General features: G+C 47.9%; 1 protein-coding gene across 1 annotated transcript; it reads left to right on the plus strand.

The window, feature by feature from the left end:
* Positions 1-13,708: 13,708 nt before the first annotated feature.
* Positions 13,709-34,119, plus strand: LOC144144882 (uncharacterized). Its single transcript, XM_077676381.1, has 5 exons — positions 13,709-13,833; positions 14,238-14,281; positions 15,802-15,879; positions 29,980-30,142; positions 33,065-34,119. Exons 2-5 carry the CDS (start codon positions 14,241-14,243, stop codon positions 33,203-33,205), a joined length of 423 nt encoding a protein of 140 aa, XP_077532507.1. The 5' UTR covers positions 13,709-13,833; positions 14,238-14,240; the 3' UTR covers positions 33,206-34,119.
* Positions 34,120-72,089: the final 37,970 nt, after the last annotated feature.

The raw sequence follows: 72,089 nt of genomic DNA on the forward strand, positions 1-72,089 counted from the left end.
GCCGACGCTACACAGCGATAAGACGCGTAATAGTGGTGAACGTCGGATTAATTTTGTCCACATGGGGATCAGTAACGTCCGCCGATGTCTCGAACACAAGGACGCTTTCGCTTTTTGCCTCCACCAGAAAAGGGGCCGCCACGGCCCGGAATCGAACCCGCATATTTGGGGCGCAGCAGGACAACGCCATAGCCACTGATCCACTACGACGGGTGTGCAAGAAAGAGTATGTGCAGTCTTCACATCAATGAGCATTCACTAGAAAACAAGCACGAAAATCTGTATCTATTACTTGAAAGTACTGTTGTCCCGTTTGACACTATCATGGTTTCTGAAACTTGGTGCGCTAAAGATTTCATTCCTTTTTCATATCCAAACTATCAATGTTCAATTTTGAATCGTCCTCCGGAGCGGCGAGGCGGGGGCTTACTGTTATTAATCCAAAAGATGCACGACCCGCAGATTCTTGAGGAGTTTACCAATACAGACATAAATTACGAAGTGTTAACCGTTGCACGCATTTCGCAAGTGTTTTCAGTTATCTACCATCGGCCAAATGTAGATACGCACCATTTTATTGGTTTTTTTTCGAAACCTTTCTAGATTTTGCGTCTATTGCAACTACTCCCTTTCTTCGGGGTGATCTTAACATCGACCAGATTATAACATCGAAACCGAGAAACGAACTCTTATCCGCACATGAATCGTGTGGTTTCAAGAATGTACGTACTGTCCCTACTCGCATAACGCCATCATCTGAAAGAATTGTCGATTTGATTATGACAAATACTGGTAATTTGTTGGGAATATATAGTGTTACTCTTGTACATAAAATGAGCGCCCACCTGCATATCTTTGCGATGATTCATGACGACAAAGAACATATTGCAGAAGGAAGCCCTCTAGCATAGTATCACACATAACTAGTGTAACACTTGACTAATTTCTTAGCGATAACCTGAATCATAACTGGAATGAGGTGATTTTAAAATCCAACGAAGGCTGAATGCACAATGCTTTGTTATCTGATATTGTAGATATTTACAAAATGTACCTAATATACCTAACTGTCCCTAAGATAAAAAAGGTCGCAAACGTCGGATAACACAGCCACACGGATAACACAGGCGCTACAACTTTTAATGCCATACTTAAGTCTCCGCTCTAAATCTCCGCTCTAAAATTATACAATTACACTTAGGCGTACCACAAGACCGTATTATTGGGCCCTTTCTCTTCCCCATCTACATTAATGACACAGTGAACGTTGACACTGATACAAAATACATAATTTACGCTGGCAATGTTACTCTCCTTGTTCATCTTGCAATCTCACGCAGTTCGTGCAAACCGCTATTGAAGTGCATGAAAAAATACACAGGTGGTCAACGAGGTGCTTAAGAAATGCTTATGAAGTGCTTAATTAAGAATTAACGTGGATAAAACGATGCTTTTTCAATCCCATAAAAGAAATATCTTTTTACCGGGTGATGTCATGTTAAAAACTCCAAAATTGAACCGGTCATTTCAGCAAAAGCGCTGGGTGTTTTTTTTCGAGCAACACATGTCTTGGAATACCCACATACATTTTCATGGAGGGCAACTTTCGTGCATAGTTGGGATGGTATATTCTGCACGTGATCTTCTGTTTAAAGTAAAGATACTGTTTTACAATTCACTATTTTAAGTAATTTTGTTTTCTAGTGTGGAGCACAACTTCTCCAACTATTTTTAATCTGTTATTTTTGCTACAAAAAATAATTATTCGGCTTCTATGTAATGCCCGTTACGATGCTGCTACCTCCACTTTGTTTAGTAAACGTTGTCTACCTGAGATTCAAGACCTTCTTAAGTACTGCTTAGCCTACACATATACTCTAGAACGCAAATACACTTTTAAAAACACTTCGTTGATAGCTAATCCCCAATTTATTCAAACGCCCTATCTGACTAGACTGTCTTAACGTTGGCACGTCCCTCGCCGACGTATAAACTGCACCTTGCAGATGATTGGGGATAGCCCCCCGAAGGTGTTGAATGGGCTTGTATTTATTGGTTTTTATATTACCTTTTGTGGTACATCTGTGCTGCAAAACTTGTTTGTGTGGGAAGCATAGGATGTTTGGGATTAGTTTTGGCTGTTTTGGTATAGTTTGATGCGTATATTTTTTAAAATGACCATTGCGTTCACGTCTTCATAAGCGCTGGTTGATGCGCTATCTATGGTACTCTTGAGTATATGGTATTTCGGTGCTAGGTGTTTTTTGACGCATACAAGTTGTGTCTAAGTATTGCATTTTTTGTTTCCATCCCGCTGTTCTGAATTTGTGAAGGATGGAGGGCTTGGTCAAGTTGCTGAGTACAACTTTTTACCCTATTTTTCGCCATAACGTGTGTACGTTTATGGAAACAACGAAGCAAAGAAACAAACAAACAAACAAGCTTTTTCACAAAATTGGGGTCAAAACTTAGTCATACGCGACGTTTTTAGGATTGAATGGCTCGCAAAAATCCTGTGTTTTCAAACAATACCAAAACAAACTGAAGGCTGAACCAAGAGCAGCAGAACATAATTATTTTCGCGTCTATTTTGACAGCGCATAAAACAACACTGACAAGTTATTGAAGCGGGTCAACTCACTTATTCGACCGAACGCTGAAGCACCCGTTCAAAGTAAATAGTAAATAATCACATTTTTAAAGGCAAAGAGCTTTCAGATATAGTAAATACATATTGTGTATCCGTAGGCCACCCAGATGGCTGTCCCATGAGCAATTACCTTCGCCTACACAGAACCGCGCATTTTACTAGTAGTATAGCACTTCTTCCCACAAATACGCCTGAGATTATGAATGCGTTTAAGGGATTTATAAAGTATAAATCTAAAGATTACAACAATATGCAAGTTCGTACACGTAAGTAAGTTTTTCACCTTCTAGCTTCAATAATCGAAACGTTCTACAATTTGGCTCGAGAAGCGGGCTCTTTTTGTTTTAAAATGCAAATAGTGAAAGTTACAGGCAGAGGGAAGCGGTGACATAAATAACGCAAGTAACTTGAAACCGCTGTTCATTTGGTGTAAAATGTCCAAAGGTTTCGAAAAGATCAGACACTGCTATTTGAGCGAGTTTTTTACGGAGCATTCACTTCTTTCTACAGGTCAATACAGTTCTCAAAATGGCAAATGTACCGAGCTAGCTCTGCTAAGAAAAAAGAGTATTTTATATGAATTTACACTAACAGTTCCCCTACTGTTGTTATATATCTCTAAAGCTTCTGATTCCGTAAATTACAAAATACTACTATACAAATTAAAACAATATTGTGTACGGGGAAATGCAAATAAACTATGAACTTCCGGATATTTAAATAATAGATATCAGTATGAAAGCAGCCACGGTGTACAATTTTACAAAAAAAAAAACATGCAACCACCAGTGTACCTAAGGGGAACACTCTTGGCCCTCTCCTATTCGTGATGTATCTCAACGACATTTTGCAACCTTCAAATTACACACTTCGTATAGAATATGTGTATGATACACCAATTCTTTTGCTTAGAGTAGACCAAGGTAGTTTAACCCTTCCTGTCCCGGTGATGCCGCATGGAATGACATTGCTGTAGTCACTCTAGCCAATAAAGAAGAAAATAAAAGTGCTAGTATTTTGTTGAACCGCCCTTCAAGGATGCCTTTCGCGATATACATCACCATTGTAGCGTTTTAGCGGAGCCGGACGCCAAAACGAAGAAAAAGCTCCCATGAACACAAAATTATGACGTCGAGGCTAAAATAATCAGAGTTCCTAGTCGTATTGTAAATCTGTAAATATTGGAACTGCGGAGCTCAGTAGTTGCTTCTAGGCTCATGTGGTCATAAACTTTAGGTAAACCGGGAAAATATTTTCCGCTCGAAATAACATTTTTATTTGCCAGATGTCCTCAATTATTGGCCCCATTATGAATCAGTATTTACTTGCACTATCAGACCTATTTTTGGTTTATGGGCTTAGGGAGCCATAGCATTTTGTAGAACACAGAGAAAATAGTTTTGTGCTTGAAAAAATGCAAGGACACAAAGGGGTAATATACAGGACCAATAAAATTTTACAGCAGATGTCTTAATGGCTTGAAGATAACTATTTGAAAAAAACTTAGGCAATACTGTACCGAGCCCTGAATACAGCCTTAAACATAAGATCAACGATATATTAATTACAGGTGATAGTGTATTATTTGATTATGTCAAAATACAGCGCTATAGATAGTGAAAATTTCACACGGGATTTTCACGGTGAACACGTACACAGTAAATTAGACAGAGTCACTGGATTGCTAAACAGGAATTGCCACGTTCTGGCCATGGCTATAAAAGTTTCGTATAATGAACTATTTTTAATCACGCTCAACTACCGTGGTTTAGTCTGGTAAACTACTTTCAAAACAAACCCGCATAACCTAGCAGTATGTCAATAACGAAACATACAAATGTTCGCTAACATTCCCTACAATTCTCATACACGAAATATTTGCCGCTCAGGCAATAATATCATTAGAATATTTTAGGAATTTCGTCTCGCATATACGTAGCAGACACCTATTCGTACGCGATAGGAGCAGTTTACAAATTTATTTATCCGTGTCGTACGTCATGATGAATACAATAGCCAAGAACAATACACATGAATTCGGCATTTCTGTCACACATCTTGCTAATCGCAGTTGTTACCTATAGTATTGCAGTGCTTCTAAATATTCTTTCAATATGTGATACTCTTATTTCCACGCCGTAGGCTGGTACGCTGCTTAAGCAATTTTTACCTGTTTACTTATCCTAGATTAAGTAATGCAGTTTTTCCAAGTAATGCAAGGAAGGGCGCTTAAAGCAGTGCCAAGCCCATGGGGCCCGGTCTGTCGGGCACCCTCCCTCATGACATCTGACGAGGAGATGGATGCCTCACCGTTTCTGCCTGCAACGCACCGCAAGGAGCGGGCTCCGACATCCAAGCCATCAGAAAGGCCAAAAAAAGCCCCTTCCGAGAGTACAAGCCCCGAAAGACAACACAACAGCCCACCCAAAACCCACCCACCCACCCAAAACCCACCCACCCACCCACCCACCCACCCACCCCCCCCCCACACACACACACACACACACACACACACACACACACACACACACACGCACACGCGCACACGCGCACACGCACACGCAAACGTACACGCACGCACACGCACGCACGCACGCACAAACACACAAACACACACACACGCACGCACGCACGCGCGCGCGCGCACACACACACGCACACACACTCACACGCACGCACACGCACACCCACACACACACACACACGCGCACACACGCACACACGCGCACACACACACGCACACACACACGCACACACACACATGCGCGCACACACACGCACACACACACACGCGCGCACACACACACAAAATGTAAATAATGGGAACAGAAAAAGTCATTAAATGGGGCTGCAGAGGCCTCCTTAAAAACCTTGACGGTGTGTACGAGATGCTGCATGCTAATTAGCCAAGCGTCATGAGTCTCCAAGAAACCTCAATTCGAAACAAATCTCTTGAATAAGTACATGGTATTCAGAAAGGGCATGGTTGGCTGAACACACTCTTCGGGTAGTGTGGCCATTGTCACCAAAAATCCTTAGCATGCCACCCTTCCTCTTTGAACACTGTCCTTGAGGCTGTAGCCATATGCATAATAACAATTAATAGGTTGGTAACTGTATGCTTCATTTACATTCCTCCTGATCTTGCACTTTCAAACTCTGACTTCGAGGCGCTAGTTGACCAGCTGCCCGAACTATACATCTTCACAGGCGACCTGAATGCCCAAAATTCTCTTTGGGGCTCTTCTCGCATGACTGCCCAAAGTCGCTTGATAAAGAAGTTTCTAATATCCTATAGAGCATGCCTTTCCAACAAGAAGCAGCATACATGCCATTACTTAGGACACAGCACATACTCATATCTTGACTTGGCTATTAGTTCCGCAGTTCTCTTTACTCGTCTTGACTAAGGCGTGGGCACGCACCGAAATGGTAGTGACCACTTCCTGACTTCACTAACATTATTGGTAAAGAACCAAGCAGTCCACCTTCCCATAAAGGGTTTATTGAATCAAAACCAAACTGCAGTAAACTACAGCACACAGCCATAGCATACTTACACGTAGACGAAACTGCCAAACTCTTCACGGCGGACATCCTTGCTGCAGTCATGGTGGGGTCCCGGGGGAGCGAGGACTGCTGGCGAGGACGAGAGGTGCAGAACAAGAAGTGGGGCGTTCTTCGCCGGTACCCAACGTCGGATAACTTCGTATTGTTCCAACGGGCAGAAATACTCGGGAAATGCGTGCGCCATGAGTCAATGAGGGACAGTTGTAGCACCTTCCGCACATCCATAAACTCATACACTCTCACTCATAACGTCTGGGCACGTTAACGAAAACTCAAAGAACAAAAACACGCAGCCTGCCCCGGGTTAGTACAAAAGGGGATAGACTGGAAGACTAGGCTAACACAATCGCACAACATTTTCCACACGAGTCCAGTTCAGCACGCTACAGCAACACTTTCATGCAACACAAAACATCCTGTGAGAACAAGTCCTTCGAAGAAAATAATAGGTCGACCTCCTCTTATAACACCTTATTTTCACTTCAAGAGCTGAAGATGACACTGAGTGCTTGTAAGTCCTCAGCACCACGCACAGAGAGCTTCCATACATTATAATAGAAGAGTTACACGCAGACACATGTGAAAGACGCCTTCACCTGTAAAACAAAATATTTCTTTTGGGGCACCTTCGAGGGGGTTGGAGAAAGGCCATCATCGGGACTGTTCTGAAGGAGGGGAATGACCCTTCTTCTCCGGCAAGTTATCGTCCTATTGCCGTGACAAGCTGCCTGCGTAAGCTGTTCGGGAAGATGGTTAACAGACGACTTATGTACGTTTTGGAGTACAATCGTCTTCTCGTCATCTTCCAGGCAGGCTTCCGTGTGGAGCGATCCATTAACAATGAACTGGTGGGCTCTGAATCATACATAATAGATGCGTTCCTACTTAAGCAATACTGCATTACCGTATTTTTTATATGGAAAAAGCATATGATACCTCATGGCGCTATGGAATTCTCAGAAATTTGAAATGTTTCTGGATATCAGGTAGCATGTTTAACATTCTTGAAAGCTACATGTCTTACAGAACATTTCGGGGGAGAGTAGGCTCTGCGCTTTCTTGGGGTCACGCACAAGAAAATGGTGTGCCTCGGGGGGGGGGGGTTGAGCTGCACATTGTTCATTGTAAAGATGAACTTACTGGGAAAAGTACTGCCAACAACAATCTCTTCTTCTGCGTATCTGGATGATGTACAAATGTCCTTCAAATCTTGTAATCTGTTCATCTGTGAACGACAAGTGCAGCTTGGCGTTAATAAGCTTGCTCGGTAGGCAGATCAAAAGGGTTTTAAACTTAATCCTGCGAAAAGTACCTACATCATCTTTTTGAAGAGGGGTGGTATCCAGCCTGAAAAATTAACATTCATTCCTGAAATCAAACAACTGTAACTTAAATGCCTTAAACAATACACATTCTAAATGTTCTTTTACATCAATCCTATGGTGCGGACAAGCAACTCTTGCGTGTATACACGAGCTGGGTGGGGTCCCGCTTGAACTATGGAAGTGTGGTGTATGGTTCGGCAACAACGACATCACTGAAAATGCTAGACCCAGTGCTGCACTTGGAGCTTCGCCTCGCGTCGGGTGCTTTCCGCACTAGCCCTGTAGAAAGCGCATACATCGAGTGCTATAAACAGTGCTAAGATCACCAGCCAACATACATGGATCGTCTATACGCTTTTAAGGTTTCGTCAAACACCAATAATCCTTTTACGCCTTTTATTTGTGATGCACCCACGTCCCAACTATTTCTTAATCAGACATCTTTTTCTGCTCCGTTCTCACTAAGAGCGAGAGAGGAAGCGTCAGAACTAGCTGTACAATTTTCAGGCACCTGCAAATCAATTCGTTCTGACTTTTTTCACTATGGCAGCTTCACCGCGTGTCGCGCGACTTGTCTTTTGTAGCAGTTGATAAAAACAAGTCCCGACAGCTGCAATTCTGCAGCACGTGTTGTCTCTTCAAGAGATATACGAGTCTGCAGAAGTTTTTAGCGACGAACCAAAGCAGACCGTAGCGTGTCTTGGGCTGCGCACGGACCACAATACGGGGTCTGTAAGACCCTGAACCTCAAAAGCAGCATCTTTACGACAGAAGCTGCCGATGGCACTTTTCTGGTTCTAAGTCACATAGTTGAACACAAAATGCCCAGGTCCATCATCTTCAGAGATTCTTTGAGCATTCTTTGCGCATTAGCATCTAGCAGGCTTGTAGAAATCATGTTATTTATTTACTTATAAAACTACTATGTCAGCATACGCGTAAATCTTGAAGTGACCATGTACTGCGTGCTAGGTCACTCGGGGATCGGCGGAAACAAGACAGCGGGTGGCCGCTACTGCTGCGCTTAAAAATGCAGTGACCATTACAACAATCCCTTATGCTGAACTTAAGTCACACATCAGACAACGCCTTCGGAAACCAGGGCAAGCACACTGAAATAAACAGACAGGCAACAAACTAAACGCAATAAAGCCACTCATGAGAGCATACACGACTGACACACACAACCGACACACTGAAGGTAGCTTAGCTAGGTTAGAGATAGGTCACACCCATGTAACAGACTTCTATCTGCTCATGGGATCTCCAAGAACACTCTGTTCCAGGTTTGGCGAGGGCCTATCTGTAAACCACTTACTTCTTCAATGCAAAGCACTCAATAAAACACGACACAAACATATTACCCAACTCTACCAACAACACATCTCACTACACCTGGAGTTTTTTTCTGTAGGACAATCCCATGTTTTCTGCATGAAGAATTTTTAACTATTTAGCAGAAGTGAAATGTTTAGACCTAATTTCATAACATGCGAATCCCTAACTGGCCTTTTACACCAGCCATCGTCATTGTCTTTCACTGATTTTACTGTTGCTCTTCTAACCGATTTTGGTGTTTACCTCTTCATCTCTCACGTATAACCACTGTTTTGGCGCTCTTTTCCCTAGTTGGCCTTGCGCCGGAAACATACAATCATCATCATCAGATGCTGCAAGACGTTTATCAGGCGTAGCGGCCGTCGCAAAACACACGCTCAGCCGAAGGTGAACAGAAGGACCACGAGCCCATGAAATGGAGCATGATGAGAATGACTAACAAATGAAGATGAGGTATGGGACAGTGACCATTAGTTAATGGCATAGTAGCAGGCAATTTCCCGACGGTGTAGAGCACGACCAACCGCTCATAATGTATATATTTCATTTTTCATTTCATTTAATGCATAATGCAGACCTTCGCAGGTCCAAGCAGGTGGGCATGGTAAAAGTAACAAATACATTAACGGGCGCTCAAGTCCAGTAAAATGAAAAAGGAAAAAGTTAATAATTCTGCACACATGTACAGGTTTACAGACCCAAACAATACACAGTTAGCAAAATAACCAAAGTGAATCTTTATACAGAGTCTTTTAGGAAGTTCCATTCTTCCACTGTTCGTGGAAAAAAAGAAAATTTAAATGTATATGACCGTGCAAAAATAAGGGTGTTAGGGTTCCGGGGTGGTGGTGTCTCGTATGCATTGTCAATATGGGTGTCAGGTACTGTGTCGGGTCTAGTGCTGTTTGTCTCTGAATAAGGTGGGAAATAAAATCAAGCCTAAATTTCTTCCGTCGGGACTCAAGGAGTTGAATGCCATTAGCTCTAGTTAAATCAGAAGGTGAATCAGTGTGATGAAACTTACAGTATATATACCTTAAAGCTGTTCTTTGGATTCGTTCTAGTTTATTGGCGTTTTTGTGTGTGAATGGGTCCTATATTACGCATGCATATGCTAACTTTGGTTGGAATATTGATTGGTAGGCCAGGAGTTTGACATCTGAAGGAGCGTTTTTTATTTTGTGTCGTAAGAAAGACCGTTTACGGAAGGCGGAAGCGGAAATATTGCCAATATGTTGATTCTAAGATAAATTACTTGTGAGTGTTACTCCTAAATACTAGAGCTCAGAAACTTGCTGTACAGGTGACTCGATTCCTCGCTATGCATGTAGCGAATCGGAATAGGAAATGAGGAGCTCGTTGAAATAAGACAAAAATAAGGGTTGGCAGTCAAGAAAGCCTCGGAAAGCAAAGGGGAGGATATAGTAGGTCATTGAAACAGATAAAGAATTTGGAAAGAAAGAAAGTGGAGAAAAAATGCCCGCCAGGTGGGATCCGAGCCCACGACCTCCAGAATACCGGTCTGGTGCGGTAACCACTACGCTACCAGCGGGGCTATTTTTCCCCTCCACTTTCTGGGATATTTATGTCAATGTACATTTTTCTGTGCTTCGGGGTGGTAGCCAGCGCCACTCCGACTTCTCGGGGTGAAGGGGACCTTCTTTTTAACCCCCGGGCCGTGACTCGAGTGCCTACGACATGTCGAGAGTGGTCGACCAGCGTTGAACTCTCTTAAACTCCCTATGGCACCACGACTACCAGAACAGAGGCCCTCGCTATGCATGTAGCGAATCAGAATAGGAAATGAGGGGCTCGTTGAAATAAGACAGAAATAAGGGTTGGCAGTCAAGAAAGCCTCGGAAAGCAAAGGGGAGGATATAGTAGGTCATTGAAACAGATAAAGAATTTGGAAAGAAAGAAAGTGGAGAAAAAATGCCCGCCAGGTGGGATCCGAGCCCACGACCTCCAGAATACCGGTCTGGTGCGGTAACCACTACGCTACCAGCGGGGCTATTTTTCCCCTCCACTTTCTGGGATATTTATGTCAATGTACATTTTTCTGTGCTTCGGGGTGGTAGCCAGCGCCACTCCGACTTCTCGGGGTGAAGGGGACCTTCTTTTTAACCCCCGAGCTATGACTCGAGTGTCTACGACATGTCGAGAGTGGTCGACCAGCGTTGAACTCTCTTAAACTCCCTATGGCACCACGACTACCAGAACAGAGGCCCTCGCTATGCATGTAGCGAATCAGAATAGGAAATGAGGGGCTCGTTGAAATAAGACAGAAATAAGGGTTGGCAGTCAAGAAAGCCTCGGAAAGCAAAGGGGAGGATATAGTAGGTCATTGAAACAGATAAAGAATTTGGAAAGAAATAAAGTGGAGAAAAAAGTTTCAATGACCTACTAATGACATAACAAAATATTTGGTTATGTCGCAATTTAGGCTTTGATAAAGGTAGGAAGGTATAGTTGCAAGGTGCGGAGTTTTCCTTCAACTAGGCTCAAGAACTCAGTAAAACATGTGGTACCAGTTGTTGAATTTCCTTTTCCTGGAGAATTCCATTTCCTTATTGATAGGACGAAATAGGCACAGCTCTCTTGCCTCAGATGTTCCTTTGCCACCACTTCACTTGCAGCCATATTTCAGCTGCATGACACATGTGGAAGCAATGGTGTGTAATCGTTTGTAAATGATATGTGAAAGCGGGTGCCGAAGTTGCAAGCAAAAGTATGGTTTTTTGTAATGTGGTCGTCTGTTCGGGTATGCTGTCCACACTGAATACTGCAGCGCATTGTAGACGACGCGCGCTATTGTTTAGTCTGCATTGCTAGGGATGAGAACACCACAAAGAAACGTCAGCCAAATACATAATTATGCGGTGTTGCGGCCACCACTCATGATAAAACTTTACACAAAGAGGGCCAATTCTATAAATTTTAGCTATTAACTCTTAGTTTTGGCACCACACGGCTACATCACATAAATAAGAACACTTTCCCTAGACGGTTTCGTTTATCAATGCCTATTGGCGGTAAACGTAATATATAAGGCTTTAATTTCTCAAACTCCTTACTATATATGTCTCTATTGCTTCATTTCCGTAACTGAATTTCAATCTTTTCACTGGATTGCTTACAATGCATGATTATTATTCGTTGTTCCATTGCAACCCCCCATTACAATTCTGGAGGAAAATTGCATTTTGACGGGTGTTTGCATCAGGCTGTTGCTTCGAATCAGGGATGTGGAAGCATTGCAAAGGGTCTAGTTGAGCTTGGCGATGTCTACCCCTTTTCGTCGGATTGATGCCTGCCAAGTGTCTCAAGCCCCGTATTCCTGGCAGTTAGTTTCTCATCACTTATGGTAGAATACGCAGTACTATCTTTTTCTGTTAGGAATTATCAGACTCCTTTCTCATGAAACAGACCTACATGCTCACAGCCAAACCCCAGACTTTATTTTGATGAACTGCGTAGCACAATGCCTCAGCTGAAGGGCTCTTCAAATAGATGTATTGGTTTGTGAGTGATAAAACGGGAGGAAACAATTAAAAACTCGTTGCTTTCAGAAAATACGTGTAAAATTTGAGAGGACGTGACTGATTTTTAAATGATGTTTGCGTGCACAATAATCAATAGAAACTTAACGCAATAACTAATATTTGATAGAACACGCTGCGACATAACCTTGTAACATATCTGCCTTTTATCTCAGTGTGACTCGATCTACAGTAGAAGGACGCTCTTAGAACCATAGTTTGGTAGACCACCCTGTAGTTCGCTAGGTCAGACTTATGTTACAAAACAAAATAAGCCCGAATAAAAAATGACGGAGTGGTGTGTTGGGCGAAAAATGATTCACCTGTCTATGAAGTAAAGGCAGTGTATTCGAGAAGTCATGCCAACATGCAGAATTTAAATACAAGGTTTTTGTATTGACGTTCAGCCGTTTTGAAAAAGGATGCAGGCACGCCTTCAATATTTGTGTTATGTGAGCCTAAAACACAGTGCAAATAGTCATAGTTTGACCTGATGCGTGATAGCTTCGGCTATTGTCGTTTTCAAAGCAGAGGCCATCGAAAAAGCACGATTCGAAGAGTATTCTATTTGCGTCATTCTAGGGAGGTTTTGCTCCTTATTCTTTTTCAAACGCTCAACCTTGCATATGCATGATGCGAAGGCGCTATAAGATTCTCAACGCCTAAAGGCGTCCTGGTGTCGTCAAGAGAGATCCGAAGTGCTGTTCTAGATACGAGTGCAAATACCTTCAAATGCTCAATTGTCATAGGCACCGATGAACTGGAGACGTCTTGTAAGAGTATTCAGAGACGCAGTTGTATTTTCCCAAACCAAAGTTAAAATAAAGCTTTAACAACTAAAAATTTGAATATGGAGTGAATCATGCATCCCGCCATTGTTGACAAATGTGGCCAATGGCACTCTGGAAGGCTTTTTACCTCTGGAGTGAGACTGAGTGGACAGTACATTGACCTCATGGTGAAACGACGGTTGGAACAAGTGACATTTTCGGCCTCCTCGTTGTTGCTCTTCCAGTCTTCTATACCGGGCAGTTAACTCTCTAGCAATCAATTAACTCTTAGGCGCCTGTTTCATGCGCGTCTTTTTTGGCTGTTGAATTTTTCAGTGTATCTTGTTCAAGTGAAAATTTAAACACATCTCAAAAAGACAACTGCAATAGATACGACGAAAGAAATAGGTTAGATATACCTTTTATGACGTACGACGTCATCGACCTCTGAACGCTCTGAACAGGACAGTTGTATTTAGCCCTTTTATAAAAGAAAACCCTGTCCAAGAAAGCTGGGGCTGTGGCTCGAAGCCTACGCATTGTGTCTCTGTTTCTGTTGCGGTTGTTGAAAAAATTATAACTTCTAAAAAACATGCGCATAGTTTTGATATTGGTAACATTCACGTCGATAAGCAATCCTGGTAAGTGGTGGTAGGTTAGTGGATATGGAGCAACTTCCATTGCTCGTGTCGCGTATACTAGGACGAAATATGAGGTTTCTTCGTTACAACAAGGAATTTGTTATAAAGGAGAGGCATTGCTAATGAAAAAATATCAGTAAGATGCTCTGCTCCCTTTATTCTATTAACTGTTTTTAGCGTATACTCTGCAGGAATACGCGAGACAAGGTTTCCCTTGTCCCAGAGACGTAAGGTCTGGTAGGGTGCTGTCTTGGTCGGGGTTTACCTGTCGCACGAAATTGGACAGGCGGCGTTTCACAGCATCATGACTGTTGTAGTTTCAAGACACTCTAATACCTCTAAAACTGCCCCTCACATTGTAGGAACGGTGTTTTGCAACTGATATTTTCTTATCCTGTTTCAAGGAGATGCGAGGGCCTTCTGCCGGACAAAATGCAGACCAGATGAGGTAAGGTAACTATTTGATCCTTGCGTGTTATTGCTCTACTTTTGAGATTCCGGCGAGCGTTATGTGTAACTATCATTCTTCGACAGATCGTCATTTTTATGTTACTCTCAATTAAAAAACGTAATTTTCTGCTGTAAACAGAGAACAACAGAAGTGGAAGTATCATAACAGACCACCCAGAGGAGGCTGGGTGTAAGCGGAGTTTTAAACACAACACCACATTGTCTGCAGTGTTGTAAAACCGGCGTTGTAAAATCGATGATTACGAGCAGCACGTAGAAGAAAACGTTTTTTAATCAGGAGCAATGTGGCGCGGGATACTTTGAGTTGTGCTTTCACGGGTATGAACCGGGTATAAAATGGCTAAAAACTGAATTGCTAAATTTCTAAAGCGTTAATATTACTTGTATGCCCCATGTCAAAAAGCACAGCGGGGGTTTCAAATTGACCACCCGATCCACAAATACTAAAGTAGGCAGTAAATACAAGCAGCGTTGCATAAAATCACGCAAATAACGAAAGTAATCGTCGTTTTTCGCTGTCTGAGGAACGCTAAATTTTCTGTGTGTATTGGTGATCAAAGCGTCAGAACAAAACGTATATGGACTTGAGTGTGGTCTCTGTAGTTACCATGACTTTCACCTTAAGCTTACACTGACCACAAACTGATATACGAACACTACGCGCACACGTGCGTTGTTTTAAGTTAACGCCGATTCCAAACAGTTCATTATAATAACCGAAAAATGGCAGTCCGCCTATTTACACGACCAAAGCCGTTTCTTGCTGTCATAAAATTATCATTCCGCAGCAGCAACTAGGGATATATGGTATTGGTAATGCACGCGTCCACGTAGCCTCCGAAGCCGTCCGTTTGCATTATTCCCCTCTTGCTTTGCAATCGAGCTGCCAGAATATTTCACCTGATTACGTGGGAAGCCTGATAATATTATTTGCGCATGAACATATACAGCCTATTCACTAACTTCAAGCCAACATCTGCAAAGCAAGTCACACTACCACCGTATGTTTCCACCTTGTAGGTGTTGAACTACTTTATTTTAACAACAACCCAGTTGTCCTGAGTCGGTCCTTTTCATCCGTCTACTGAGGGTCATCCGTCACGCAGGGTACGAAAAGGCTCCTATACTCGCCTGCGGCCTCTTAGAAAACGGTTCCAATACCCACCGATAGACGCCGCAATAAAAGAGGCGGCTTCTTTTACCTCTCTCCAGGGAAGGATTCTGGAGGGCTGCCCTGGCCAGAGACATTTAGCTGCCGCTTTATTTGCCCGAATCGTAGAATTTGCGCGAGGACGGCTCCGCCGTTCTCCGGCCAGCGGCCTCTGAATTGCGTGCCGACACAAGAGAAGCACAAGGGCCGTTTCTACCGAAACACTGGGTGGAGCGGTTAATTTTTTTAAGGCTTTCTTCCTATGTTCAGTAAAAAAAATTAGTGATCTTACAATACGATGTGTTTATTTGCTCTTAAAAATCTCATGTGTATTTTGTGTTTCGTAGACTGAACCAGTTCTTGGCTGCCTTTATTCGTGTTCGGGACTCAGGCTTGGAAGATATTATGAGGGAACACCGTGTTATGTAAGTACCAAATTAACATTCTCCTTAATTAACGATAACATAAAAAACACGGAATCATAATCTACTAAACCCTATGATGTAGCCAAGTTTCAAGGATACTCAATTGTCAATATGATAGCTTCCTTAACAGTTCTGTAAAATACTGCACTTAAGCAACTACCGAAAACCATATAACTGGGCGATGTTCTATTGCAAAAAAGAAATGCCAAAAAAGGCAGTAAGTAATTGTTTCACAGCCGGCGCACATAAACCAACCAAAGCAACATACTTACAATTACTGCAGTCAGAGTTTACTCTGACTGCGATTTGGTGAACCCCAACAATCAAAGCGTTAAATCAAAAAAGGCTTTTTCGCTGCTCCAACCACGCAATATTGTCCAAAAGCAGCGTAAATTTTTAGTTAGATAGAGCAGGTCAATACTCCACTTTAGGAATGTAAACTATTGCCTCCTTTCAAAATCTGCAGAGAACGCGCCCCCTTTTTTATTGCAACGGTCGTCCGCGCAATATGTGAAAGCGCCAAGAAGTGGCACTGTCCGCTGACATAATCTTTTCATACTTTGTCGAGACGGCCGCAGCGAAACCTGGCATTAGCCTCGAAGCCGAACAGGCACCCTGCCATACGCCTGGCAGGGGCTGGCACGTTTTAGGTGCTGGTGAGAACTTTCGGGATAAAACAACTTCAGTGCCAATGTATATTGGAATTGTCTTGCTTGCGTGAAACTTAGCAGCGCAAAGCCTAAAATAAAACTCAGGCCGTACTAAGTTTCGGAAATTTATTCACGCCGTACGAATTTGTGTAAAGCGACATTCCGTCTAAAGTACACTGCCTTTCTGATTAGAAATTGACAGTAAAGTCCTATAAATACAGGGCCATATGCTTAGCCTCCGTTTCGGATGCATGTGTTTAAAATAGAAGACACCGGCCTGATCGACTTTTATTGAATCCCCTGCCCTACCATCTTAATAAGGCCGATATTTGGGTTTCAAAAACGTAACTGACTGATTTGTTTATAACCCACAACAAAATGGACCGACAATCTACAATACATAAATTTATTAACGCATGGACATGCACTCACAACAGCAAATACCTTTTATTTAGCTGCTGTGCACTAGCTTTCAGATAGTTCCTAATATTGTTGCGGATGTTTCGCTATCAAAGTGTCTAATAAAACAAGAATATTTTATTCCAGAAATTCCAATTAGTTATGATTCAAGTGTGTTCTCAGTTTTATAGTGATAGCCGCGTAGTAATTCGTAAATGACAACTGTCGTAACTGAGTGGTGGTAACTAATTGATGGCGAGCCATCAAGAGGTCGGTATGAATGTACATTTTGGGGTACGATTATGGGGGACTACTGGACGTATTCGAAGTATTGATTTCACCTTTAGTGTAAAATGGAAACAAAATATAAGTACGGCTAATGGTGTATAAATAACAGCGCCTGTTCCTGTCGGTATTTTTTTTCTCCAAAGCCCACCTATCATGCAATTTGCGCATGAAGCTTTTAGAAGCTTTTTTAGACCATCTCACAAACTAATATTTGAAACACATTGGAGCTACTAAACTAATTTACCTCTAACGTTAACGAGAAGCAAAGGAGTTCCCACAGCCCCGCGTTTAAAAGAACTTCTACACCTCTCAACGTTAAACTGTTACGCCCTCTGTTACGCGCTATTCTTCCGCTCACTTGCATTTGGCTGCACCTGATGTACAATAAAGTTTTCTTGTGTTATGCGGAAACTCTCCCACTTCTTGTTGTCCCCACTGTTGCGGCAAACGTGAAGTAAGCGAATTGGGCCGGAAACCTGATTTTAACTTCCTTCGCTTGGTTAGGGCAGACGATACGAGAAACAGTTTGTGAAGGTATTTCCAGAAAACGAAACACAAGGCATTTGATTCGTTGAGTAGATGTACGCTGTGGCACCCAGCAAACCGCTTTGCTGGATGATCCTCACAACTCAGTTCACGAAACTGACTTCCACAAAAGCAGCACGTAATCAGCCATCAAACATGCCGAGCAGGTGAACCGGAAGCAAGCATGGGCCCACTTGCTTTATTAGGGGACGTCATATTGTCGCAAATGAGTCATCGGCAGTATACTGCTTAGATGTGGAGATTATACTGTCTAATTAAAAAAATATGTTGCTTCAAGTTTTACCCGCGTGACGCAGTTATGTTTTATGGGTTGCACCGACCAATTTAGAACTTCACCAGCATCGTATGATGAAGCGACGGCGAAAAGAGCACGACTATCGTCTGCTCCCACTCTCATACCAGCGACGCCCGCTTCAGGGGCTGGATGTTGAAGCGGCTGCCGCGAGAGGCGCTGGAAATGACCGCCGTGAAAAGCGTGGGCCTGGAGAGGACTGGGCAACACATCTTTGGCACCTTGTAAAAGAATCACTGGTGCATCTAATAGAATTTGTAACTCGTTGGTGGGCTTCAGCGAAAGTAAAACAGAAATGAAATTGCCGCCAGGTATTACACAAACAACCCCACCTAGGGGCACTATAATTGTGCCTTTTTCTTGCATTCTACTTAAAGAATATCAACAATATAACTCTTGCTTGTAGGGCAAACCAACGTTACGGATACTAAACCAGCTGTACTTTCTAAACAATTGTGTAGAATTGGCATAGTATGACATGTTGAAGTTTCATGAATCGCAGGTCGTTGGAAAATGCTTGGGTTAGGGTCCCCAATTTTTATTAAGCGTTCGTGCAGCCCTCCCTGCGGGGTTATGAGAAACTGTGGGGATACCTTATTTGCTAAAATGGCAACAGCAAAAGGTGGTTACTCTGCCGAGCAGGTGCGTAACGTTTGCAATAATGTTGGAGGCGGGAGCGCCAGTGGTGCGATAAGCTGGCACTTATTCGCAGTCGCTTCTGAGTTGCAGCGATGGGAGTACCTTAGGTTGCGGCCGGTCAGCGAAGGAGCAAGGTGTTTATTGTTCGGTTGTCGAACCTGATAGGTGATATGAATGAAGCGCCACCAAATACAAGGATAACACTGCAAGGTACTACAATCTCCGCAGCTACCTGGAGCTCAATGTAATTTTTGTACCAAGTAGTTTTTGGGCGCAAGGCTTATGGGCCTCAGGAGATGAATAACCTGTGAAAAACGTGTTGTGAGCAATGTATGCTCTAATATAACACGTCTCTGCGTCAAACCAACGCGTCAAATAGAACGGTTCCAAAAAAACAAAGCTAAAAAAATCCTGCAGAAATTCGGATAATTGTCTAGTAATGCGTAGCATTCTTATGCCCCTTGTCGAAAGTGTGATTTCTGGACAGCCAAATATGGCTACGAGTAGCGTAATACGTTGGATTATTTTATTGTTTTTAAGTTTACTGTTGTTTCCCTATGCGAATGATGTCAATTTATTTATTTATTTATAGCCATGAAGTGCCATACTTCGCTAATTGTAATATTTCCAAAGATCCAAGGCTAACTGCAAAGTTGGTCCATTTACGCTAATTTTTATTTGAATTGTATTTCAATTTTTATTTCTATTTGTATTGTAATTTTCTATTTCTATTTGGGTGGATGGAAGTCCATGAGCAGCTTTACACGTTTGACGAAGGCGGGTGTCCACTTTATTAACTGCAGGAAGTTTGAGGAGCACGCATGGGGAGGCGTAGGCGATTCTGCTTACCAGAAGCACTTATACGAGGCGTCTGGCACAAGGTTCCATAAAGCAGGGACACCTATGAGCCACTCGGTGTACTACATGGTGGAGTTATGTATTGGTACGATACAGAAGAAGGACAGTGCGAGCACCCGAATCGTCCTTGGAATCGTGAGGATTGAGTGAGTTACATAGTTTCTTAAAAACGAGAGGGCTTGAAGCCATGCGGCGGAGTAGGGCGGGGGGAAAGGAAGGAGAAAGGGAGCCGTCAAAATACACACAATGTACACTGTTCCATTCTTGGGGACCTATTCATAAAAGGCGCAGTTCTGTTTGTCCGTGGCATAAAAATGCACAGTTCAAACTGCATAAAATGAGCGTAGATAGGTATGATAACTCTTGGAGGGTCGGTCACAGTGCTACACCAAAAAGACAGTTTTCAAGGGCGTATTTTGTGCTTACTTCTTGAGGTGCGGGGTCGTAACGGACAGGACTAATATGCACCAGTTCCCTCGCAGATGCAGGAACTGCATTTAAAAGCTGATGGCGGTTACGGGCAAATAGAGGAAAAGGCCAAATTACGTGGAAGAGATTTGGTTTGTTTCACAAGAGACCTAGGTTCCAATCTCATGTTGGCAAAGTGTATTCCTAATGCGTTATGGCGAATCTGTGGCACATGAAGCGTTGCAGATGGGTTATCTTGTTGTGTCAAAAAATAAAAGTATTCGCATTTAATAACGATCACGAGCTCTTTATGGTGCATCGCAACAATCCCAAGGGAAGTCATCTTTCTACCCCGTGTCTTTCGGGGTGGTCGGATTGACTCGCGCCGTGTCTCCGCATGAAAAGTGGTTTCACCTCGACTGTAGCGCTAGTTACTGTTTCGCCTAAGCGCGGTAAAGAATGAAGATGGAACACGAGCGAAGCTAGGAATAAGCACACTCCGAGTAAAAGCGTAAAGCTTGCGCCTTCGGGCCATGTAGGCAGACTCCAGTGTCCCCCCAAAATTGTTGAAATGGTGCTGGTTGATAATATTAGACCTCGAAGTAGGACGTCAGGCCTGTCGTTCCTTCTTTAGGCCAAGCAGAACAAAACCTTCAGCTCCATGACGTGCTGTTCAGTCATACTTACTCTGGCGAAAGCCTTAAGTTCGTAATTTTGCGAAAAGAAACGTCGTTGTTGTTGCTGTTGTTGGCCTATCAACAAAATCACCTTCAACATATTGTACAAATAAAAACACTCGAACCCATGGGGTTTGAACCTGGGTCTCCACAGCAACAGCTCAATGCTCTGCCATGGCGCTACATGTTTTTGTGCTTTCTTAGTATTTTAACTAAATATAGATTAACATATATACAACAAATATTTACAAATCAGGGCGCTAAATATAGAAGTCAAACTAGGTAATCTTGAATTCGGTGAACAAATAAGCAACTCCTGCTAGTAAGGGGGCAAGACACACCAGTCAAAAACCGGTTTTTTTTTCTTTACTGCGTAGAAAACTGCCCTTAATACAGCCTACAAAAGTTATCAGTCATCCAAGAAGATGCACATCACTGCCGCTAAAATAAGCCGTCCGTTAAAACTCTGGCAAGCAGACGCACGCGTCCAACAGATGCAGCCATTCTGGTGGGTCACTTTGCGCCGCATAAATGCTCCGCACCAACGCAGCTTGCTCCAGAAAAATGGACTTCGTTGGGCGAGGGGGTTCCGCGTGCCTGTCCGTCATGCGGCACTTCCACAAGCTATACAATCCGATCACAACAAATATATCATAGGGCACTCCAGTAACATCTCTAAAAGGCAAGAACCGAATTGTATAAGGGGTAATGTACGTGTCCTTTTTAAGAGTTTGTTGCAACACATCCCAGAAAAACACCGCATCCCGACACAAAACAAAACAATGATCAATGGTTTCAGGTTGATTGCATAAACGGCAATTGTCAGACCAAGGAATAGACATCTTTTTCTCGCGCAACCATGTTTTCACTGGGTGTGTTGATGTATGCAGCCTAAAGAAGAACGTACCCGGTTTTTGACTGAAAATGCAAAAACGTTTTTCAGTCAAAAACCGGGTACCAATCAGGTCTGCAATCATTTCGGTCATAGCAGCAGGCTGGCAGCGATGGGAAGAAACGTTGTATAGCCGGGAACGATAGCCGGGTATAGCCGGGAACGAAGCCGCGGATCGAATGGCCGCTGCTGCTACACTCTCGAATGCAGTAGACATAACCACATTACCCTACACCGACGTGAAGCCACACATCAAGCAACAACTTCGCAAAACATGGCAAACACATTGGAGTGAACAAACAGACAACAAGTTACACGTAATAAAACCACACTTGGGACCGTACACCTCCGATACACGCAACAGATACATAGAAGTCGCCTTGGCTAGATTACGGATAGGGCACACGCACGCAACGCACTCGCACCTGCTCACTGGATCTCCAAGACCTCTGTGCAGCAGGTGCGGAGAGGCCCTATCCGTGGTCCACATCCTCATACAATGTAAGACACTCGACATTACACGACGAAAACACTTCCCACAACTACACACACGACATATTCCACCACACCCGTCATACTTCTTAGGAGACGATGCCATGTTTTCTGTTCAGCGCACCTGTGAGTTCCTATCAGAAGTTCACTTTTTACAACTCATCTCATACCACCCATAGTTTTACCCCTGGTCCTATACACCAACCACCTTATTTATTCCTAAACCATTCTTGCTCTTCACCCTGGCCCTTTACACCAGCCGTACTCATAGTTTTTTTAACTGATTTTATTTCGTGTTCTCTCCTCATCAAATGACTGTGTTTGGCGCTCTTTGCCCGTGTCGGCCTTGCGCCAATAAAATCAAATCATTATCAAACTCATTAGGGTTTTTTCGGGTTTTAGGGCAGCGCTGTTACCACTAGTCACTGCGCCATGGTATGTGAATTGTAATAAATTCTCTTTTCACACGCCCCGAGGGCGAGGCGCGGGCAGTGCACGGCGTTCGCGTTGACCCCAGCCACTAGCCGAAAATGGGGCAAATGGGGCATGGTAATTGCATGAATCCGGTTCAACGCAAGAGAGGGAGCCACTGCCTCAGCAAGCGCGGGATTGCTTCTCTGAACGGCGCTTCTTCGCGCCCAAACAGCGCGCGCTGTGCGGCAACGGAGCGACTTACAATGTTTGAATACATTGATTTACTGCATGCTTCGACCATTCCCAGGTTTCGCATTAGTGCAGATGTCCTGCGGATTTAAAGACGATAGTCTCTCTTGGGCTACTTAAAAGCAGAAATTTTGGTCTGTCTGTCTGTCTGTCTGTCTGTCTGTCTGTCTGTCTGTCTGTCTGTCTGTCTGTCTGTCTGTCTGTGACTTAATTCAGCCACCCGGCCAAAGTGAAACTGAATCTTCGCAATTATCTAGCATACCCACAGCCAAATCTAAACGTGTAAGTCTGGTGGCAATCTTCATACTTGTCAACATTGTTGAACGAGGAGAAGACATTACGCAAATATAAGGCAGAAAATCAATACATGAGTGATATTTGTAGTGTTCGTTTAATAAAAAATTCAAGAATGCTCGGTTCTTACAATAGCAAATAAAGCTTTACACCAACTGCAGAAAAAGGTCGCCTGCTATTGCTCGCGCTACCTGGCGGCATTTTAAGAAAAAATTACACCATCTTCCCGTGGGGAACCCTGATGAGGATGCGAAGCATCGTGGCGGTTCCGTGTGGTTCCATTGTGTTGCCGTTATGTTGAGTGATCTGGTTTTTACTAGCGCCAGAGGGAATTCCGCGTCCGGGTCCACACCGGTGGCAAGGGCACGCAAGTGCTGTTGTGTTACGGTGAGTAGGCGGTGGTTCTCGAGGAGCCGAAACTCGTCCATCATGGAGTTGTCGATGTTGTCTCTGTGGTAGAATCGGTAGTCTCCGTCAGCTTTGGTGAGGTAAAGGTTGTTGACATTGGTGCACCGGCTGAGAGCAATGTACACGCCCTCCTCTTCGCAGCTTTGTCTTCTCGTTCTTCTTCTTCGGCGGTTCCCCTACGGGAAGATGACGACGATGGTTGAACGCGAACCTATCTCGTGATGGATTCTTTGGTTGGTCAATCCCTAGGGCCATCCTGCCACAATCAGCATCAGAGGCGCTGCGGACGGGGCTGGTTGAGCTGCAAGGCGCGTGGCGCTTCCCGCCACAGCTTTCCCACGGGAAATTCAGCATCCCCCTCTAAAGTTTTCAGCTCGTCGTTTCCGTTGACGTTCAGCTTCGCGTGCCTTCGTTGTATCAGTAGCTTCTTGACGTAGTTTGAATGAGTCAAGGACATAAGGCACGTTCGTAGCACTTGCTCCTGTCCCGGATTTGTAGCGTAGTGGGAAGAGCACCGCGTACCTCCCGTTGCGGCCAGAGAGTCGTGGGATCGAAACCGGGCGCCGCTAACTATTTCTTTTTTTTATAGTGTAGTATCGCGGAGCTGTGGGTGTAAGGAGGAGAGTTGCGCATGCGCAGTGAGCGCGTGGACGGCGCCGCCATCAACGATGGAGGACCAGGCGAGCCTAAGAAATGCTCCGCATTTAAAATCAAACGTCAACAGCAACGAAAGGTTCCAATAGATTGGTTCCACGTTCCCCTTGGAACGCTCGTGGAGTATGGCAACGTGGGTCTATAAAAGCTGTAGTGTGGTGCCTCTTTTCCCGCGCGTCTCCGCCGTACAGCAGCGCTGGCATCGAGGCACCCGACTTGGAGTAGTGGAACGCGTTAAATTTAAATTGAGTTGAGCAAACCTCAAGCGTGTTATCTTGGGAGGAGCGAGACGTGTGAGGAACAACATGAGATGTTAGCGGGAAAGTTAAGGGAAGCATTTATTTGCCAGAGGCGCCAGTGGACTATCGTCTTTAGTCGTCATTTGCAACAAAAAGGGGCAGACATTCGGACAATTTTTTTTCCTTCAATACTCATTAGCAGACTTAGATTAAATGGGGAATTTTGTTGCGCATTGAGGTGAGGTTACCCCTTGAAGAAATTAACCGCAGAGTATGATGTTTGGCCCTACGACGGGCCGTCCGTTTCTCGTGCCTTCCATACTCTGTACTGCGTCAACCTTATAGCAAGCGAGTTATGAACCGACAACTGCGGGAGGTTGCCCCAATGCGGCTTCAACACGAGACTTCAGAAAATTTCTATAAAACCAGCTAAGATAAAAAAAAATGTGCCACCGTAGTGAAACTGAACGTTTGTCGACAGCATGATTACCATAAAACGAAGTCTCATCGCAGGGAGTACAAGGGCAAGAAACCATTCGTGACATTTATTTTAAATTGTTTTCTATATTTTGAATCAAGTAAAAATAATTGTCCAGAAATGATAGTCGAACATCAATACAGCGGTTTTGGTGTTTTTGCAGTTACAGGCAAACTAAAATAATTCAGCGAGAATACCAGTGCCAGTATGCAGACAGAAGGCAAAGCACGAGCATGTTATTACTAAAGTGGGTAGAACCTACTGAAAAAAAATTCAGGGAAGCTTGCACTCACGCGCTATACTTCAATGGCGAAGCGGTGGTAGGTGAGTATTGCCGGGCACATAGTTAAGTTTCAGTATAATTGTTTATTTGCATATGTGTGATTATATAGTAATCGCTTTCAATAGCATCGAAGGGTGGTCGCCTTCTTCGCAGCAAGGGGTGGATGCAAAGTTATTCTCAGCATTGTAGACTTCCACCAGCTCAGCTGGCGACGCTTGCACTAAGTCGCGCAAGGCTTGAATCATATCGAAGCAGCACAATTTCTTCATACGTGAGCACTGCAGGACACAACACCGAGCACAAGTACGTTTTAAATTGTTTTTTTACATGTTCCGTCATTTCTTTGCACTGTGACAGTACTATTCATTGTCATATGCATCGATATCGTCGTGTTCCCCATGCCAAAGATTACATGCGCAGTAGCGCATGACGACAACGCTGGATGTTCTTTTTCTTTTTTTTTTGGTAAGCCTGCTGCCCGAGCTAGGGACTCGCGGGCGCCACAGGGCACGGGCTCACGAGTGCTCAGCATTTTCTCGCTCCTCCTGATTTGTACCAGTTCTTTTGCCAAAGCCACTGCGGGTGCCAGTAATGCTCGGCGGTGACCGCGAGGAATGCGCTCAGAAGCGCTCCGCATTTTCTAGGTAGCTTTTACTGGAACGGCGAGCTTAGTGTTTCTACAACAGCCCCGTCGTCAAAAATTCCTCCGGGCCCTTCCGTATGGCACGCGCGTTAAGGGAGGCCTGTCAATACTACCAGCGACTTCTTAACTAATACACCGCATCTCCGTCTCTTTGTTCCCTTTTGTATTTTTTTTATTTAGTGGCAAAATATGTCGCCAGTCTCGTTTACTACATTATCACTTTTGCATCTCTTTCTTAGTTTTCGTTTCTTCATCGTTCCGCTTGAACTTTAGAAGCTGGGTGAAACACGCCACCGTATCCCCAGATTCAGTCACACATGGCGGTGCTGCGCGTGCCATCTGCTCGTGCCACCAAATGCAAGGGTCAAGCGACACAAAATTTTCCGTAGCTGTTATATTTCCAATTTGTAATTTTGTGAAGCGGGCACATGCACCCCTCAAAGCAGCGATTACTCGCCTCACCGCGTGTAGGCAGTGGACATAAAAATGAACCATAGAGAGAGAGAGAGAGAGAAAGAAACCAAGTTTATTTTTTAGGGGAATGAATGCCTTGGAGAAAAAGAGGGACACGAATAGAGGGAATGATCGAACAGGTGTCTAGGTTCAAGTTCACGCTCGTTGGGCAAGTTTCGTGAGGGCGCCAATTACTAGAAAAGGTGGATATGATTTTGAAGTTCATGGTTCCGTGAAGATCGTATAGTAGTCACTATGTTTCGTAAAGAGACAGGCGCATTCGAGCAAGAACAAAGGCTTCCTTGAACGCGTTACACATGCGCTTCCTCGTCGGCAGGTGTATGGTGGCGAAGTTTACAGTGCCACTCAAATGATGCGGATTAGGGATGTATATATGATCACAACATGCGAAGCGTGGGTTGCGCAAGGTGGCTACGCACCATTTGCGTTCTCATGGGGGATATCTGTCGTGTTGGCATATAGTTTATTAGCGATTACTTCGGCGAGCGTTTCAGCGTCTTGAGTGGGTCTAGTATACCCATGGGGGGGTTTCTTGCAGCCTCTCGCGACTTCCTGCGTTGAATTATCTCACGCAAATTTCCCAGTCTGGTAGGAGTGGTCGTTGTGATGGGACAATGAAACGGGAGTGGGGCGCCGCTGCCACCGGTCTGGGATACAACGGTGCTAGCGCCCTCGGCTCGTATGGAAATGCAGCATGCATGCATATATGCTTGTTTGCTCGTTATAGCAAATATTTCGTGCTGACTATAACAACAACGGCAAGTCTTCGCAGATTGGAAAACGCAGGGGATTTGCCCTAGTAAAAGTTTTTTGGGTTCTATTTGAAGTTGAATTGAGCCCCTCGATAGTCAATACAGTCCAAAACTACGCGCAAAATTCTTTCCGTGAGGACGCCATTTTGGTATGTGGTATTCCGAAGTGGTAGTTTTCTTCTACACAGGCAAGGCATACTTGCGGTATACACGTGTTTTTGTGTTTTTTAACACATGTTCCTGCACTTTTTTCTATGCAAGAAACTTTTTATTCCGTGGCATTAGGATGAATCACTCCGAACGCGTAAGGGCAGTTTACTCAGAACCCTCAACAAAAAATTAAGACAACGTTAACATTTTCCAGTATTCAAAAATTAAAGGAAAATACTTGACCTATACCCTCCCAATAACCGACGTGCTTATAGCCGAATACGATTTAAAACATAAACTCTCCACACAGTCGAACCTGCGTACTGCGTGCCACCCACCTCTTTTGCCAAATCGAAATATTTAGAAATAGTTCTTGGAGAACATGAACTGCTCTTCAAACTCCTACTTGCAATACGGGCATGCTAATTGACAAAAAATTAGATTTAGGCTTGCTTTTGTACCTCATGAGTACTCATGCGACTTTGAGGCATGTACAATAAATAGAACTCTGAAATTTTTACGTCCCTTCATGTATTGGGCAAGTGGGCATTCCTTTCTTTTCGCCACTATTAGAACAACAGGGTTCGCTCCGAATGCAACTGCAAATAAAAACATCAAGGAGGCAAAATTTATAGACTCGCTATATACTAAGGATCTTCAAGAAGGATTGGCCGTTTTTTGTTATGTAGAAGAAAGCGCTGCCAAAAGAGGTTTGCGCTTCTCTAGAAAGCACGTAGAGGGGTGATGCTGAGCTTTTCCTCTGTGCAGCCACGTATTATTATGAGCAATATGAAAGGGAACACAGGAATGCATGGGAAAAAGCCACGAAACAGACTCGGAGCGATAGCGGGTGGCGCTGTGAAAAACAAAGTGGGAAACGAGGGCGCTCTTCCACCAACTGTTGGCACTCCCACCACGCTGGGATTTCTGCAAATAAGCAGCTTACTTCATTTCGCTGATAATATGGCATCATCCGACAGCCAACAAGCCGCACGGTGGGAATGAGAACAGTTGTTAGAACAGGGTACCCATTTCCACTTTGTTTCCGACGGCGGACGCTGCGTATCACACATACTTGGGTCTGAGGGTGTTTTCTACGCGTTCCTGTGTTCTCTTGTTCATTATAGTACTTCAGTATTGCGGTATGTGATAGGCTGACGACCACACATAAATCAAATGCGCATGTTGAACATTAGTGTCTTTATTTGTTGCACTTGTACGGATATTGATATTCATCATGTTTTTAATCGCAAATAAAGAAGTGATGAACTGTGGCAGTGGTTTCTGTAGAGAAAAATTGCAAAAAGAAGGGTGTCCTCAGAAAGAGGAATGCGTTAATAAGAATAAAAATCGGGCCAGTCTTTGAGAGCTTAGTTGTGAACGCGCGCACGTATAAAAAAACCGAAATTATTCCACGGAAATGAAGGTGATCTTTCGTTGAAAATTTCGTAAAGCAAAGATAGTCTTTGTACACATTTGCCAAGGAAATTCCCCCCTTTGCTTTCCTGCTCACCTCTCATGCTGTTCCTTTACCGTCGCGCTCATCCAATGGTAAACACACTAAAGGTTTGCTCAAGGCGATTTGAATTTGTCTCGTTCCACTGCTACAGGCCGAGTTCGTCGATGCCAGTGCTGCAATACGGCGGAGACGTGCGTGAATCGAGGCGGCCGACCACAAGGTTTATAGAACCGCATGGCCGTGCTCCACGTGCGTTACAAGCAGAACATGGAACCTAGCTTGTAGAACCTTTCGTTGCTGTTGGCGTATGATTGTTCATATGCCGCAAGGAGGTGGCGTGGACAACAGCAGGCGGCAGTTTTCTGCAGTAGATGTAGAATATCATTTGCTACCGAAAAACTAAGCACCCATTAATTTTTTAATAAATATACACTAAATATCCATTGTGTACTAATTTCTTGTCTGATATTTGCGTACTGTGTTGTTCTTGTTGAATAAAGTTGGCAAGTATGAACACACAAACCGGGCTTAGACGTTTACGTTGGCTGTGAGTATATAAGACCACTGCGGAATATCTATTTTACTTTAGCCGGGTGGCTGAATCCTGTCACACACAGACCGACAGACAGACCAAAATTTCTGGGTTTAAGTATCCCAACTAAGACTATCGTCTATAATAACTGTAGTGCGGGTCAGACTCGGATGATCCTCCTCACGCGGTGGCTGTGTAGACAGCGCCGGCGTCAGAGGCAGGCAAGAGACAAAGGCAACTGACGCCAGCCTCCAATGGGGCTTTTCTCCTAAAACCCTCCCCTAGCGCTCCTCGTCTTCTCGGTCATCGACTAGTCCCGCGTTGCTCGGGCGGCCGGAGTCGTTCGACTCCGCCGCTACCGCGGACGGTCGTCGGTCCAACCTGGAGGGAAAGACGCCGGGTCGCTACACCGCTGCCTCCCCGCCGAAGCGACTCCCAGCTCCCCGCTCCTCAGCGCGCCGGTGGCGCCATCTCGCCACGCACAAGCGAACCCCTAAATTCTTGCCGTCTTGTTGCGCAATCCCGCGCAAGCCGCGTGGTCCTCCGAGGGCTGCCGCATACCGAGTCGGGATCGCGGGCAGGCACAATTCCCACATAACAAATTGGGTTGAAAATGTACAGCACCGTCTTAATTGGTCTGTGAAGTTTCAAAGCAAGGAAATTGTGAGAGTAAGCGAACAGAAATTATCATGCGGTTCGTGCATATTGTGTGCCGTGGATGAGCACAAACAAAAATGTCAATTTTGAAAGCTCCAGAAGATATACTTTACTTTAGATTTTATGCATCCCTCTAAAGCCAAATATATAGGTACAGGCTCACCCGACACATAACCAAAAGAAATACACAGTAACAGTTTCTAGGTTTTTTTAAACGAACATCCGCATTTGTTTTTTCGCAATTGTTCTTTAATGACATTTCTGTATATTTAGATCTTTGGCCACATGGGAAAAGCATTCGGATGGACAGGAACCTGCAGTAAAACGTTCTGCGTTCAACGGACCTGGAAACCTGGTACTTCGGAAGATGAAATACACTGCTCTTGGTCCTGGACAACGCGTGCACAACGAACGCCACCGAAGATTTCTGGCCAAGGCAAGAGCACTGTAACAGTATTTTTAATACGTGTGGGCGTGTATATAAAACATTTCAGAAGTCCTTTCGTAGAAAAATGACGCTTTGTGACTAATATTCATACGAGAAGCACAAAATAGACCTGTCTTGTTCCTTTTACTGAAGGATATCACATTATATGCATTGCAAACAAATGCTTATAAAGCGAAAGGGCCGTAGAACGGGGATAGTCATTGCGGAGGAGTACCTGAACACTCTGAAAAGATTTCAGCTTACGTTCCTTCAATGAAGTACTGCTGACCAGACATCTGTATACAGTTGTGAAAAAACTTCAGCCATTAAAGTTCCTTTTTTTGCATCTGATGACCGTTAATATTAGGCGCGGCACTTTACTTTGCGCTTTGGACGACAGCGTCGGCTTTCTGCCATCACGAACACTCTCCTTGTGTCTTCGTTGGCACGTAAACGTCTACGAAAATATCTGAAAAGCACTGCAAAAAGTTGCGACTCCCTTGGCGGTACTCGAACACGAGACTGCCATCGCCACCGTGTACTGCTTCCCTGTAAAAATTATTCAGACGAAAAAGGAAAGCGAAGGGAGCCCACGGTAGAGATCGCCAAGGGATGAAACCTATTGATGGACGCACAGCAGGAGGGTCTCACTCTGGTGACTGATCCCTCTCACCCCTGTATGGTGGTTAACGGTGTACGCTGCGGCTCAACTGCCGACTTTGCCGTCATTAAGAACGTGCTGACTCCCCATTGGCTTCACACTAACAAATCTTGGCAAGCAATCACTTTATTGCAGCTACCGCTGAAAGGCCGGCACTCCCAAACACAACTGTTACAAGATCAGGATAAAAAACTGCGATTAGTTACCAGATAATACAAGAGCAGAGAACTGGAGTAGCAAAATTAAGGACATCGAGTCCTGAACTAATCACATGGACAAATGCATTTAAAAAACAACTAAAGCAATCTACATAGACACCGCACTCAAAGCGACAGACAGCAGGCTCCTGCACATGTGAAAGGGGCGGAATGGCCTGTAGAGATGGCTCAGTAAGCCTAAACATAATCGTAGCCTGCAGAGAAGTATAGCTTTGTTAATTAAAGAAGTCTAAGGCTACGCGCATTCGCTCACCCGCCAGAACTGGCACAGCACGTGCGATGGCATCGAGCTGCAGATAGGTGTCACTAAAACTTGGAACATTCTGAAATACGTAATCGCTCCCGAAGCTGGCAAAGCTGCCGATAAAACAAACTCAGTAAGAGCATTCACACTTACCAGGGAACAAAACAGGAGTTGCTCAAACAAATTTAAGATAGATATATTGGATCTACCCAAAGGAGGCGCTGAAGTACACCGAAAAAAAGGCTAACCTTGACAGACTCGTTACGGTAGCCGAGGTTCGGGTGGCTTTGGACGGTATCCGTATTAGGTCTACTCCCGGCTCCGACGGTGTATCGAACAAAGTTTAAGAAATTTAAACGATGATTCTGTAGAAGGCGTGACGAAGACTAATAATGTATGCTGGGAAATGGGCAGCATCTCGCAGCAGTGAAAGACTGCGCAATCGGTCATGATCCTAAAGCGCACACAGCAATAACAATTGGAAATCTTGAGACCCATCTCTCTCAACTTGTGCATGGGCAGCAGCGCTAGTACTTGGGATTCTGAGCTGTATCCTTGAGGCCGCTTAATATTTTATAAATTTATGCCGCTAAAAAAATATACTTTTATGCTGAAATCGCTTACTTCAGATGTTTATTTTATGACCTACGGGGCAGCTTATGTGTTAATGTCTTGTACTGTATACCGCGTTGCAATAAATACAACGGCGGAGTGTTACACCGGAGTGTACGGAAAATTAGCCTGCAGTTAGGAAGTCCTATGTTTAAATAACGTGTGAACTTCGCAGCGGTGCCTCCTATGTTCATATTGAAGGGCGGTCGTAAGACGGCTTTACCATTTTGTACCACTAACGATGATTGATTCTTCAATGGCATGCCTAAAGGAGTATACAAGGCTGAAATATTTTACTGACAGTTTGTGCTAAAAGGACCGCGAAAAAGCACAGGTAATACCGCATCCTAGCCATCTTTTATTGCCGTACTAGTTCACGTAAAATTCGGATCCCAATGGCCTGGCGCTCTCTTTGGTTATGCAGGAGGAGGGTTCTCTCGCATTGGTGGGCGGTTCGCTATATGGTTATGTGCAGTGACCTACGTGCAAATAATGTTTGGAAGAGTGACGCAGTCTGCGTTGATTTAAAAGACATTTTCGTGTTTTTTTTTGCGAAATAAACCCTTCAATGTACTAAAAACATCTTTGGCAAAGTCTGTACCATGATAGTGGTTCCTTAAATAGGCTAGGTGAAGTTCTTTCTAACCGGTTTTTGAGACTTCTTAAATTGACAACTTCTATGAATATTTGCGAGGTGAGGAAAATTTACACCACGAATGTCTACCATAACACGCGCATCTAACACTTCGAAAACGTCCAATATTCAGCATTTCCAACAGTAATTAGGACGGGTTGAAAGTTCCAATTTAAGAATTCCTGCACAAACGCTCTTCCCTAAATTTGCAAAAGGTGGCATGAAATTCAACGTTGCAGATATTGATCGGAGTATTTTTCATTGTATAGAGAGCACGTCTGTTCTCCAAAAAAATTCGCCCCCTAGCTACCATGGAAGAAGAAGCAGTTAACAAGTATGCTATTTCAACATCTGAACTTATGCAAGTTCCCAAGGAATGAGGTATATTTTGCCCATTTCTGTATAAAACGTACCGTTTTCGTGAGCAGCGATTTTTTTTTCTGACAAAAAATACATGACCATGTAATGTACTGTTTTGTTTTACGAACAGAAAAACGATTGAACCTCTGAATGTATCTTTTACATTTAAGGGATTGTAATTTTTGTTTTTTTATACTACCAGATACTACACCTCCCACGACAGTCTCCGTTGACAAGACTTCGTCGACAAGTGGAGCTCACAAAGCAACGATCGCCACAGTGGAAGCCACAAACGGTACTTCCAGTACGGATGGAAGATCTCACGCCACTTCTTCATCCATAAGTGAAGTTCATGTTCCAACCACGACGGCCCCAGGAGGCACTAAGCCTAACTACAGTACCCAGACGCCTGGTGCCACCCAATCATCACCGACAAATCAAGTTGCAAATGTAACCACTGAAACAGAAGCAGTCACTGATGACAGTGCAGGTACCTCAGTGCCAGTTTCAGTCGTATCCTTGCTGACAAATATAGTTGGCAATGCAGTTACCGCAAGTCATAACCAAAGTAAACCTCAAGTGTTCCCCCCGAACAACACGCTGTCAGAAACTAAATCTGGAAATCTCGCTCCAACAGAAAACCAAAGTAAACCTAATGCAAGCATTCCGGCGTCTACTCCCGACGACACATCTTTGATCACGGATGCTGAAACGGAAACTACCACCTCTGAAGAATTCACTGAAAATAGGGAAACTACTATCAGGACATATCCTCCCCGGCCAGACTGGCTGAAATGGCGGTTTACAACTACCACCACGAAACAAGCAACAACTGAAGGCAATTCGAGTACCGAGCCGTCGGTTACTTCTACGGCTCCTACGACCTCGGATGGAAGCAGTCATGCGGTACCAGTGGAAGGTAACAAAGCGTCGCAAAGTATAGGACATACAGATTCCGGGGCAACTGCGACCAATGAATCCGCCGAGTACAAAGATAGTGGTGCCACTGAGGCCACAACTGCGATCGTTTCCTCGGCCACAGCTTGCTAACTATGGATGATAAGAACGACGCGGTGGGGGATGCTTATCTAATAAAAACATTACCGGGTGCAACATTAAAGGCGGGAGCACGACGCACTAATGTTAAGATATCTGAAAAACTGCCTTACAGGGAATGTTTACTACTTGCAGTGCTGGCCTGTTTTTTAGGGGTTTCTCTTGGCACAAACCTTCATGAAGCTGCAGATCTGGTGACCACCTTCACGGCAAAACAAAATACTGGATCCCTTACCTTGGCTGTAGTACAAATTTCACGTGCGAATAAATTGACAGCATAATTCGGTGAATCGAAAGGCAGCCTCGGGTGGCAGCTGTGATCTTACCGTTTATGGTAAAGCGATTTTGCACATGAAGAGCAATAAGTTGAATAATTTTGTATAAACGTGCTTTATAAGCACGTTAGAAAGGTAAAAAACCAGGTTCTTCTGCAGGTGGTGACGACAACTGTTCGATCGTAAGGTACGCCTGAGTGGAGGTCAAAAAAAAATTGGCCGCATATCTGCTCCTTTCGTTGAAATGTTCGTCAAAAGACGATAGTCCTTGTAGAAATTTGCAAAGGAAATACCCCCTTTGCTTTCCCGCTCACCTCTCGTGCTGTTACAGTTCCGTCGCGCTCATCCCAAGGTAAACACACTAAGGTTTGCTCAAGGCGATTTGAATTTACCGCGTTCCACTGGTACAGGCCGGGTTCCTCGATGCCAGCGCTGCAGTACGGCGGAGACGCGCGTGAATTGAGGCGGCCGACTTTAAGGTTTATAGAACCAAGTTGCCGTGCTCCACGTGCGTTCCAATCAGAACGTTGCACTTAGGTAGTGGAACCTTTCGTTGCTGTTGCCGCGTGATTTCTCATATGCCACCAGGAGGTGGCGCGGGCAACTGCAGGCGGCCGTTTTCTGCAATAGATGTAAAATATCATTTACTATCGAAAACCCAAGCATTCATGATTTTTTTAACAAACGATCCCTGTAAATATCCGTTGTATAGTAATTTCCTGTGTTATATTTGCGTAATGTGTTATCCTTGTTAAACAAATTTGACAAGTGTGAATATATAAAGCGGGCTTAGACGTTTACATTTGCTGTGAATATATAAGACTATTGCGCAGTATCCATTTTACTTTGGCCAGTTGGCTGAATCGAGTCATAGACAAAGAGACAGACAGACAGACAGACCAAAATTTAGGGTTTAAGTAGCCGAAGAAAGACTATCATCTCTAAAAACCCGGGCCATCTCCACTAAGAGTGAAACCTGGGGAGGGCCAAAGCATGCAGTGTATAAGGGTATTCTTGGCGCCCTGGTGTTTTTGCCAACGGAGATGAAACCATTGAGGGGGGGTAGAGGTATACAGCTTTGCAGTAAAGTCTCGTGTCTTTGAAGCACGAAGCTCTCTAGCGGGAGACGTGAACGAGTGCCCCTGTGTTTCTAGTACGCGTTAAAGGAGTACTGACACGAAATGTTTATGTTACGTTTTTTTCGCTGCTATGCGTGCCTACCAGCCCACTAATCATAGAATGACAGATTAGACGGTCGAGCGCAGCGTAAACATTCATTTACGGCGTCGTTTATTCGTGCCAGTTTCGGTTTCGACAAAATAACGCCGATCTGCCGCCATGACAGCATGTATCACATGGCGTCACCATTCTTGCCGTATCGCTGCCTCTCTGGAAGCGCGCGCGAGCACGCGCACGCGCGCGCCCAGACCGGCCAGGGTCTTCGCTGTCCCCACAGGCCCAGGCAGCATGACGTCAGTTCCAAACCATGACGTGTACACACGCCCGAGGAGCGCGCGCCAACTACAGCCTGCGCGTCGGCTTCGTCACGGGAGCCCCGACGTCGGCAGTTTGGGGCACGTAGCAGATGATGTCACGTCGGCCCGCTCTGGGCTTTCTCGTGCGGGCGAAGATTAAAATGGATTTTAAATATGTTTCGCTGAACGGTTGCTGTTGAAACTTGATGGGAGATATCTCCTGATAAAAAGGAAGCATTTTACATAGTTATCTCAGCTTTGAAATTTTGTGTCAGTACTCCTTTAAGAAGCGCTCTAGCGCCAAGCATAAACGAGTGAGGCTTTCGCCGACCAGAGCGGTAAAAGTGGGACAGAGACTTGAACGAAAAAACTGAAATAGATATTATGCCTGGCAAATACGCTACAAGCACGAGGACATGAAATGTTACCGAGAGGTAACGTAGATCGAATACAAATGCTAGAGACAGTTCAAAGATAGACAACATGTTACAACAGGGAACGCTAGCAATGAAAATTACAAGGTACAACTGTTAAATAAAAAATACAGTTCATGCATTTGAGAGACCTAGTTCCTCAATAATAACGCACCGGTCCTGATCCAGAGCTGTGGGGGGGATTTGGCTAGCTATGAAGCGATGCTTCGACGTAGGCCAGGCAGTCCGAACATGATTACGGCGATTCAAGACCTATGAGTACATTGGAGTACTCCAGGGCGCGGGTTGCGAAGGTGGTGCCCAAACGGGCAGAAGCCGTTGTCACATCACCACGTCAAAACGCAATTAATTTGACTCAGCGCGGAATCCCTTTTCATAACCGCACTAGCGCGGAGAGAACAAGAACAGCACACAACGCGCCCGCCACCGTCGAACGCACAACTTCCTTGTTTCTCCCTTTTAGAACCATCCGCGCGCCTTAGCACTGGCAAAACCACGCTGGAAGCTTCTGCGAAACCTGACTGTGGGATGTTTTATTTTAAAGCAAAGCTTTCTACCGCTACCAGCCAACGATTCCTTCGTTGCGGGCGGGACAAGAAACTACGAACGCGGATGGGGAGAGGGGAGGGCGGTTTTCACTCCCAGAGCACAGCGTAGATGCCACGGCGATAGGCCACTATTAGCCAGCGTTCCATGCGCGCCGCTGGCTGCTCGTCCCGGAGGGTGCGTTGGAGTTGGAGGGATGGCTTTGTACTCTGCTTTAGCGACGGCTGTTTTAAGTCACTTTATAAGCGACCCCAAACCATCCACCGCCGGCGTCGGCGGCGGCGGCGGCAGCGGCGTCAGCAGTGCTCCTCTATATTTAAAAAAGAAACAGCATCCGGCGCCAGGTTTCGATCCGCGGACTTTGCGGCCGCAGCGCGACGCTCTACCGACCAAGCCACGGACGCGACGTGATATCAGCGTTAGTGACGCGCCTTATATCTTTAACGCATTCAAACTACGTCGTGAGCGGCGTGCGTTGGCGACTCAGCGGCGTTATAGCGGCTTGATAACTGCGTGGTGTACACGTGATACTACAAACCCGATGGAAGAGATGGAAGAGAAGGCGGCGAGGCGGTGGGCTGCGGGGGCCGAGCGCAAGCGCCGCAAGCGGGCCGACAACCGTGCATTCGCACTTTCACATTCTCCCCCTCGGGGAAATGCGAGGGAATTTTTTTGGACTGTTGTGGCGTACTCCGCGTGCACTGCGCGATTTCTCCGCACAGCTTGATCAAGGCCGGCTGTATAAATATTGCCTGACGCGTCGCCCGCTTTCCAATGGGAAGGGCAGGGACGCTTAGTTCAGCCACTCCACCGCTATGTGCCGCGCGCTGGCGGACGCCCGCCTTACGTCATTGCTCGCGATTCGCGAACACTGCACCCACTTCTACAGCGTGTGCCAGTCAGCTTGCCTCAAAGGCATCGGAGCACCGCCTGGAGAACGCTAGACAAACTAAACTATTTTGCATAGTTTCAGAGAAGCGGCGCTAGCTGGCGGACATGAAAGCACGCAGGAAGGCTACGGAGCGAGAAAGGGTAGGAGAGAGCATCAGGAGAGTGGCTGTTTGACCATTTTTTGCTCACGCGTTAGGAAATGTTTATACAGGCGGCGTGGGTAACGCGGACTCGACGAAAGTGAGTGGTTGTACGGCAAAAATACATTAAGTATTCGTTTGCAGGGCGGGAAAACAAAATGCAGAGACAACATACAAACATCTGGCCTCTAGAAAAACGCTACCTTTCGCGCACTGCTTACCACGAATGGGAATCCGTTTTCTAAATTCTTGAATACCAATTCGGTTGTGTTGTAACAGGTATTACAAAATGCAAAAGGAGAAACTGGTTCTGGTAAAAAGCTATTATAAAAGTTTCCTCAGCTTTCTCGAAATTTTAAAACTTACTAAACTAATTTTAGTCGGCATAAGTGGGAATCACTACGCTCACATGCCGAATTGTTTCGGTTTCTGCGCTTGTGTTTCGCGGTGGTGTAGCCCTGAGCTAGCAAATCAGGATGGCTAGGTTCCCGTGTGTCACCATTCGAAAGATGGTCCCCTCCCTTTTCTTTCTGCCGACGCACGGCCGGGATACTGCGGCGGCATTCGCCTCTCTAGCCCGGCCGTGGCCGACTCTGCGGCGTTCGGGATGCCACCTCGAGAATTCCAGGTAACGGCTCTGGTTTAACTCTTTGTAGAGTCACGTGTGTGTATTCAAATGACATCGCATGGGAAATTGTTGCGGGTGTAGTTCAAAGCTTTGCGTTCCGATCACTTTTACCGCGAGGATTGGAGCCAATTTCTTTGTTATTTTCTCACTGGTGAGACAGCGAGTGGGCGAAGTCATCCACGCTTTGTGCGAAGAGTTCGAGGGTTTACCCGGGGTGAATAGAAAAAAAAGAAATTGAACGAATGGAGCTACTGGCGCACCATAATTAGGCACTGTACAGCAATATGAAAAAGCTGTACGATAGCTTGAGACGCCGTATTCTCAAGTATGCAACACTGCGTTCAGGAGGCTCGGTGCGACAAACGGGCTGAGCGTATAAGATGAGGCAGACATGATAAATGTGTATTGAAGCCAGCACAGGACTGTCCAGCCTAACGCAAGCTGATGTACTTTGGTCAGTGACTTTCTATCCGGCCTTTTACCGGCATGCGAATTCGGCCCGTGTCAAAATGCGGGCCTTTTGTCCGTATACGGCCGTATTCCCATGGCTATCTAACGGCCAATGTCCGTCGTGCCGTCGACCGGCATACGTTCATGCGGCTAGACTCCCGCCGTAGGGCTCCGGCCATTCGACAGGCACCAGCGTGAGGCCAAAGTACGGCCACTGGAGGCCAGCCGAGACGCAGTCGTCGGACTCCACCCGCACTATAGCTGCCGGACGTTCGGCTATGCTACGGGCATTGGATTTCAGCTACAGTAGGTTAACCGTACTGAGGCCGGTGAATGCCACTGCATGCAGCGCAACAAGATGGCTCAGTCGCACTGGGCAACAGCACAAACCCATCATTTTGGGTCAGCTGCACCCACATCAAAGTGAGCCTGCACGACACCACCAGCCGTCAAGCATTCAGCGCAGCCCCGCTTATTGATCAGCCTCAGTGGACAGCAAAATTCATTTACTAAAAAAACACTGCTCACACCTTGTAGTTTCTATAATTAGTGGGCCCCTTTTACTGTCCGATGTAGAAAATATTGTCACGAGCCAAAGCCGATGCAGTTCTCTTGAAGGAAAAGCAAGTTTATTGGAGCGAATTTTTGCTCCCCTAACAACTCAAAAATGCACAAGGGGCGAAGCAGCAGTCCACAAACTGACGTGCGGAGGCGAGTGTCGGTAAAATCAAATGCCGCAGTGTCTGCTCTGCAGGCATCTTCTCTCGGCGCAAGGGTTTCTCGAGCAGTCGAATCGCACCCAGAACACTATAGATTAAAAAAAGATTATTCTAGGCTGGTGACGTTAGTTCGAAACTCTCTCCCTATCAAAGGAAATAACACGTGCAGCATAAAGAATGGAACATGCGCTACACTTGGCCCACGGATAACACAGATAACACAGCCAGGCGCAGCCGGTCGACAAAACAAAACATAATTAAAAAAACCCAAAACATGGTCCGTGGCAACATTTATTTCTTTGCTATAGTTGGAATCGTTTTATTGCCCAGGTACTAATATTTTTTGTGCGGCCCACCTGTAGAAACCACGCGAAAGGAACGGAGGGCGCTTACTTTAGTGGGTTCAATTTTACAAAGAAGAAAGTGGCGCTTTTATCCAATTTCTTTCATGACAATCTTCCTGAACACTTGTGTAGCGGAAGCCGCTAGGCACCCCAGCCCAAGCGGTTCCCGCGAGACGGGGCTTTTCCTTTCTCTTCGGCCCGCCGCTGGCTTGAAGACACTGCGCCTTTGTGGAAGACGCGTATTGGTGACGGCGCCGCATGCTTACATCGGGGGTCATTCCCCCGCCCTCTTCAACGGTCGCCGCCGGGTGAGGCATAACTTGTTGTTTGGCGAACTCCTCGCATTAGCCTTGGGGCCGTTGTGCGCGCCCTTGGAAGGGGGGCCTTTTTTCTCTCTCTTTTGAAGGACGCGGGGGTTCCCATCCTTTCCTTCGTCGGGGGACGCTCTCAGCATACGCATAGTTTGAAAATAAAGTCTTGTCTTGAAACTGCAAAACAGCTCCACGTCTGCTTTCTCCCCTCCTTCAGCAACCGACACTCCGGGCTGCTACCAAATTGGTGACCCGAACAACGCTTCAACGAACACACCTAGATGAGCTCCGACGACAACACTGCTGCGTCAACGCCAGCAGTCTTCGCTACAGAGCTTAAGCTACCACAGTTTTGGCCTAAAAATCTAAGAGTTTGGTTCAGCCAAGTGGAAGCCCGTTTTCAGCTCCGGTACATCACCGCGCAGTTGACGAAGTACCTTGCCCTCAGAAATCGCCGACGTTATCGACAACATTTTGGTTTCAATCCCCACACAAGGGGAATACGATCCCCTCAAGAAGACGGTGCTGGACCGCCTCGAGGCGCCTGAAGAAAGCAGATTTCAGCAGCTCTTATGTTGGGAAGAGCTTGGCGACCAACGACCTTCCCAACTGCTACACTGGAGGTGGCAACTACTCGGTGTGCACGTGAGTCAGGACGGCCAGCTCTCACTTCGTAAACCTTTCTGCAATGGTTGCCGCAGTCGGTGCACGTGGTCCTCATGGGTTCCGATGAGACGTCCCTTGAAATGACTGGCGCAACTTGCCGATCGCATCACGGAATACTCTGCTCTACACTTCGCGCACATATCTGCTGCAAGAACACACGAACAACCAGATCGACCTACGTGCCTTGAGAGAAAGTGCAACAACTTACCGAAATCATGCAGCAACTTTTGCGGTCTGGCGCTCCCCAACAGGGCGAGCAACGACCCAACCGATCCCCATTCAAGACTGCCGAGCTCTTCCCAGAGAAGCCAGTCACGAGATAGATAGGACAGAATTTGCTGCTACCAACGTCGTTTCTGCAAGATTGCTCGCCGCTGCACTCAACCTTGCTCGTTTCCGGGAAACGCTCCGGCCAGTCGTTAACAGCGGCTTACGACGTCGGTCCACCACCCAGCCACATGTTCTTCGTAGTCTACCGCGTAAGGAACTCGCGTCCGCTAGTCGACACAGGAGCCAAAATCTCTATTGTCCCGGCAACCCCCGAGGGTCACCGACGTAGCAAGAACATATCGTCGCTGCAGGTGGTGAACAACACTGCCATCGCTACGTACTTCTTCCGCTCGCTGAGAATAGACGTTGTACTCAGGCGCCTGTTTTGCTGGATCTTCGTGGTAGCGGACGTTAATTCTACCATACTCAGAGCAGACTTTTTCAGCCACTTCAACCTGAATGCGAGCGTACGTGGCCGTTGCCTCAAGGATAAGAACACATCCCAAAGGTACATGGTTTGGAGTCAAACATCTGCTCATCTGGCATCTGCGCCTTCCACCCAGTGTCTGCCTACCACCATAACCTGGCCGAATTCCCTTCTCTCACCAAGCCCCGCCACACGAAACAGCCGGTGAAACACAACGTGGCTCACCACATCGTCACCTCCGGGCCGCCAGTCACCGCCCGGCCACGACGGCTGTCCAGCAACAGGCTTCAAGCTGAACGCACTGAGTTCGAGCATATGCTGCAGTTGGGAACTATTGGCCCTTCGTCTAGCAACCATTCATCGACTCTGCACACTGTGCCTAAAGATGACGGGGACGACTGGCGCCCGTGCGGTGACTGAAGAGCCTTGAACACATCGACAACGCCATACCAGCATCCTCCGCCACACATTCATGTTTTTAGTCCGCGGATGGCAGGTACAAAATATACAGCAAGGTCGACCTCGTAGCGGCATACCACCAAATCCCCGTCGAACCGGAGGACATACCAAAGACAGCCATAACAACTCCATTCGGCCTGTTTGAGTTTGTCCGTATGCCCTAAAGCTTGAAAAAACGCAGCACACAGCTTTCAAAGGTTCATGGATGAGGTCACCCGGGGTCTTCCTTTTGTCTTTGGCTACCTGGATGACATTTCGGTGGCCAGCAGAACTCCTACCGAGCACAAACAGCAGCTCTGCCAGCTCTTTCAGTGTCTGGATGAGCGCGGTCTAGTGTTTAAACTTCAACAGTGCGTGTTTGGTGTCCAGGCTCGCAACTTCCTCGGCCACCACATCACTGCTGAAGGCATGCCATTGGAATCGAGGGTGGAATGCGTCAAGACGTTTTCTGCTCCAACATCTTTCCGCAAGCTGAGAGTGTTCCTCGGGCTCTTAAACTTCCACCGGCGGTTCATTTCGTTTTGCGCTCGATCACTCGAGCCATTGACCGACCTGCTGCGCCGAGACAACCAAAAGGCACCAGAACTTTGTTGGTCTGACGAACACCAGAACGCTTTCCAGAAGGCTAAGGACGAGCTGGCCGCGGCTACCCTTCTCATTCATCCACTGCGCAACGCTCCTACGCGCCTCATGGTGGAGGCCTCCTCCACATCGGTCGGAGCAGTGCAGCAGCAACAGGAGGGTGCACAGTGGAAGCCCCATGGCTTCTTTTCGAAACGCCCGAAGCCTGCAGAAGTACAGTCCTCAAAAGTGTTAACAATAACGAAGAAGCGGGTGCCAGCCTATGCACGGAGCGGCAGATTAGGATAGCCACCGGCGCATCTTCGGCGCCTGATAATGGGTGCTTCCGATGCAGGCTTTCTGTTCTTGGCAGCTCCTGCGCATGCGCATAACATCGCTGATTATCCTGGGCGCTGTAGCAAGCTGCCACTCTAGGCATACGCTGACACCTCGTTTTTTGTTGTTGTTAATACTTTTGATGACTGTACATTACAGCACTTTTGGAAGGGAGATGCTCGCAATCTATTGTTCCATTAAGCATTTCCGCTATTTCCTCGGAGGTCGTGAGTTCTACATCTTGACAGACCACAAACCCCTCACGTACGTATTTAACAACAGCAGTACCTCCTACTAAGAACGGGAAATTCGTCAGCTCTCATTCATCCCTGAGTTTTCTGGAGACATCTGCCACGTTCCCGGAGTCGAAAACGAACCAGTCGACGCCTTGTCTCGCGTCAACGCTTCCGGCACAAAAGTCCTGGACTTTGAGGCGATGGCCGCGGCTCAGCAGGAGGACACTGAGTTGACAAGACTGAAAGGGGGGGATCTTCACTCGTGCTTTCGAGGGTTGCACTTTCCTACGTGCAGGGAACGATAACCTGCGATACCTCACAGGCAACCCCACGACCTTTCGTCCACTGAATTTTCGTCGAGTGGTATCCAATCCTTTTCAGTCCATCAGCCACCCAGGTGTCCACGCCATCCAGCGGCTGATAACAGAACACTTCGCTTGGTCCGGAGTCAACGTGGACGTGCGACGTTGAGGTCGGATATGTGAAACGTGTCAGCAAGTGAAGGTGACTCACCACACTCGTGCTCAACTACAGTAATTTCGGACTCCTGAGACGCGGATTGACCACGTTCACCTCGGCCTGGTGGGACCGCTACCACCCTGCCAAGGTTTCAGGTACCTGCTCACATGCATCGATAGATACAGCTGATGGGCCGAAGCTATACCGATTGCGGACATACCAGCTGAGACCGTTGCGCAGGCCTTTATTCAGACATGGGTGTCCCGCTTTGGCTGCCCCGCCCGCATAACAACTGACCGGGGACGGCAGTTCCAGACCAACCTCTTTTCCCCACTTTCGACCCTCCTAAGCACGAGGCTGCAGCATACAACCGCCTACACCCCGCCAGCAACAGAATGGTGGAGCGCTTGCACAGGCAACTCAAAGCTGCACTTACAGCGAAACTCTATGGCCAGCACTAGGTGGAAAAGGTCCCGCTCGTTCTTCTTGGCCTGCGATCAACGGTGAAAGAAGACCTCGGCTTCAGTGCAGCGAAAATGGTGTACGGCTTAACAAAGCGCCTCCCGCGAGAATTCTCCGGTCAGACACTTTCCGCCCCAGCAGCCTCCGAACATATCGAGAAGCTGCGCGCATCGCTTGCACAACTCAGGCCAACAGCACCTCGCATCGCCCGCAACAAAATATTTTCACTTTCCCCGACATGGACTCAGCTTCACAAGTGTTCGTGCGACAAGACACAACGAAGCTACCCCTCCCTCCGCCGTACGACGGCCCTTTCAAATTTTTAGGACGTAATAACAAGACCATCACAATAGACGTGGGGGGTAAACGAGAAGTCGCCGCCATCGGCCGCGCCAAGCCGGCTCATATTGAGGTTTCTGTTCATCCAGCCTCTCACGTACGTTTTCAGTGATAACCAGTGGACTCTGCCCTTTCGACATTCAGCCGGTAACTGCTGCCTTTTTTTTGAAAACTCCGCAATTTGGGGGGGGGGGGGGGGCACTGTAGCAGAAGCCGCTCGGCATCCGCGCGCAAGTGACTCTCGTCGAAAGGGGACTTTTCTTTTCTCCCTGGTCGGCCGCCGGCTTCACGGCAGTGCGCCTTTGTGAAAGACGCGTATTAGAGACTACAGGGGCATAACCCTGCCCTCTTCAACGCTTGTTTCTGGGGAGCGCTTCACTTGTTGTCCAGCCGACTCCTTGCATTAGTCCTGGCGCCGTTGTTGTCTGCTCGCTTGAGGGGCCTTTTTCCTCTTTGAAGGAGGCGGGAGTTCCCCTTTTTTACCTCGTCAGGGGAAGCTCTTGGCGTAAGCATCTTTTGGAAATTAATAGTCTTGTCTTGAAACTGCAAACCAGCTCCACGTCTGCTTCGTCGCCCGCTTCAGAAGCCGACATACCGGGCTGCCACACTCAGACTGTACGCATACTACCGTTGCTTTGTCGCACACTGCACACGCATTGCAGGGCCACTGAAGGATCGTCGCTTGACGAAGAATAGCCCCTTTTCCGCTGGAAAAACGCCCCAAAAAAGCATTATGCGAGTTGCAATAATGCCTGCAGAGCCAGCCCGTGCTCTCTCATTTTGACGAAAACTCCAAAACTGAAATGCTCAGGGACGCCAGGGATGTAGGCTTGGGTACCGTCCTCATTCAAAAGCAAAGCGGTTGCGAAAAAGAAATCGCCTGCGCCAGCCGTGGTCTTCCGAAGAAGGAGAAAAACTACACAGCCTGGGAGAAAGAGTGCCTCGCAATTACATGGGCCATTTCATAATTTCACCCGTACGTGTATGGCAGACGGTTCAAGTTTGTGACAGACCATGATGCGCTGTGTTGGCTCGCCAATATGGAGGACTCCTCTGGCCATTTTTGGCGGTGAAGCTTGTGCCTGCAAGAACTGGACGGCACAATAGTCTATAAATCCGGCAGAAAACACTCCGACGCCGACTGCCTGCCCCGCACCCCCGTCGACCCACCACCGTAAGACTCTGATGAACGCCCGTTCTTCGGAGTCGTGATGGATAGCAATCTAGCCGCCAAGCTGTGTGCGGACCCCGACTTACGCGTCATGATCGACTACCTCGAAGGACGCAATGTCGCCGTGCCTAGGGCGTTAAAACGAAGCATACCGGCACTCAGCCTGAAAATTCCGTCCACGTGAAGAAAAATGTAGAGACAGACGGAATCCCGTCTGGCCGGCAGAATACATTTCAAACACACGAGACATCGATCAGTCAAAAAATCGTTCTTGACGTTTCGGCTTCCAGCACGGAAGCCTTGTTCACAATGAATACATCCCCAGAAATGGATCGCTTAAATGGGGTTGAGTAATCGCTGTAAGAAGCGCGCGTAGATTGGATTTAGTTTTCCGTCGTTACACTTAACCGTGTTAGATGTGGTCTGAATGATTAGTGAGTCCAGTTATAGGCGTGAAGTTGCCCATTTTTCTGTTTCGACAATTATTGCACCGTCTCAGTAAATCTTGTGGTCATTCGTGATTGCGTGCTCAGCTAAAGCGCTGTTGCGAACGCTCTTATTCTTTACGTCATGAGCGTGTTGCTGTAATCGTTTCTAGTAGTTTCCTGATTCCCCGATGTAAACACTGTCGCAGTCTGCGCTCGGAATTTCATACACAACTCCGGGGAAGTGTTCCTTGGGCAAGCTGTCCTTCACTTTTACCAGCTGGTGACGTATCTTTCTTGCCGGAACGTGTGCCACCTGTACGTCATACTCCCGTAAGACACGTGCGAGACATTCGCTTGTTCCAGGAATATACGTCCCAGAGGCCCGTTTCGTGAGGGGAGGAGGTGCGTCTGGTTGTCCCCAACGTGACAGCTGACGTTCCGTTGTATGAATAAAGAGTCAAGGGCATCCGCAGCTTGCGAGGTCATCCCGTACCTTTTTCTTGTCCACAGCCACATCCTCGGGCCTTGAGCACAGACGTTTGGCACGCTACAGTAACGTGTTAACAACGGCTTGCTTGTGGGTGGCCGGGTGCACAGAGCCGAAATTAAGGTATCGACCTGTGTGTGTATCCTTCCGGTACACGCTGAAGCTTAGCCTCTGGCCCTGCCGTGAAACGAGGACGTCGAGGAAAGGAAGTTTTCCATCCACCTCCTCTGGCAAAGTGAACTGAATGGCTCTATACAAGCTGTTCATGTGATCGAGGAACTTGCTCACGTCATCGTTTTGGATGATGCAGAAACAATCATCAATGTAGCGGAGGAATACTTTCGGGGACGGGGCGAAGGACGCTAACGCCTGCTGTTCAAGCGCTTCCATGGTGAGATTCGCCGCCGAGACCGAAACAGACGCGCCCATGGGAGTCCCCTGGCTTTGCTTGTAGAAATTTCCCATAAAGACGAAGTACGTGTTCTTTAGGCTGAAATATAGGAGCCTACGCAGGTCCGGTACATCTATCAGGGATCTCTGGGGCACCGTTGCGTAAGACTCGAGAGCAGCGGTGCACACGTTGACAGCGCGGTCTATCGGCACACTCGTGAAAAGGAACTTCACGTCGAAGCACACATCAAATCGTCTTCCTCAATCATGATGCGTCCGGTCTTATGGACGAAATTTGAGGAATTTTGAACATGACTTGCACCCTGAGCGACCAACGGAGCCAGGACATAGTGCAAGAATTTCGACAGAGTCTGCAGGCGTGAGCGTGTGTAGTCAACGAGGGGGCTCATTGGAACGTCTGGCTTGTGAATTTTCGGCAAACCATAAAAGGTGGGCGGGGATCCATTGTGGCTGAGCAGTGTGTAGTAGAGCGCTTTTAGGTTTGGAGGAACGGACAGAAACACGTCCGCCAGCAGCTTCTAGAACTCCCTTTCAACATTGAGCGTTGGGTCCTTCTTGAGGCGGACATACATTTCGCTGTCTTCGAGAAGCAGCCGTATCTTGTTTTCCTAGTCGGCCTTTTCCAGGAGAACCGCCGCATTGCCTTTATCAGCTGGCAAAATCACAATATGCTCGTTTTCACGGAGTCTCCTGATTGCTTCACGTTCTACACGTTCTACAGGTACGCGATGGACAGCGTTGAGCACGCCAACCACTCGGGTGCGGGCTTCTTCGCGGCGAGTGTTTTCGACAAGGCTGACACCATTTTCCACCGCACATACTACTTTCGTCTTGTCCGGTGCTGGTCCTAAGTTGAAATTCAACCCCAGGTTCAGGACACTTTCTTCATCTCGGCTTGGCCTGTATGACGGAACGGCTGCTCCTCCAAGCTAGGATCCTGGATTGCGAAGCAAACATTTGTGCCTTAAGAACGATGCCTTCTTCACCCGTCGTCGCCTGGAGCACCGCTGCCCCATCGAGTTCACCAGCATCCAGCTGCACTCGAATCAAAAGACGCAGTTTCAATTCCAGAGAGGTGAGCGTTGCCATGACGACAAGCTGACTAGCCTTCTCGCAGTGCAATCATCCAAAATAAGGGTGCCTTCGAGAACCGCGGTGCATAATTTCTCGTCATACAGGCCAAGCCGAGATGAAGAAAGTGTCCTGAACGGCTGGTTGAATTTCAACTTAGGACCACCACTGGACAAGAAGAAAGTAGTATGTGCGGTGGAAAATGCTGTCAGCCTTGTCGAAAACACTCGCCGCGGAAAAGCCCGCACCCGAGTGGGTGGCGTGCTCAACGCTGCCCATCGCGGATCTTCGTGCTCTGCGTTGGGGAAAATGACGCGAGAAAAGCCAAATAAGCAGTAATATAAAAGACTGAAGAAAGGAACAGAAACAAAATCTTTAAATGTCTTTTTTATACAGCCTGCTGCGTGCAAAACCGCAACCTTTACAGTAGAAAGCCTGTGAACCAGCGTACAGACGTTCACAATACAAAACCTCGAAAACTGGGCCGCTGACGTAGGTAGGCCGACGCTGAACGTTGACCGCCGACATTCGACGCGAAACGTTGACGCGAAACGTTCGACGCGAACATTGACGCCTTGACGCAAAACAATGGCGCGCGTATGAAAATACGTAGAACACATAAAATACAAACATATGGTACGGGGAATTTGGAAGCCCCCCTTGTGAAAACATGAGGAAAAATAAAAGAAGTAAAAAAAAACCCTGACATCAGATCAGGCGTACCTTGATCTGCCAGAAACCTGAATTATTTCTTCGGCAAATGACGAGTAGCCGCATGGGCGGACGGGGGTGGACGTACGTGAAGCGAAAGATACAGTATTCTTCAACGCCCAAAGGAAGTCGCCCTACAACAATCAATTGTTACGACCTCTTTAAATTTTCTGGCGTAACTTATCTTCCAGCCATCACCGCGGTCTTGCATTTGCATCTACAGTTGAAACAAAGCAATTCGTACATTAGGAACCACAATTGTACCGTCAGTTGCACTAGTTCACGGCCGTTCGCTGGATGAATGAATACTGCGTTAATAGGAATCTTATAGCACCACTATCTTTCCCAAATTTCACAAACAAGAATCGTACGAAGTTGAGGGCCACATGAAGCAGCAGGAGTATTTTTTTTTGCAAGAAAAAAACTGGGCGAAGCTTCCACGAAGTCGCGGAGGGCTTGAATCATAGAGGAGCTAGGCGATTTTTTTGTATGGACGCAGTAAAGAATACACAGCGATGCACTGCATTAGGTTCAAAAATATTTGTTTACACGTTCCGTCGTCGCATTTTGTTGTGGTAATAGGAGCAATCGTCATATCCATCTAAATCGTCGTCATCCTCATGCATGACTGGCGAGCCCAGATCGTCTTATCCGCCGTAATTGACATTTCACCAGTGTCGTACACGTTCCTCCAAAATAGGAATGAAAGTCGTTCCTCGTTCCTTGCCAATTTTGAAACGAGTTCCCGTTACAAGTTCCTTCATTGCGAAAGGAACGCGTTCCAGTTCCACTTCAAAAATTGGAACGTGTCGTTACATTAACGTTACAATTAGGTTTTTAAATTAAAATATAGTGTCGGATAATCCTGGGTCGAAATTAAGTGATGCATTCAAAACTCACATCGAACTAGGTATATTATAAGAATATGAACACCACCGGCAGCAGATTATCTGGACATAAGGATAATCAAAAGAAACGTTCCTAGGCGAATTTTTTTAGGGAGCACCGGACAAACTCCAGACAGCTCGATGACATTTCGGTGCAGGATATTTCGGTGCGGAAATTTTGGTGTACGGACATTTCGGTGTACGGACATTTCGGCGACCAAATTATCCGGTGCTTGCCTGTTTGTGACAGCCGTTATATTTTTATTTCCGCTTAACGTGGGTTATGGACAACAATCCGAAGCAGTGAATTTATTTTTTTGATTGATGCCATGTTCGATCTTTGCCAGGTACTTTTAGAAATTATAAATTTATTTATTTTTGTTTAATACCTCTTCTTGGGGACACCTGCTATGCAGCCGATTGAATTCTTTAGCACACGTTTTTTTAAGTGCGAATGCGCTTCTTAAGCGAGCCTGAAGCGTCCTCCGCCGTCCGCATTCCGCCGCCGTCCACATAGCAACAGCCGCGGGTGCGCGCGCTCCTCGTCTTCCTTGGCAACGGGGGGAGATGGGCGCGCGCTGCCTGGCCGCTGACATGGCACATACCCACGTGGGGGATTAGCCAGGAATCTCCTCGTCTTCCTTGGCAACGGGGGGAGATGGGCGCGCGCTGCCTGGCCGCTGACATGGCAGATACCCACGTGGGGGATTGGCCAGGAATCGGGCGTGAGAAGGGCTAATGCACCCGCTTAAAGGAGTACTGACACGAAATTTCAAAGCTGAGATCCGCTGTAGCAATGAAGTACAACGACAATACAAATAGGTGTCTGTGCATCGCACATACCTACGTGGGGGATTGGCCAGGAATCGGGCGTGAGAAGGGCTAATGCACCCGCTTAAAGGAGTACTGACACGAAATTTCAAAGCTGAGATACGCTCTGGCAATCAAGTACAACGACAACACAAATAGGTGTCTGTGAATAAATGCATCTTTCTTTCTTTGTAGTTGTGTGTGTGTGTGTGATCTCTCTTTCGCGAACATTACCGAACCGCGCAAATTCAACTCCGGCATTCGCACTTTCACATTCTTCCCCTCGGGTAAATGCGGGGAATTTTTTTTCAATTATGACAGGTTGTAAATTTATATTCGCTCTTTTTTAACTAGGACAATTACCCGTGTTTACGATGGTGCACCGCCTCTTTTGTATTTTTTTAAATTACACCCCCCCAAAATACATCAATTACATGCACACTCTTGATATCCAAAAAGTAACAAACATTAGCTAGTCCCCCAGAACGAAGAAAACCTTATGAAAAGTATTTCGTAGGCTGGGCTGCCTTGCTAAAATGAATTCGCGAACACTAGTCTAGGATATTGTCGGGGAGGAAAAATGGGCGTTTTGGAAAACAACCGCAGGTTCTAATGTCCTAAATGCTCAATAAGCGCGTACCGAGTTGTGCATACAAATTCCACCCATTGTGTTGGCGACAACCAACCTTCGTTTAATGGTTACAAGCGTACATTTACCAAATTTTAATTCTTTGTTCTAGCGCCTACCCCCCCCCCCACCTCCCGCCTGTACGCTCGAATATCGACCAGATTTCTTTTTCAGCCATGATATTTTCGGTTTCCCCTGAAAATCCTACTGGCGTGGTGGAGATCACGGTCTCCGAAGCGTCGCCGCAGTGTTTTTTTATTTTTTATTTTTTGTTTAGAACATACTGCTAGCCTCTTAGTGGAGGCTTTTGCAGGAATTGGGTGATACATGAAGAACAGTGACATAGAACACTTCGTGTTTAAAACAGAGAAAAAGCTTTTCATTCACCATGGGCGAACGAAACCTCTATAATGTGACACAAAAAGCCACCCAAAAAGCCTTTGAGAACACAATGGCCAGTATCGTTTGCTGGCTACGCCCTTCCGCGCGTCGGGGTCATATCGACGGCGCCGCCACTCCAGGAATCGCTCCTTCTGCGCCTTCAGTCGCCCCCTTGGGAATTAACTAATCAAGTCGCACATATCATGAACACCCCTGGTATACATCGCTTCCTCCCATTATAAGGAGCAAAAAAAATGAATAGGCTAGTGTGACGAGAGCGGCAACAGTCGTCTTCAAGCTTTCAAAGTCCAGTAGAGGCAATGGTGAAGCACAAGTGGCACCCCTCTCTCTCTACTTAGGGGGATGATTGCCGGCGGGGCTCAGCTTTCCCCTCCCCTAAGTTACGCCCCTGAGTGTGCGATCGCTGGTTTGTTAGTTTTAAGTAGAACTGACACTGAATGCAACGAAGGCGAGATTGATTGAGAGAATAATTAAAACGAAATGCACCCGCGCCTAATCGACCTCGTTTTTCTGCTTTTGTTTTTTCGCGGAAGTTTTGCTGGGGGGAGGGGGTAAGAATAGACTAAAAGCAGCAGCGTCTTGCACCGTTGGGTGAAGTGAAAGCAAAGCACTTTGGGAACACTTAAAGTATTAGGGTTGTTCACATGAATGTTAAAATTACAAAAGAATGGTTGAGCGGATCCAAATTAACAACGTTAATTTTTACCATCTGCTACAGAAATTGGGTTTCACGTGGCAATGCTCCGCCAGAGTTTAGCGTTCCTTTCCACGAACGGCGGGGCAAGCACAAGTCTCGAACGTAAAATCATATTAATGCCGCGAACCATACATTGGGTTTGTTTATTTGTGTTTTGCTTTTACCGCCCGGCTGCGCCGGTCTGTGTTATCTCTGCGCCAAGGGAAGCGCGTGTTCCGTTCTTTCTTTCTGTGCCGCATGTGTTATCTGTTGTGATAGGGAGAGCATTCCGATCTAACGTGAACAGCCCAGAATAATCTTCTTGGATCTACTATGTTCTCGATGCGAATCGACGTTTCGAGAACCACGCGCGCCAAAAGATAAAAAGCCTGCAGTGCGGACGCCGGGGCATTCGATTCGACGACACTCGCCTGTGGAAGTCACTTTGTTGACCGCTGCTTCGCCGCCTCTGTATTCTTTTGAGTTGTTAGGGGAGCACAAGTTCGCTCCAATAAACGTGTTTCTCATTCAACACCACTGCATCGTCCTTGTCTTCGTGACATCTGGTGGAGGTGCTGGGTACGCACCCTTCATGCCCACTACAACCTCGAAAAGCCGCCAAGCCAGTCCAACAAGAGCCAGCCCCCGCCTGCAAGATTTACCGCCCGAGTTCGGTCTTCTGCCAGAAGGGCCCAAGAGAAGGAACGCTGCAACCAACACCATGGTGCAAGAAACAACGTCGCCAATCATCCTGCAGCAGCCCCGAGAACCGCCATCGTTCCGGGGAGCCCCCGCTGAAGACCCCGAAGAATGGTTGGAGAAGTTGGAGCGCGTCCGCATCTTCAACAGGTGGGACGATGAAGAAACGTTCCGGCATGTCTTCTTTTACTTAGAAGATGCTGCTCGAACTTGGTTCGAGAACCATGAGAGCTCTTTGACCGACTGGACTCAATTCAAGAGGGAGTTCCTTAAGACCTTCACTACCGTGATGAGAAAAGAGCGAGCTGCGCTTTTGCTTGAAACTCGAACGCAGCACCCCAACGAAGGAGTCGTGATTTTCGTTGAGGAGATGAAGCGACTTTTTCGTCGTGCGTACCCTGAAATGACCGATGAAAAGAAGCTCAGGTTTCTAATGCGAGGAGTGAAGCAAGAGCTTTTTGCTTGTCTAGTCCGTAACCCTCCGAAGACAGTGGCCGAATTCGCGTCTGAGGCGGCCGCGATGGAGAAGACGCTAGAAATTCGAACCAGGCAGTACGACCGCCCTGTCAACGCGCTGTTCTCGGAGACCATCGGTGCTGCAAATGGAAGCTCCGATACATTGCGAGAGACCATCCGAGCAGTGGTCAGGGAGGAGCTTCGGAAGCTTTTTCCAACGACGCCGCAACCTCAAGTGGCTTCCCTGACCGACGTAATCCGAGAAGAAGTCCAAAACGCACTGGGAACTTCTACGCCGTCGGAAGCACCCCGCGAACCACAAGCCATGACCTACTCCTCGGCTGTTCGTCAACCCCGCCCAACTCCAACCCGTCGTCAAGAGGCTGAGCCATACCGCCGTCCAACGCCGCCCGCCCGACGCCCTGTAGACCAATACCAGACGCCAAGGAAGACCGACGTGTGGCGAACGCCCGATAATCGCCCGCTGTGCTACCACTGCGGAGAGGCCGACCACATCTACCGTCGCTGTCCCTACAAGAGGCTCGGTTTGCGAGGGTTCTCCGTCGACGCCCCACGCCCCCGATACGGCCAGCGCCCTGCTGAGATCGAAGAATACCTCTCCAACACCAACCGAGGACCAGCCCGCTTCAACCGGTCACCGTCGCCGTACCCGTCTCAGTCACCAAACCGCCGCAGCACTGCTGACTTCTCACGTGGAAGGTCCCCCAGCCCACGCGGGGGAAACTAAAAGCAGCAACTTCGGGAGGTAAAGTTGCACAACGGCGGAAAAATGAAAACCCTCCAACGACGCAGCGACTCGCTGAAGACCATCATTCACGACATGCCCTCATCCCGACGACCCGACCTAGCCCTAACGAGACTCCTGAACACGACGACAGCTACACGGCGCGACGCGTACCCGACCTGACCAAGACGTCCGTTGAGAAGACGACGACAACGACGATGCACAGTGCCCGACCATCAACACGTACAAGCAGAGATACGACGCCCCGACGAACCCGCAACTCGAGGACGACTGCATCTGACGTCAAGGTGTCCATCGACGGCTTTGACGTAGTCGCCCTCGTAGACACGGGAGCTGACTATTCGGTAATGAGCGGACCATTTGCGTCTAAACTGAAGAAAGTTATGACCAGATGGGACGGTCCGCACATACGCACAGCAGGAGGCCACCTCGTGACGCCAAGTGGAACGTGCACATCGCGCGTCACCATAGACGGCACAACGTACCCTGCGGCGTTCGTCGTTCTGCCTAACTGCTCCCGCGACGTGATTCTCGGAATGGACTTTTTGACGGACAACGGCGCAATAATTGATCTGCAGACCAAGTCGATAACATTTTCCTCCAATCACTCCACGACGTCGCAGCCGAACCCCGATCACCGTGCTGCTGTCAGGATCGCCGACGATCACATCACCCTGCCACCCCGCGCAAGCTTGATGATCGCCGTCTACTGTGAGGATGCTGCTTCTGACATCGACGCTATCGTAGAGAGTGATCGAAGGTTGCTTCTCGGCCGCGGTGTCTCCGTCGCAAGAGGCATTGCGCACTTTAAGCAACGCCAATCTCACGTTTTGGTCACTAATTTCACCGAAGAGTACCAGCATTTAAACAAGGGAGCTGCAATTGCGTTCCTCGAAGAAACGCAAGAAGCAAGTGATGTGATCGCAGTCGCCGACTTTGAACGCACACCCGTAGGAACATTCAAGCTCCCGCAGCCATTCGACGTGAATCCGGCGCTCCCGCAAGAACAACGGAAAAAATTATTGGCTTTGCTGCGTCGCTATAGCGAATGTTTTTCGTCGAGCGCAAAACTACGTCAGACCCCTCTAGCGAAGCACCGAATAATAACCGAAGATGGAGCCCGACCTACCCGACAGTCACCGTACCGCGTCTCTTCACACGAACGGGAAGCCATCCGGACTCAAGTCGACGACATGCTGAGCGATGACATTATACAGCCATCGAAAAGCCCCTGGGCTGCGCCCGTCGTACTCGTAAAGAAAAAAGACGGCACATTAAGGTTTTGCGTTGACTACCGGCGACTGAACAAAATCACGAAAAAGGACGTGTACCCCCTCCCCCGAATCGACGACGCCCTCGACCACCTCTGCCACGCGAAGTACTTCTCATCGATGGACCTGAAGACCGGCTACTGGCAAATTGAAGTGGACGAGAGAGACCGAGAGAAGACTGCATTTATAACCCCAGACGGCCTATACGAGTTCAAGGTGATGCCGTTTGGGCTGTGCACAGCACCAGCGACGTTTCAAAGAGTCATGGACACTGTGCTAGCTGGCCTTAGGTGGCACACCTGCCTCGTATACCTCGACGACGTAGTGGTATTCGCCCGGACTTTCGACGAACACCTTGCAAGGTTGGAGTCTGTACTCGAGGCCATTCGTACGTCGGGGTTGACGCTGAAGCCTGAAAAGTGCCGTTTCGCATACGGGGAACTCAAGTTCTTGGGCCACGTCGTCAACGCCGCGGGAGTCCTACCTGACCCGGCAAAAACTTCAGCCATTGCGAACTTCCCAAGGCCAAAAGGCAAGAAGGGCGTGCGGAGATTTCTCGGGCTGTGCGCATACTACCGGCGCTTCGTCGCAAACTTCGCACGCATTGCAGAGCCACTCACGCGCTTGACGAAAGATAGCACCCCTTTCAGCTGGGAAAACGACCAAGAGAAAGCATTCGGCGAGCTGCAAAAACGCCTGCAAAGCCCGCCCGTGCTCGCTCATTTCGACGGAAATGCCGAAACGGAAATGCATACGGACGCCAGTGATATAGGCTTGGGTGCCGTCCTTGTCCAAAAGCAAAGCGGCTGCGAAAGGGTAATCGCCTATGCTAGCCGTGGTCTGTCGAAGGAGGAGAAAAACTATTCTGCCTCTGAGAAAGAGTGCCTGGCTATTATATGGGCGATTTCAAAATTTCGCCCATACGTGTATGGAAGGCCATTCAAGGTTGTAACAGACCACCATGCGCTGTGTTGGCTCGCCAATTTGAAGGACCCCTCTGGCCGTCTTGGGCGGTGGAGCTTGCGCCTGCAGGAGTTCGACGTTACAGTCGTTTATAAATCCGGCAGGAAACACTCCGACGCCGACTGCCTGTCCCGCGCCCCCGTCGACCCACCACCACAAGACTCTGATGAAGACAGCGCGTTCTTCGGGATCGTGACGGAGAGCGACCTAGCCGCCCAGCAGCGTGCCGACCCCGACTTACGCGTCATAATCGAGTACCTCGAGGGATGCAACGTTGCCGTTCCTAGGACCTTCAAACGCAGTTTACCAGCATTCAGCCTGAGAAACTCCGTCCTTGTGAAGAAGAATTTCAGCCCCGGAACAAGAGCGAATTACCTTCTCGTCATCCCCGCGGACCTTCGTGACGAAATTTTGGAAGCGTGCCACGACGACCCGTCTTCCGGACATCTGGGCACAGCCCGCACTATCGGAAAAATCAAGGCGAGGTACTACTGGCCCGGCCTTACCTCTGACGTCACCCACTACGTCCGGAGCTGCCGTGACTGCCAGCGACGAAAAACGCCGCCGACAAGACCCGCCGGACTTCTGCAACCGATCGCCGTCCCATCGAGACCATTTCAACAGATTGGAATGGACCTTTTAGGCCCGTTCCCTACGTCACGATCAGAGAACAAGTGGATTGTCGTAGCGACAGACTACATGACGCGCTACGCAGAGACCGCCGCTCTTCCGAGGGGGACTGCACAAGAAGTGGCGAAGTTCTTTATAAGCCAGGTTGTGCTGCGACATGGAGCCCCGGAAGTCCTAATCACAGACCGCGGAACGGCATTTACTGCGGAGCTGATGCAAGGAGTATTACGCTACAGCAACACGGATCACCGAAGAACGACGGCGTACCACCCCCAAACGAACGGACTAACAGAACGTCTGAACAAGACAATCGCAGATATGCTGTCAATGTACGTTGACGTTGAACATAAGACTTGGGACGAAGTGCTCCCGTATGTCACGTTTGCGTACAACACGGCTATCCAGGAGACGACACAGCTGACGCCGTTCGAGCTTGTCTACGGTAGAAGGCCGACTACGATGCTCGACGCCATGCTTCCGCACGTAGAAGACGACGACCTCAACGCCGACGTCCACGGATATCTTCAACGTGCGGAGGAGGCCCGCCAGCTCGCTCGAGTTCGTATAACGGACCAGCAGCTGGTGGATGCGGGCCGCTACAACCTCCGACGCCGAGACGCCGAGTACCAACCAGGGGATCGTGTGTGGGTTTGGACTCCCATCCGACGACGCGGACTCAGTGAGAAGCTCCTGCGAAGGTATTTCGGACCCTACCAGATTCTACGACGTGTTGGCCAACTTACCTACGAAGTGATCCCCGATGGTGACTCCGGCACATCACGACGACGCACGCGGCCTGAAGTCGTCCACGTGGTTCGCTTAAAACCTTTCTACGGACGATGACGAACTTTTATTTTCATTTGTTCGGACTGTCGCTTATGTTAGCATCGGGTCGATGCACACTTAGAGGGGGGGGGTAATGCCGCGAACCATACATTGGGTTTGTTTATTTGTGTTTTGCTTTTACCGCCCGGCTGCGCCGGTCTGTGTTATCTCTGCGCCAAGGGAAGCGCGTGTTCCATTCTTTCTTTCTGTGCCGCATGTGTTATCTGTTGTGATAGGGAGAGCATTCCGATCTAACGTGAACAGCCCAGATAAATCTTCTTGGATCTACTATGTTCTCGATGCGAATCGACGTTTCGAGAACCACGCGCGCCAAAAGATAAAAAGCCTGCAGTGCGGACGCCGGGGCATTCGATTCGACGACACTCGCCTGTGCAAGTCACTTTGTTGACCGCTGCTTCGCCGCCTCTGTATTCTTTTGAGTTGTTAGGGGAGCACAAGTTCGCTCCAATAAACGTGTTTCTCATTCAACACCACTGCATCGTCCTTGTCTTCGTGACAATATCAAGTCACGAAATTACAATATGAAAGCTAAAATGTTCAAAGAATGCCTGGGACATCCCCTAACTCAAAATGTCTGGGCCAAGACGTCGTGCACCGAGTTCCGTGCACAGAAATGTCCACACCGAAACGTCCTGGACCGAAATGTCCGACACCGAAATGTCCGGATCCCGTTTAGCAGTCCGTCCGTTTCTTTGGCTACGTTGTTACCGGGTTGACCTAGACCGGTCTGCTCCTGAGCGTGCGGAAGGGCGAGTAGGAAGGGTGCGGAGGCACGAACATGGCGAAGGCAGGCCCGCGGAACTAATCCTTCTACCGCGACGAATGCCCAAGTGCCCAGCCGGGTCCCGGTCAACCCAATAACAACGCATACGGCAGAACGGACGGACTGCTAAAACTCTCTATTCTTTCCCCGCCAGGGAACAATGCTATCGACCAGACGCGCATTCTGGCCTCCCCAGACAAACGATCAAGGGTAAAAAGCATTCTCGCGGCTACGCTTTACACCCGTCGAACGCCGCGTAAGCAACCAGCATGAAAGCAAGCACAAGCTGCGGCCTGCTGCATGGTTATTCTTCTGGCTTTGACCTTCGAGGAAGCACGTACGGCAGAAGGGCGGGCAAACTGACCATCTTATAGGAAGAGAAACGCAGTAGCGTTTTGTGGATTTTTGTACTCGATCCTTGGCATCAAAAACAGCTAAATCCTAGCGATGTAACGGCCGGAACGCCGTTCCTGCCGTTCCTTCAAAAACGCAACGAGTTACCGTTACAGTTCCAGCGACCCTTAATGGAACGGTGGCGTTCCTCCGTTCCTCCGAAAAAGAACAAGTTCCAGGAACCCCGTTCTTTGTAGCGCCGTTCCGTACAACACTGCATTCCACTCAAGGTGGACGGCGTCAACACGTGCTAGAACGGGCAGTAACTGGCTTCGCGAACTGGGCGTCTGTAGCGCGAGCGGGTTTGCGCTCTCCGCATGGTGTGCGGATGAACGTGAATTCTTGCCTTTGTATATTTTTGCGAGCGCCACGCGTAAGTCTGGATGACGCCGGGCGCTCCTCGCAAAACGCGCGCTGACGTGCCTGGTACAAGGAGGGAGTAGCTATAACCCACATTTTTTAAGTAAAGCCGCACACATGAGCACCGACATGAAGAGCTCCGCTGTTACACATGTGGATATCTTACGGCGACGCCTTGTGAACACTTTTACTGTTGAAATCTGATCCAGAAAACAACGCTGTCGTTATGGCATGCTAGGCATACGTGCTTATAACATGAGAGTTTATTAAACATTTCAAAATATACGGTATTTCACAAATATCACAAACAAGATTGCACTCTAGTCTCTATTAAGCAGGATGCTGGTTCTTAAGTTCCTTTAGGGAGACATGAAAGCAGGTTCACAAAGGTGGTACTTGATTTCAGTGACATCGAACCACTTAAACAGCTCTGCGGTTAAAATGAACGTTTTTCGATTACTATAATAGTTTCTATCATGCACAGTATTATTCTATTGCATGGTCAGTAATTTTGAAAATTTTCTTAGCATTTCCTCTTCCCTGGAGTTTTCCCACAAACATTTGGCGAACGTTGACATCCCAGAGCGAGACCTGTTCGGCAAACAAATAACGGGAACCATTACAACAATAAATGCAAAGCCACCCAATTTTATAATAACATCGCGAGAGCGTCGACCTGCGGGTGGTTCAACGCCTTGTCGCTGTAGACAGCGGCGAAGCGATCGAGAGTAGTTTGCACAGTTCGCAAGTGCACAAGGATCGCGCCACTGTGACCTTCGTTTGCTAGGCTGTTCCGGCAAGCGCCAACACAACCCCTTTCCGCTGGTAATCAGCCAACTTGTTTTGAACAAGGGTCACGCAAAACCACTGCCATGGAGTTAAACGGCTGATTGTAAGAGCAACGGGTTCTATTGTGCTTGAAGGAACAACTGGCAGAAGACGGTTGCGCTGGTGGGATCGTTCCGCACTTTCGAACTGGGCGAACTACTCTCGCTCGTTTCGCCGCTTTCTACCATGATAAGGCGCTGAGCCAGTGGCAGGTCGACGCTTCCGCGGCATTAATAAAGAAAATTCCCCCGCATTTCCCCGAGGGGGAGAATGTGAAAGTGCGAATGCACGGTTGTCGGCCCGCTTGCGGCGCTTGCGCTCGGCCCCCGCAGCCCACCGCCTCGCCGCCTTCTCTTCCATCTCTTCCATCGGGTTTGTAGTATCACGTGTACACCACGCAGTTATCAAGCCGCTATAACGCCGCTGAGTCGCTAACGCACGCCGCTGACGACGTAGTTTGAATGCGTTAAAGATATAAGGCGCGTCAATACTGATATCACCGTCGCGTCCGTGGCTTGATCGGTAGAGCGTCGCGCTGCGGCCGCAAAGTCCGCGGATCGAAACCTGGCGCCGGATGCTGTTTCTTTATAGAGGAGCGCTGCGGACGCCGACGCCGCCGCCGGCGGTTGATGGTTTGGGGTCGCTTATAAAGTGTATTCACACTTAAAACAGGCAGCTCTAGGTTTGACTATTTCAAAAATATTTCGCTTGGGAATCATCCTAAGCCCGACGGAACGAATTGTAACTTCGAGAGATGTTTTAGGCAAAAAACGTACCAAACAGGGAAGAAAAGTTTGAGCGTAGGTGTATTGGTTACATAATAAGGAAATATAAAGTCGTGAAGAATTCTCGCGACCCACTCGCAATGTACAGCTAAGGCACCCTCAGGCCCCCTGCTTTAAACGGGGCAGCCCCCCGGATCTCGAGCCTCTACAATCTAGTTGCATCAAAGTGTGACGAGGAGCACAAAGTTGAAAGGTTCAAACAGCAGACCTATCCTGTCGCCGCCTCTCCTGGTAGCACCCAGGAAGCTCTTAGGCATTGCTGAGGATAGAATTCATCTTAGCTGAATCACATCCTCCTTTTTTAGGTATCGAAAATATGTAGTAAATGTTATTGTGGATATCGCCGGCCCCGTAAAAGAAGCCTTCACAAAGAGCCCAGGAATGAAAAGCCCCGAAATTTCTTCATTTGTACTTTTCACCTTACAAACGCTCACAAATTTTATTCAATCAGTATTCTGGCGGCAAATCCGTAGACGTTTAAGCAAATAGCGTCACGAACGGGGGCCGCATTTATTCTTAGTTTTCGGCATACAGCAGAATGCAGTGTCATTTGCGTTTTCGTGTTTTTCATTTGGATAGATCGGTAGCCCGGTATTTTTTCGAACAAAACTTGTTAAGTCGGTAGAAAGAAAATCCCGTACCTTTGTTGTCAAGAGATGACGCGTAAAATGTCCGACGGATGGCATGCAAAATGTCCTAAGGCTACAAAGTAAAAGCACGAGAAAGATTGGTCCAAGAAGCACTCGTTTTACGAGCAAAGTTTCTCGAGCATAAAAAAGCAATTCAATTGAAAAAAAAACTCTAAATATTTATCTGGGAATTTAACTCTAGAAACGCGAATACTACATACCCGCGAATCTGTTAGTTACACTGCACCTTTGCCCCTAGCTAAAGGCAAGCATAGTGAATCCGTTATTAAGCTTAGATACACGTGTTAGAGAGATCTGCAGATGCTGCATAAGTGTTTTAAACATGCTAATTACTGACCTACGGTAGAATCTCGTTGATACAATTCTGCGTAATACGCTTTCCGGCCTGATACGTTTTTCATTTATTTCAAAGACAACGTCCTTCAGAAATAATATATTGTCACGAAGACAAGGACGATGCAGTTGTGTTGAATGAGAAACACGTTTATTGGAGCGAACTTGTGCTCCCCTAACAACTCAAAAGAATACAGAGGCGGCGAAGCAGCGGTCAACAAAGTGACTTGCACAGGCGAGTGTCGTCGAATCGAAAATGTCCCGGCGTCCGCACTGCAGGCCTTTTATCTTTTGGCGCGCGTGGTTCTCGAAACGTCGATTCGCATCGAGAACATAGTAGATCCAAGAAGATTATTCTGGGCTGTTCACGTTAGATCGGAATGCTCTCCCTATCACAACAGATAACACATGCGGCACAGAAAGAAAGAATGGAACACGCGCTTCCCTTGGCGCAGAGATAACACAGACCGGCGCTGCCGGGCGGTAAAAGCAAAACACAAATAAATAAACCCAATGTATGGTTCGCGGCATTACCCCCCCCCCCCTCTAATAGTGCATCGACCCGATGCTAACATAAGCGACAGTCCGAACAAATGAAAATAAAAGTTCGTCATCGTCCGTAGAAAGGTTTTAAGCGAACCACGTGGACGACTTCAGGCCGCGTGCGTCGTCGTGATGTGCCGGAGTCACCATCGGGGATCACTTCGTAGGTAAGTTGGCCAACACGTCGTAGAATCTGGTAGGGTCTGAAATACCGTCGCAGGAGCTTCTCACTGAGTCCGCGTCGTCGGATGGGAGTCCAAACCCACACACGATCCCCTGGTTGGTACTCGGCGTCTCGGCGTCGGAGGTTGTAGCGGCCCGCATCCACCAGCTGCTGGTCCGTTATACGAACTCGAGCGAGCTGGCGGGCCTCCTCCGCACGTTGAAGATATCCGTGGACGTCGGCGTTGAAGTCGTCGTCTTCTACGTGGGGAAGCATGGCGTCGAGCACCGTAGTCGGCCTTCTACCGTAGACAAGCTTGAACGGCGTCAGCTGTGTCGTCTCCTGGATAGCCGTGTTGTACGCAAACGTGACATACGGGAGCACTTCGTCCCAAGTCTTATGTTCAACGTCAACGTACATTGACAGCATGTCTGCGATTGTCTTGTTCAGACGTTCTGTTAGTCCGTTCGTTTGGGGGTGGTACGCCGTCGTTCTTCGGTGATCCGTGTTGCTGTAGCGTAATACTCCTTGCATCAGCTCCGAAGTAAATGCCGTTCCGCGGTCTGTGATTAGGACTTCTTGGGCTCCATGTCGCAGCACAACTTGCCTTATAAAGAACTTCGCCACTTCTTGTGCAGTCCCCCTCGGAAGAGCGGCGGTCTCTGCGTAGCGCGTCATGTATAGTCTGTCGCTACGACAATCCACTTGTTCTGTGATCGTGACGTAGGGAACGGGCCTAAAAGGTCCATTCCAATCTGTTGAAATGGTCTCGATGGGACGGCGATCGGTTGCAGAAGTCCGGCGCGTCTTGTTGGCGGCGTTTTTCGTCGCTGGCAGTCACGGCAGCTCCGGACGTAGTGGGTGACGTCAGAGGTAAGGCCGGGCCAGTAGTACCTCGCCTTGATTTTTCCAATAGTGCGGGCTGTGCCCAGATGTCAGGAAGACGGGTCGTCGTGGCACGCTTCCAAAATTTCGTCACGAAGGTCCGCGGGGATGACGAGAAGGTAATTCGCTCTTGTTCCGGGGCTGAAATTCTTCTTCACAAGGACAGAGTTTCTCAGGCTGAATGCTGGTAAGCTGCGTTTGAAGGTCCTAGGAACGGCAACGTTGCATCCCTCGAGGTACTCGATTATGACGCGTAAGTCGGGGTCGCCACGCTGCTGGGCGGCTAGGTCGCTCTCCGTCACGATCCCGAAGAACGCGCTGTCTTCATCAGAGTCTTGTGGTGGTGGGTCGACGGGGGCGCGGGACAGGCAGTCGGCGTCAGAGTGTTTCCTGCCGGATTTATAAACGACTGTAACGTCGAACTCCTGCAGGCGCAAGCTCCACCGCCCGAGACGGCCAGAGGGGTCCTTCAAATTGGCGAGCCAACACAGCGCATGGTGGTCTGTTACAACCTTGAATGGCCTTCCATACACGTATGGGCGAAATTTTGAAATCGCCCATATAATAGCCAGGCACTCTTTCTCAGAGGCAGAATAGGTTTTCTCCTCCTTCGACAGACCACGGCTAGCATAGGCGATTACCCTTTCGCAGCCGCTTTGCTTTTGGACAAGGACGGCACCCAAGCCTATATCACTGGCGTCCGTATGCATTTCCGTTTCGGCATTTCCGTCGAAATGAGCGAGCACGGGCGGGCTTTGCAGGCGTTTTTGCAGCTCGCCGAATGCTTTTTCTTGGTCGTTTTCCCAGGTGAAAGGGGTGCTATCCTTCGTCAAGCGCGTGAGTGGCTCTGCAATGCGTGCGAAGTTTGCGACGAAGCGCCGGTAGTATGCGCACAGCCCGAGAAATCTCCGCACGCCCTTCTTGTCTTTCGGCCTTGGGAAGTTCGCAATGGCTGAAGTTTTTGCCGGGTCAGGTGGGACTCCCCCGGCGTTGACGACGTGGCCCAAGAACTTGAGTTCCCCGTATGCGAAATGGCACTTTTCAGGCTTCAGCGTCAACCCCGACGTACGAATGGCCTCGAGTACAGACTCCAACCTTGCAAGGTGTTCGTCGAAAGTCCGGGCGAATACCACTACGTCGTCGAGGTATACGAGGCAGGTGTGCCACTTAAGGCCAGCTAGCACAGTGTCCATGACTCTTTGAAACGTCGCTGGTGCTGTGCACAGCCCAAACGGCATCACATTGAACTCGTATAGGCCGTCTGGGGTTATAAATGCAGTCTTCTCTCGGTCTCTCTCGTCCACTTCAATTTGCCAGTAGCCGGTCTTCAGGTCCATCGATGAGAAGTACTTCGCGTGGCAGAGGTGGTCGAGGGCGTCGTCGATTCGGGGGAGAGGGTACACGTCCTTTTTCGTGATTTTGTTCAGTCGCCGGTAGTCAACGCAAAACCTTAATGTGCCGTCTTTTTTCTTTACGAGTACGACGGGCGCAGCCCAGGGGCTTTTCGATGGCTGTATAATGTCATCGCTCAGCATGTCGTCGACTTGAGTCCGGATGGCTTCCCGTTCGTGTGAAGAGACGGGGGGTACGGTGACTGTCGGGTAGGTCGGGCTCCATCTTCGGTTATTATTCGGTGCTTCGCTAGAGGGGTCTGACGTAGTTTTGCGCTCGACGAAAAACATTCGCCATAGCGACGCAGCAGAGCCAATAATTTTTTCCGTTGTTCTTGCGGTAGCGCCGGATTCACGTCGAATGGCTGCGGGAGCTTGAATGTTTCTACGGGTGTGCGTTCAAAGTCGGCGACTGCGATCACATCACTTGCTTCTTGCGTTTCTTCGAGGAACGCAATTGCAGCTCCCTTGTTTAAATGCTGGTACTCTTCGGTGAAATTAGTGACCAAAACGTGAGATTGGCGTTGCTTAAAGTGCGCAATGCCTCTTGCGACGGAGACACCGCGGTCGAGAAGCAACCTTCGATCACTCTCTACGATAGCGTCGATGTCAGAAGCAGCATCCTCACAGTAGACGGCGATCATCAAGCTTGCGCGGGGTGGCAGGGTGATGTGATCGTCGGCGATCCTGACAGCAGCACGGTGATCGGGGTTCGGCTGCAGCATCGCGGAGTGATTGGCGGAAAATGTTATCGACTTGGTCTGCAGATCAATTATTGCGCCGTTGTCCGTCAAAAAGTCCATTCCGAGAATCACGTCGCGGGAGCAGTTAGGCAGAACGACGAACGCCGCAGGGTACGTTGTGCCGTCTATGGTGACGCGCGATGTGCACGTTCCACTTGGCGTCACGAGGTGGCCTCCTGCTGTGCGTATGTGCGGACCGTCCCATCTGGTCATAACTTTCTTCAGTTTAGACGCAAATGGTCCGCTCATTACCGAATAGTCAGCTCCCGTGTCTACGAGGGCGACCACGTCAAAGCCGTCGATGGACACCTTGACGTCAGATGCAGTCGTCCTCGAGTTCCTGGTTCGTCGGGGCGTCGTATCTCTGCTTGTACGTGTTGATGGTCGGGCAATGTGCATCGTCGTTGTCGTCGTCTTCTCAACGGACGTCTCGGTCAGGTCGGGTACGCGTCGCGCCGTGTAGCTGTCGTCGTGTTCGGGAGTCTCGTCAGGGTTAGGTCGGGTCGTCGGGATGAGGGCATGTCGTGAATCACTGTTTTCAGCGCGTCCTTGCGTCGTTGAAGGGTTTCTAGTTTTTTGCCGTAGATCAACTTCACCTCCAGAAGTTGCCGCCTTTAGTTTCCCCCGCGTGGGCTGGGGGACCTTCCACGGGCGAAGTCAGCGTTGCTACGGCGCTTCGGCGATTGGTAGGGGTAGGGCGACGGCGAACGGTTGAAACGCGCTGGGCCACGGCTGGTTTCAGATAGATACTCGTCGATCTCACGTGGTCGTTGGCCAGGGAGAGGGCGAGGTGCGTCGACGGAGAAACCTCGCAGTCCGAGTCTCTTGTATGGGCAGCGACGGTGAATGTGGTCGGCCCCTCCGCAGTGGTAGCACAGAGGACGGTTATCGGGAGTTCGCCATACGTCCGTCTTCCTCGGCGTCTGGTTTCGGGCTACCGGGGGTCGGGCTGGTGACAGTGGGCGGCGGTACGGCGGGGCCTCTTGACGGTGTGTTGGAGCAGGGCGGGGTCGACGAACAGCCGCGGAGTATGTCATAGCTTGTGGCTCTCGGGGTACCTCGGATGGCGTAGAAGTTCCCAACGCTTGTTGCACTTCTTCTCTAATCACGTCGGTGAGGGAAGCGACTTGGGGCTGCGGCGGCGTTGGGAGAAGTTTCCGCAGCTCCTCTCTCACTATTGCGCGGATAGTCTCGCGTAGGCTGTCGGCCGGGATCCGCGTGCTGCCAAAGTCGTTCGCATTGGCCGCGCCAACAACGTTGCGGTCATACTGCTTAGCACGCATTTCGAGGGCTTTCTCAATGGTGCTGGCTTCGGTCACGAATTCGGCGACGGTTTTGGGCGGATTTCGGACAAGTCCAGCAAACAGTTCCTCCATCACTCCGCGCATTAAGAAGCGCAACTTCTTTTCTTTCGTCATTTCGGGGTCCGCGCGGCGAAATAGCTGCTTCATCTCCTCAACGAAGATAACGACACCTTCGTTAGGGTGTTGCGTGCGCGTTTCCAACAAAAGGGCGGCTCTTTCTTTCCGCACGACGGTAGTGAAGGTCTTAGTAAACTCGCTTTTGAACTGAGCCCAGTTTGTCAAGGAGCTCTCATGGTTCTCGAACCAAGTGCGAGCCGAATCTTCCAAGTAAAAGAAAACGTGCCGGAACATTTCTGCGTCGTCCCACCTGTTGAATTTCCGGACGCGCTCCAGTTTCTCCAACCATTCTTCTGGGTCTTCTGCGGGGGCTCCTCGGAACGATGGCGGTTCCCGGGGCTGCTGCAGGACGATTGGCGACGTTGTTTCTTGCACCATGGTGTTGGTTGCAGCGTTCCTTTTCTTGGGCCCTTCTGGCATCAAACCGAACTCGGGCGGTAAATCTTGCAGGCGGGGGCTGGCTCTTGTTGGACTGGCTTGGCGGCTTTTCGAGGTTGTAGTGGGCATGAAGGGTGCGTACCCAGCACCTCTACCAGATGTCACGAAGACAAGGACGATGCAGTTGTGTTGAATGAGAAACACGTTTATTGGAGCGAACTTCTGCTCCCCTAACAACTCAAAAGAATACAAAGGCGGCGAAGCAGCGGTCAACAAAGTGACTTGCACAGGCGAGTGTCGTCGAATCGAAAATGTCCCGGCGTCCGCACTGCAGGCTTTTTATCTTTTGGCGCGCGTGGTTCTCGAAACGTCGATTCCCATCGAGAACATAGTAGATCCAAGAAGAATATTCTGGGCTGTTCACGTTAGATCGGAATGCTCTCCCTATCACAACAGATAACACATGCGGCACAGAAAGAAAGAATGGAACACACCCTTCCAGTGGCGCAGAGATAACACAGACCGGCGCAGCCGGGCGGTAAAAGCAAAACACAAATAAACAAACCCAATGTATGGTTCGCGGCAATATTCTAGCCCGTTTATTACCAGCACATTTCGGCGTAAATTGGATAGTATACCACATCGAAAGTGGATATCGACCAACATTTTTAGAAATCTTACGTTTTTTTTCTGTTCACTACCTCAAACCCCATACGAACAAGCCATAGTCTACACGTTGCAAATGCGCTGAGGCCGCGGTAGCGCCGGGTTTGCTGCAAAAATCGCTGCCAGGAGTGGCCGCTTCATTCAATCATGCTGAATCATCAGGCGATGCAGCGCGCCATCTTTCGAAACGAATCATAATCAAGAAAGAAGGAGCGTAGTGGCTCAGGCAGGACTTCCTTTCCCGGCTTCTCCCCATGCTGTTGTTCCCGTGCTTTTCTTCGTTATCTTGCTCTACACTTACTAAGAAGGAGGAACAGGGGAGCGCCATGGCTCTATTGGGGGACGAACTACCTTCCCACAACCGTTAGTCTCTTACAGGAGTAAATGCGACTGGACTAACGTTTAATTCCCAAACCATTCGTCCTCAACGGACGAACGGTTTGCTTCCTTCCGTTACCCTCCCTTCTCACCCCCCCCTAGAGACGGGCTAGGAGCGGCAACAAAAAAAAAAAAACCCGCTGGCGGGTTATCGAACCATTGGCCCCCGCAACACGAACCCCACGCGCTGACGACTAGACCACGAGGCCAGATGGAGGGGCGGGCAGAAAATCGTTATTCGAGTGCAAAACGTTTTGTACTATGAACTTGCGTCGTTGCGTTTATTGCTGGCGTCGGAATTCCTAGCGATGCAACTGTCTGCAATTTGTGCGCTGCTAACTCTAGACATTATTGCTGACCTTCGACTGCAATTAGACGCTCACAAGCACAGTTTTTCCCCGAGAAAAAACAGAAAACCAACCGCTCTCGTCGCGGCAGGAAGATGAGTGTCTTAACGATGCCTGAAAAAAATAGAGCACGACTTAAACAACGACAGTTAGGAAGGGCGATAGGACAATCGCTCACTTGCAACGAACATTTATTCAGGCATCGTCTCATACTTATACATGTATCATCAGCACCATGCGCAATTTGGTACACTACATGGAACGCATGAAACAGAGGACATGATCAAAGTGACGTTTTCAAAAACTCAGACTTGCTGGCATGCAAAAGCACAGAAGTATAACTGACGCACTTTTCCCCTTTCTGCTTAATATAAAACGCTTCCAAGAGCTGCCTCGCAACTGTATTATCCCTCTTTCTTAGAATTCTGATGTGCTCAAAGAAAGGTCTGCATTTGACCAAAGGACTGACAGGCCTGCAATCTTCGCAATTTGCGGGTAAATGTGCGAGCGTATTATTCTTAAGAGAGGAACTATGCTCGCGTGCCCGCTCATTCACACATGTGCCCGTCTGGCCGATGTAGGCTTCCCCGCATGAAAGCGGAATCTCGTAGACTACCCCGACGTCACAAGGCACAAAGCGTTTGGCATGCACTTTTTTGGTTTGGGCTAGCCGGATATTTGCGCACTTAGGCGGCCACGTTTTTGTGGACCAGAAAACACCACCGGCCCGTTGTACCGTTCTGCTACTTCTTTCAGGTTGTGTGCGACTCTCTGTATATAGGGCAGAACAACAGGCTTCGTCTCAGGTTGTTCTGGCCGCTTCGCACGTACTTGAAATTTGCTTCCCGCAGCAAGGCTTCGGTAACACCCACCAAGACACATCTTGGGTAACCGGCCGACATAAGTCTCTTCAGTTGAGAGTCAAAGCTCTCTTGAACGGCATCTACACCAGACATCTTCAGTGCAGATTCTAAAACCAGAGACGCTATGACCCTTTTAACAGTCTTGGAATGAGATGATGAAAATGGCAGAAGCTGTTTAGGGGCACGCGGGCGATAGTCCTATCAAACGTGGTGGGATGAAAACTAAAATTAATATCTAAAAACTGCAGGGTGTCATGACTTGGAACATCGTGTGTAAATGCAAGACCCTTCCCATTGCGGCTAAAATTTTCTAAAATCACTTTTGCGGTTGCAGTGTAGTTAGGTGAATACTTTTTTCTCAAAACCACTACAAAATTGTCGAAATATCTAAAACCACGCAGACCAACAACCTTGTTAAACCTTAAAAGCAAGCCCCGGTCGACACTAGCAAGAAAAATATTGCTTGAGAATGGCGCAACGCATGACTCGATACAAATTCCTTGTTTCTGAATGCATGTGCGCCCTTCAAAAGTAAAAAATGTTGAATCCAGATAAAACTTCAAAAAACGCATGAAACATTAAACCGAAATACGACAAGAATTGTGGAGCATGACCACGCCGTTTACATCAATGCATTGCTTAACAGACGCAAACAGTTCCGAGTGCGCACAGAATAGAATAAATCCTCAACGTCAAAAGAAAAGGCAAACCCCACCGAGGCATCATTCTTAATATAATCTATGAGTTCAAGTGAATTCTTCTGATAAACCGGTCGTCGATGTTAAGGCTACCAAGATGCCTCTGAAAAAACCGGCCCTAATGCCACAGCCAAGCGCCGCGCTCACTAACAATACACCAAAAGGGCATCTTATGTTTATGCGTCTTAGCTGTGAAAAACAAGATCAAACAATTGCTCTTGCAACTAGAAACGGCCTTTGCTAGACGGGGCAGCTCAAGTTCCCAACATAAGTCCACAGCCTTCGCTTTACCGTTTGGGCACTTGCCTTTACGGGTTTGAAGCTCTTTTCTATCATTTGTCCTGTCTTCTCATGAAATACACCGGAATGCATCGCAACAAACCCACCCTCCTTGACACTGAGAAGTAGTCGTAGCCCATTGTCATTGAAGTACTGAACCACAGGCCTGGTCTTCAACTGTGAACACTGGCTTGACTGCCTAGGAGCCGTCCTACGAAGGCTGTCACCACCGTCTAGGAGACACCGTTCCCGGTCTTCGACGCCTGCTTTTTCCGCGATCTGCCTATTGATTGTCAGTAGCTCGGTAGCGGGGATCTTAGGCTCTTGACTAAATTTGGTCCTCTTCTAGAACAGATTTGATTCGGCCGGGAAGCTGAACCTGTTCAGTTAGTACAGGTGCTGCATCGCAAACAGGCAACTTGTCTTGGCTCCTTGGGAGTCCTAGCAGCGTGCGCTTCCACAAACGTTCTGTAGCTTCGTAAGCTTGCCGTCGGAGAGAATGCAAATACCTCTGTGCAGTCCAGTCCTGGTGCTGAGCGTAGGTAATCACACGCAACCAGTCGTTGAACAGACGAACTTGGTGGCCAAGCTCTGACCGCAGGATTCTGATGAAACGTTACCCATGCCCGTGGGATGGCCAACGTAACCAAACAAGGCACATATCTCTGGTGGCACAAGTACCTTGCGAAGGCAGAACGACACATAGCGGGAACGGCAGGACGAAACCGCTATAAGACTAACTAACACACTAGCTCGTGGTAGAGACGATGCTGAATACAAAACAACGCCCACTGAAGAAGAAAGGAACTTCATCAAACAAATCTTCTGTAGGGCAAGGAGGTGCATTATGATTGAAAAATAATCTCGGAAAAAGAAGGCGTCGAAGACCGGGAACGGTGTCTCCTAGACGGTGGTGACAGCCTTCGTAGGACGGCTCCTAGGCAGTCAAGCCAGTGTTCACAGTTGAAGACCAAGCCTGTGGTTCAGTACTTCAATGACAATGGGCTACGACTACTTCTGAGTGACAAAGAGGGTGGGTTTGTTGCGATGCCTTCCGGTGTATCTAATGAGAAGGCAGGACAAGCGGTATAAAAAAGCTTCAAACCCACCCATGAAGGCAAGTGCCCAAAAGGTGAAAGCGAGGGCTGTGGACTTATGTCGGGAATTTGAGCTGCCCCGTCTAGCAAAGGTCGTTACTAGTTGCAAGCGCAATTGTTTGAGCGTGTTTCATAGCTAAGACGCATAAAGATGATGCCCTAATGGTGTATTGTTAGTGAACGCGGAGCTTGGCAGTCGCATTTAGGCCGGTTTTTACAGAGGCATATTGGTAGCTTTGACATCGACGACCCGTTCATCACCAAGAATTCACTTGATGTCAAATATTATATTAAGAATGATGCCTCGGTGGGGTTTGCCTTTTCCGTTGACGTTGAGGAGTTGTTCTATTCTGTGCCGCACTCGGAACGGTTTGCGTCTGTTCGGCAATGCATGGATGTAAACGGCGTGGTCAAGTTCCAGAATTCTTGTGGTATGTCGGTTGACTGTTTTATGCGTTTATTGGAG

Source organism: Haemaphysalis longicornis, unplaced genomic scaffold, assembly GCF_048455015.1.
Source record: "Haemaphysalis longicornis isolate Haplotype H1 unplaced genomic scaffold, Haemaphysalis longicornis Haplotype H1 scaffold_7, whole genome shotgun sequence".
Taxonomy (NCBI): domain Eukaryota; kingdom Metazoa; phylum Arthropoda; class Arachnida; order Ixodida; family Ixodidae; genus Haemaphysalis; species Haemaphysalis longicornis.

Bases quoted from the DNA above. Each gene is read 5' to 3' on its own strand.
- LOC144144882 (XM_077676381.1), top strand. From the start codon at position 14,241: ATGCGAGGGCCTTCTGCCGGACAAAATGCAGACCAGATGAG. The intron at 14,282-15,801 runs GTAAGGTAACTA...TGTGTTTCGTAG, and splicing joins CAAAATGCAGACCAGATGAG to ACTGAACCAGTTCTTGGCTG. The intron at 15,880-29,979 runs GTAAGTACCAAA...CTGTATATTTAG, and splicing joins ATGAGGGAACACCGTGTTAT to ATCTTTGGCCACATGGGAAA.